This window comes from Sturnira hondurensis, unplaced genomic scaffold (genome assembly GCF_014824575.4).
Source record: "Sturnira hondurensis isolate 20B ecotype Veracruz unplaced genomic scaffold, ASM1482457v3 Scaffold0020237, whole genome shotgun sequence".
Classification (NCBI taxonomy): domain Eukaryota; kingdom Metazoa; phylum Chordata; class Mammalia; order Chiroptera; family Phyllostomidae; genus Sturnira; species Sturnira hondurensis.
The window spans coordinates 11149910-11221998 of record NW_028092868.1 but is presented as its reverse complement, the minus strand read 5'-3'; the positions used below and the strand labels follow the sequence as shown (position 1 = coordinate 11221998).

At 39.4% G+C, this 72089-nt stretch overlaps 1 protein-coding gene across 1 annotated transcript; it reads right to left on the bottom strand.

Annotated features, from left to right (window-relative positions):
- Positions 1 to 14723: 14723 nt before the first annotated feature.
- LOC118975414 (nuclear body protein SP140-like protein) lies at positions 14724 to 70955 on the bottom strand. The gene is made up of 13 exons (XM_037029339.1): positions 70838 to 70955; positions 55864 to 56023; positions 54609 to 54777; positions 52188 to 52271; positions 37687 to 37770; positions 28066 to 28170; positions 25852 to 25994; positions 24666 to 24713; positions 17446 to 17561; positions 16647 to 16755; positions 16265 to 16342; positions 15919 to 16050; positions 14724 to 15170 (listed from the first exon to the last, which is right to left on the bottom strand). Exons 1-13 carry the CDS (start codon positions 70873 to 70875, stop codon positions 15093 to 15095), a joined length of 1344 nt encoding a protein of 447 aa, XP_036885234.1. The 5' UTR covers positions 70876 to 70955; the 3' UTR covers positions 14724 to 15092.
- Positions 70956 to 72089: the final 1134 nt, after the last annotated feature.

Genomic DNA, 72089 nt, shown 5'->3' with positions numbered 1-72089 from the left:
ATCCATGCATTTACTGATGGGCCTCTAGGTTCCTTCCAACACTTGGCTATTGTAAATTGTCCTGCGATGAACATTGGGGTGCATAGGTTCTTTTGGTTTGGTGATTCAGGGTTCTTAGGATATACTCCTAACAGTGGAATTGCTGGGTCAAAAGGCACGTTCCTTTTTAGTTTTCTTAGAAAATTCCATACTGTTTTCCATAATGGTTGTACCAGTCTGCAATCCCACCAACAGTGAACTAGGGCCCCCTTTTCCCCACAACCCCTCCAACATTTGTTGTTTGTTTCTTTGTTTATGATAGCCATTCTGTCTGGTGTAAAGTGGTATCTCATTCTGGTTTTAATTTGCATCTCTCTGATAGCTAGCGAAATCGAGCATCTTTTCATGTGTCTCTGGGTCCTCTGTGTGTCCTCCTTGGAGAAGTACCCATTCAAGTCCTTTGCCCATTTTTTAATTGGGTTGCTTGTCTTCTTGGAGTGGAGTCGTGTAAGTTCTTTGTATATTTTGGACATTAAACCTTTATCTGAGGTATCATTGGCAAATATGTTTTCCCAAACAGTTGCTTCTTTTTATCTTAATACTGTTTTCCTTAGCCATGCAGAAGCTTTTAATTTTAATGAGATCCCTTTTGTTTATTGTTTTCTTTATGTCCCTTACTCTAGGGGACATATAAGTAAAAATCTTGCTGCGTGGAATATCTGGGATTTTCCTGCCAATGTTCTCCTCTAGGACATTAATGGTGTCACGGTTCATATTTAAGTCTTTTATCCACCTTGAATTTATTTTGGTTTATGGTGTAAGTCAGTGTTTAACTTTCATTTTTTTTTTGCATGTAGCTGACCAGTTTTCCCCATACCTTTTGTTGAAGAGGCTATTTGTACTCCATTTTATGTTACTGGCCCCTTTGTCGAATATTAATTGACTGTAGAGAGTTGGGTTTATTTCTGGGCTCTCTGTTCTATTCGATTGATCTATGTGCCTGTTTTTATGCCAGTACCAGGCTGTTTTGATTACAGTGGCCTTGTAATACAGTTTGCTATCAGGTATTGTGATCCCATCTTCTTTGTTCTTCTTTCTCAAAATTTCGGCTGCTATTTGGGGTCGTTTATAGTTCCATATAAATTTTTTAAGTATTTGTTCCATGTCTGTGAAGTATGCCATCGGTACTTTAATAGGTATTGCATCGAATCTATAAATTGCTTTTGGTAGTATGGACATTTTGATGATGGTAATTCTTTCAATCCATGAACATGATATATGTTTCCATTTGTTTGTGTCTTCTTTGATTTCTTCCTTCAGTGTTGTGTAGTTTTCTGCACACAGCTCTTTTACCTCCTTGGTTAGGTTTATTCCCAGATATTTTATTTTTGTTTTTGCTATATCGAATGAGATTTTTTCTTGATTTCTGCTTCTGCTGTTTCATTGTTAGTATACAAAAATGCCTTTGATTTCTGGATATTGACTTCATAACCCACTGTTTTGCCAAATTCATTTATTACATTGAGCCATTTTGGGGTAGAGTCTATAGGATTTTCCAGATACGCTATCATGTCATCTGTGAACAATGACAGTTTTGTTTCCTCCTTTCTGATTTGGATGCCTTTTATTTCCTTTTCTTGTCTTATCACTGTCGCTAAAACTTCCAACACTATATTGAATAGAAGTGGTGAAAGTGGACAACCTTGTCTTGTTTCTGATCTTAGTGGAAAAGATTTTAGTTTTTGCCCATTGAGTATGATGTTGGCTGTAGGTCTCTCATATATGATCTTTATTATATGGAAGAATGCTCCCTCTATTCCCACTTTGCTGAGTGCCTTTATCATAAATAGGTGTTGTATCTTATCAAAAGCTTTTTCTGTGTCTATTGATATGATCATGTGGTTTTTGCCTTTGCTTTTGTTTATGTGATGTATTACATTTACTGATTTGTGAATATTGCACCACCCTTGCATTCCTGGGATGAATCCCACTTGGTCATGGTGTGTGATCTTTTTGATGTATTGTTGGATGTGATTTGCCAATATTTTATTGAGGATTTTAGCATCTATGTTCATCAGCAATATTGGCATGAAGTTCTCTTTCCTAGTTGTGTCCCTATCTGATTTTGGAATTAGGATGATGCTGGCTTCACAAAAAGAGTTGGGGAGTTTTCCATCATTTTGGATTTTTTGGAATAGTCTGTGAAGAATGGGAGTTAGCGCTTCCTTAAATGCTTTGTAGAATTCTCCCGTGAAACCATCTGGTCTAGGGCTTTTGTGTGATGGGCGTTTTTTGATTACTACTTCAATTTCATGTGCTGTTATTGGTGTGTTCAGGCTTTCTACTTCTTCTTCATCGAGTTTTGGAAGATTATATTTTTCTAGAAATTTGTCCATTTCACCTAGGTTTTCAAATTTCCTGGCATACAGTTCTCCATAGTAATTTCTGACAATCCCTTTATTTCTGTGGTACAGTTGTAATCTCTCCTCTTTCATTTCTGATTGTGTTTATTTGGGTCCTCTCTCTTCTTTTCTTGATGAGCCTACTTAAAGGCTTGTCTATTTTGTTTATCTTTTCAAAAAAACAACTACTGGATTTATTGATCCTTAGAATTGTGCTTTTAGCCTCTATGTCATTTAATTCTGCTCTGATGTGGATTATTTCCTTCCTTCTACTTACCCTGGGCTGTCTTTGTTGTTATTCCTTGAGTTCTTGTAGGCATAGGGTTAGGTTGTTTGTTTGAAATGTTTCTATCTTCTTTAGGTAAGCCTGTATTGCTATGAACTTCCCTCTCAGGACTGCCTTCACTGTGTCCTATGAGTTTTGGGTTGTTGTGAGTTCATTTTCATTTGTTTCCAGAAACTTTCTGATTTCTTCCCTAATTTTAATCTTGACCCATTTGTTGTTTAGTAGCATACCATTCAGTTTCCATGATTTTGGGTGTTTTTTTTTTCCTTTGGGGGTTGGTTTCCAATTTTAGTCCCTTGTGGTCAGAGAAAATGCTTGGTATGATTTCAATTTTCTTGAATTTGTTCAGGCTCATTTTGCGTCCTATCATTTGGTCTATCTTTGAAAATGTTCCATGTGCATTTGAAAAGAATGTGCATTTAACTTCTTTGGGATGAAGGGCTCTATATATATCAGTTAAGTCCATTTCATCTAGGGTGTTGTTTAATGCTGCAATGTCTTTGTTGATATTTTATTTGGAAGATCTGTCCATTTTTGATAGTGGGGTGTTAAAATCCCCTACTATAATTGTGTTGCTGTCAATATCTTTCTTTAGGTCCTCTAGGATTTTCTTTATATATTTGGGTGCTCCTATGTTGGGTGCATATATATTTACGATGTTAATGTCTTCTTGGTGGGTTCTTCCCTTGAGTATTATGAAGTGACCTTCTGGGTCTCTCTTTATGGCCCTTTTTTTAAAAAAGATTCTTTTTATTTATTTATCTTTAGAGGGGAACGAGAGAGGGAGAGAAACATCAATATATGGTTGCCTTTTGTGCATCCCCTGCTGGGAGTTGGTCTGCAGGGAACTGGACTACAACCCAGGCAGGTGCCCTGACTGGGAATCGAACCGCGATCCTCTGGTTCCCAGGCCTACGCTCAGTCCACTGAGATACACCAGCCAGGGCTATGGCCTTTTTTTTAAAGTCTATTTTCTCTGATATGAGAATTGCTAACCCGGCTTTTTCTTTCTTTACCATTTGTTTGGAAAATTTGTTTCCAGACTTTCAGTTTCAGTCTGTGGTGGTCTTTACACCTAAGGTGGGTCTCTTGTAGGTAGCATATGTGTGGGTCATGCTTTCTTATCCATTCAGCTATTCTATGCCTTTTGATTTGAGCATTTAAGTCCTTTACATTTAAGGCTATTGTTGATAGGTACTTATTCACTGCCAGTTATGTACCTGTGTTCCTCTTCGTCTCTCTCTTTTCCTTCCTTTCCTTAAATCAGCCCTTTTAGTATTTCTTGTAGAGGTGGTTTGGTGGAGGCGTATTCTTTTAGACTTCTTTTGTCTTGGAAGCTCTTTATTTGGCCTATCTTGATTGAGAGCCCTGCTGGATAGAGTAACCTTTGTTGAAGGCCTCTGGTTCTCATTACTTGGAATATTGCTTGCCATTCTCTTCTTGCTTGGAGTGTTTCCATTGAGAAGTCAGCAGCTAACCTTATTGGGGCTCCCTTGTATGTTACTTCCTTTTTCTCCCTTGCTGCCTTTATGATTCTCCCTTTGTCTTGGAATTTTGCCATTTTAATGATGATGTGTCTTGAAGTGGGCCTCTTTGGGTTTCTCTTGATTTGGACTCTCTCAGATTCCTGGATTCTTGTGACTTTTCTCTCATGAAATTAGGGAAAATTTTCATCATTACTTTTTCAAATAGGTTTTCTTTCCCTTGTTCTTCTTCTTCTCCTTCTGGTATTCCTATAATTCAGATATTGTTACGTTTGTTTCATATTGTCTAGCATTTCTCTCAATTCCTCCTCATTCTTTCGGAGCCTCGTTTTCTCTTCTTGCTCTTTCTGGGAGACTCTTTCTACTTTGTCTTCCAATTCACTGATCCGATCTTCTGCCTCATCAATCCTGCTTTTCATTCTTTCTACTGTATTCTTCAGTTCAGAAGTTGTATTCTTCATTTCCTCTTGGCCTTTGCTGATGGTTTCTATTTCCTTTTTCATGTGGATATAGTTTTTAGTGAGTTCGTTGTAGCTCCCCTGTAGTTTCTGGTAGCTTGTTGTGAGCTCTTTGAATTTTCTGATAACCAGTGCTTTGAATTCAATATCTGATAGTTGACTTGCCTCTATTTTATCTAACATTCTTTCTGAGATTCCATCTTTTCTTTCATTTGGGGATTGTTTCTTTGTCTTCCCATTGTTTGTCAGACTCTTCTTGTTAGCCCCACCTTCTTAAATTGATCTGTTCTGACTCCCTGGGTTTATGGTGTGAACTTCTGTGGTAGAATGCCTGTGAAATTCAGTGTTGCAGTCTTCTGCAGGTATCTTGATTTTCTCTGCTTCCACTTACTCCTTTTTTTGTGCATGTGTGATCAATTGGAGGGGGAGGCAAAATGGTTTATGACAGCAGAAAAGTATTTTATGTTATTTACAGTCACAACTAGTAGAAAAGAAATAGAAAATCTTTAGGCGATATATAGTGTTAACTGTAATCTTCAACCCAACTTGCCACTTACAAGAAAGAATGGACAGAAGATAAGTCTCTTGTTGGGAAGGGGAGGCTTGTGAGTTGGATCTAGAAAGCAGTAAGGTTGCGGGAGGTCAGATTTTGAGGTAAGGTGAGAGTAAAGGTTAGTAACTAGGTGTAGCATGTGAGCAAATAGAGTTAATCACTACAGTAATAGAATTCAGGAACCTGTAAGGTGGGCTAAGATCCAAGAGATATGTTGTGAAGTATTTACAGTTGTACAGAACAGCTATTATTTACAATTATATTAGAGCAACAATTATATGACAGACTCTATGTGATCTGTCTGAACGGGGGGTATAGAGCTTTGGGTAGTATGCCAAAGGAAAACAAGTGGTGTAAAGTATAAAAAATTAGCAATACAATGTGAAGGAAAACACAGTGGAAACCTGTCAAATAATACAATATAACAACCCAAGACTAAGAAACCTATACAGAAAGAAGAGGAATACAAAGATACTATTAAAATATAAAAGAAGTGAGAATAATGAAAAAAAATAATACAACCATGCAGCAACTTGAGGCTTCTCGGCTATAGCAAAGTTAAATTTGTCTCTCTGTCTCTATTATTGACATGCCCCCTCTTTGGGTCCCACTCTGGTCCTTTCTCAGTTCCCAGTTGTTTGTGTCTCTTGTGGGTACAGAAAACAAAGGAACAAACAAACAAACACACAAAAATGCAGGAGAAAGGAGGAATAAGCGATAAGTTTGAGAAGAAAGGAAGAAGGACTAAAACAGAAAAAAAAGAAAAGAGAGGAACAAAGTATTGAAAGATAAAGCAATAATAAAATTTTAAAAATATAAGATTGCTTTTAAAAAGTTGCTAAAAAAAACAAAAAACAAAAACCAAACAAACAAACAAACAAAAAACCTTCCCTTGTTGGTTTCAAATTGTCCAAATCAGTTTTTCTGGTTGCAGCAGGACCTCTCTGTGGGCTAGATGCAGGCGCCCACTGGCACACACGCGCACAAGCCAGGCTACCAGACTGGGATGTGGGCGCCCGCACACCCAGCAGGATGCCTGGGTCCCACAGGATCTGGCACGGTCCTTCCCAGTCCTGTGGTGGGATTCAAGTGCTTCCGCCCTTCCTCTGGATGGCTGCTGGGCTATAGCTGTCTGGCCCCTCTGTCACACTCTCTGGTCTCTTATTTTCATAAATGCTGGGGAAGTGTTGGTTGATTGTGCTGTTCCTCAGTAAATCTGCCAGGATTTTCTCCCAGGGTTAGGAGAACCAGAATCGCTTTGTCCTATTCCGTCGCCATCTTCCTGCCTGCCTCTCTTCCAGCAGTTTTATGGTTTCAGCCTGTATATTTATGTCTTTAATGTAATTTGTATTAATTTTTCTTATGAGTATAACATAGGACCCAGTTTCATTCTTTTGCAGATGAATATCTACTTTTCCCAACATCATTTATTGAAGAATCTATCCTTTCCCCATTGAGTATTATGGCTCTACTCTCAAATATTAGGTAAGTGCCTTTACATGAATTTTTTCCAGTCTCTTGATTAGTTTGTATTTGTCTATGTCTTGTTTTTCACCTGTACCATACTGTTTTGATTACCTCAGCTTCGTATTGTAGTTTGAATTATAAAATGTAATGTCTCCAGTTTTGTTTTGCATTTTAAAGATTCCTTTGACTATTCAGGATCTTTTGTGGTTGCACAGGAATGATACAACCTACTTTTTCATTTTTGTAGAAATATCCATTAGAATCATGATAAGGGTTGCATTTCAATGTATTTATGAATTGTCCATCTTCTTGTGACTGATTTCTAGTTTCATAACATTGTAATTGGAAAAGACACAGTTTTTATTTCTAGAGTATGTTGAGACTTATTATCTAAGTTATGGTTTATCCTAGAAAATCTGACTTCCAGCAAAAGTGGAGGTGTGGGTTGATATACTGTGCCTCCTCTCACAATCAAAAGGACAACAACAAATTTAAAAACAAAAAACAACAAGAACTGACAGAAAATCTAACTGTATGGAAGTTCGACAACCAAAGAGGTAAAGAAGAAGCATTCACCAGACTAATAGGAGGGGTGGAAATGGGCAGTCAGGGCTGAGAGGACTCACAGCAAGGCCGTGGCTGGCAAACAAGGCAAGGTGGTGGCTGGCAGAGCAGGTGGTCCCACATTTGTGTGTAGATAAACTGGGAGGAACAGACCACGCAACCCAGGGTTCCGGTGTGGGGAACTAAAGCCTCAAAACCTCTGACCGAAAAACACCTGTGGTGGTTGAGGCAGAGAACAAAACTCCCAGCCTCACAGAAGTGTTCATTGGAGAGACCCACAGGGTTTTAGAATGCACACAAACCCACCCACTGGGGAATCAGTACCAGTAGGGCCCAATTTGCTTGTGGGTAGTGGAGGAAGTGAATGAAAGCTGGACAAAAGCTGAATAAGTGGTATTGTTTCTTCTCAAACCCCTCCCCTAAATAGAGCACCACAACACAGCAACATGGTTGCCATGCCCTGGTGAATACCTAAGGCTCTGCCCCTTACTATGTAACAAGACACACCGCAAAAAAATGGCTGAAATGGAAGAACAGATCAAAGCTAAAGAAAAAGTACAACTAAGCAATGAGGAGATAGTCAAACTATCAGATGCACAGTTCAGAACACTGGTAATCAGGATGTTTGCAGAATTGGTTGAGTATAGTGACAAAATAGAGGAAAATGTGAAGGGTATGCAAAATAAAATAAAGGAAAATGTACAGGGAACCAAGAGTGATGGGATGTAAACTGGGACTCAGATCAATGGTTTGCACCAGAAGGAAGAAATAAACATTCAAACAGATCAGAATGAAGAAACGAGAATTCAAAAAAATGAGGAAAGGCTTAGCAACCTGTGGGACAACTTTAAATATTCCAACCTCTGAATCGTAGGGGTGCCAGAAGGAGAAGAGGAAGTGCAAGAAATTGAAAACTTATTTGAACAAACAATGAAGCAGAACTTTCCTAATCTGGGCAAGAAAATAGACTTCCAGGAAATCCAGAAGCTCAGAGAGTCCAATGGAATTGGACCCAAGGAAGCACAAACCAAAGCACATCACAATTACATTGGCCAAGGTTAAAGATAAAGAATCTTCAAAGCAGCAAGAGAAAAGGAGACAGTCATCTACCCAGAAGTTCCCATAAGGCTATCTGCTGATTTCTTAAAAGAAATCTTACAGGCAAGAAGGGGTTGGAAAGAAGTCATCCAAGTCATGAAAAGCAAGGACCTACATCCATGATTACTTTATCCAGCAAAGCTATCATTTAGACTGGAAGGACAGATAAAGTGCTTCTCAGATAAGGTAAAGTTCAAGGAGTTCATCATCACCAAGCCCTTAGCCTATGAAATGTTAAAGGGACTTATCTAAGAAAAAGAAGAAGATGAAAAATACAAACAGCAAAATGACAACACACTCACAACTATCAACAACTGAGCCTAAAAACAAAAGCAAAAATGAACTAAGCAAACAACTAGAGCAGGAACAGAATCACAGAAATGGAGATCACATGGAGGGTTATCAGCATGGAAGGGGAGGGGCAATAGGGGAAAAGGTACAGCATAAATGGTAGGCACAAAATAGACAGGGGAAGGTTGAGAGTTGTATAGAAAATGTAAAAACCAAAGAAATTATATTTACGACCCATGGACATGAACTAAGTTGGGGGGGGATGTGGGTGGGAATGAATATGTAGGGTTGAGGGTAATAAAGGGGAGAAATGGGACAACCATGGTAGCATAATCAGTAAAATATATTGAAAAAATCTGTGTGTGTTTGAGGAAAATGTGTATTTCATTACTGTTGGATGAACCATGTATATTTTTTCCAGATTCATTTGAGCTATAGTGTTTTTCATATCTGTCAATTTCTTATTAATTATCTGAATGCTCTAATATTGTTGAGAGTACTGCATTATAGTTCTCCACTCTTATTGATTCTTTCTTATTGTTTCATACATATTTTTTCCTTTCTCTTTCTCTTACAGTATTCCTTTGTGATTTGATGACTTGTGGTTGTTTATTTTGACTCCCTTGTCATAATCTTTTGTGTATGTACTACAGGTTTTTTCTTTGTGGTTTACATAAAATATCTTATATTCATAATTTTTATTACAAGCTGATGACAACTCAAATTTGATAATATAAAGAAGTTTTATTTACTTCTCCCCACACTATATAAGGGTACCAATGTAACAATTTACATCTTTGTAATATTGTGTATCCAAAAATAAAGTATCACAGTTATGGATATTTTCAATATCTCTGCTTTAATTTTCTTTGCTTGTTTTGTTGATTAGGTTCCACTTATAGGGGAGATTATGTGGTATTTGTTTAGTTATGGATATTTTAATGTATTTTTTAACATTTAAAGTGTAGTTTCAGTGAAGCATTTTTAAAATTTTATTTAATTATTTTTCAAGTACAGTTTTCTGTGTATTACTCCCATCCCATCCCACCCCCATGCTCCCCCCTCCCTCCCATTTCCGCCCTTCTCAGTTGTTGTCCATGTATCCTTTATCTATGTTCCTCTAAACCCCTCCTCTATTTCCCTGAAATTCCCTCCCCTCTTCCCTCTGGTCACTGTTAGCCTTTTCTCTATTTCAGTGTCTTTGGTTATATTTTGCTTGCTTGCTTGTTTTGTTGTTTAGCTTCCTGTTAAAGGTGAGATCATATGGTATTTGTCCTTCAACACCTGGCTTATTTCACTCAGCATTATGCTTTTCAGTTCCATCCATGCTGCTGCAAAAGGTAGGAGCTCCTTCTTTTTTTTTGCTGCATAGAATTCCATTGTGTATATGTACCATAGTTTTTTGATCCATTCATCTACTGATGGGCACCTAGGTTGCTTCCAACTCTTGGCTATTGTAAATTGTGCTGCTATGCAGTGAAGCATTTAACACCATTACAATATTGGAAGATCTCAATTCAATTGCATATTTAAAATCACAAGGAGTTTTACTCATTTACATGTTTTTTTAATGATGTTGATTAACATCATTTTATTTTAGCTTGAAGAAGGCCCTTTAACGTTTCTTATAAAGCAGGTCTACTGGTGATGAACTGCCTCAGCTTAGTTGTTTGGGGAAAGACTATTCTCCATCATTTCTGAAAAACAGCTTTGCTGGGTGTTATTCTTGGCTGACAGATTTTTTCCTTCAATATATTGAATATATCATTTTTCTTTCTTCTGCCTGAAAAGTTTCTGGTAAGAAATGCACTAATAAACATATGGAGGCTTTTTACATGGGATAAATCACTTTTCTCTTGCTACTTTTAAAATTGTCTCTTTGTCTTTGACTTTTGGACAATTTAATTATAAAGTGAATCACTGTAGCCCTTTTTAGTTTCTACCTATTTGGTCCATTGGGCTCGTGAAGCTGAAAGTCTATTTTGCTCCCAGAACATGGGAAGTTTTCAAACATTATTGTTTTAAATAGACTTTCTATATCATTTGCTTTTCTCCTTTTGGCATTCCCATGATGCTCTTATGTGTTACTTGATAGTGTCTCATAAATCCTGTAGGCATTCTTCACTTGTTTACATCCTCGGTTTATTCTCTGACAGCATAATTTTAAATAACCTATCTTCTAATTCCCTGACTCTCTCTTCTGCTTGACTGAGTCTGCTATTAAGGTTCCCTATTAAATTCATTAGTGCATTTATTGTATTGTCAGCTCTAGAATTTTAGTTTAGCGCTTTTTTCTTGATAGTTTCCTTTTTGTTGAACTTTTCATTTTGTTCATTTTATTTAGTTTTCTGTTTATGGGTTCTTGAACTTCTTTAAGGGGATTATTCTAAAGGCTTTGTCAGACAATTTATAGATCATCATTTTAGGGGTAGTTATTAAAGCATATTATTTTTTTTAGTGCCATGTTTACCCAAGTCTTCATAACCCTTGATTCCTTGTGTTGGTATGAGTGCATATAAGTAAGCAGTGTCTATTCCAGACTTTAAAGGCTCACTTCATCATGAAAATGTTTTTATCAGTCTGCTCAGTTTTGAATAGAAGGCAAAAAGAAGACTAGGTAGCATTGGTGAGGGTCTGGGGCATGTTATCAGGGTCTGTATTGGAAAAGTGAATGCCTGTGCTCTGAGTTTAGTGGTTGGATGCTGGCTGAGTTGTGTGGTTTTCTGGGTCTGCTAGTTGGGCTTCCTGATCAGGCTGGGCTCCTGACTGTTCTCTAGGGCTTGATGGGTCGGTCCACTTGCTGAGCCCTGCCATCACCTCTTGTTGGGTGATGTTTCAGGCTGTATTTTGGAGTATGGAGGTTCCACTAGTTGGATTCTTCAATGTGTCAGGGTTACAGGCTCTGTTGGGCAATGGGTCCTGTGTGGGGAAAGTTTCAGGATATATTCCCTAGTCTGATGTTGCCTCTGGATGGACTTCCTGTTCAGGTGGGCTACATGAAGGGCTTCGTGGGCATACTGGGCCTTAGAATGTGATCTGAGATCTTGTGAGACCAAATGTTTCCTTAGGTTGGAAGGGTTACAGGCTTGGCTTCACAATAAATAAAATCACTGGCTGTGCTCTGCTGTTGGACATGGTAACCGGCCAGATTCTCTGACTTGGTAGGGCCTCCAACAGCGTGATGTAGTTGGATGGGGATAGAGACTTTTCCACATTGGGGAGGATCACTCTCCTTGCTCCCTCACTGGGTGGGTTATAAACTACACTCTATGATTGATTGCGTTTACTGGGTAGGCTCCCTGAATGGGTGAGGCCACAGGCTGTGTTAGTCAATAGGACAGCATTGTAGGGTGGGCTCTCTTGCTAGATGAGGTTATAAATCTGGCTCCATATATCACCTGAAACATAGGCTTGCTGGTACAGCTGACAGGGTTATCTGGCCAAGCATTTTAAATGTCCAGGACTGAGGCAGCACTCAGCAGTTGAGTGGATCTCGCACATTTGTTTTTCCCGTTGGCCAGGGTACTAGAATGGACTCCAAGGCTGGTATGGTGTGGCTTGGGATTGAAATCAGGTAGAACCACCAACTGAGCTCTCTGGCCAGATAGTATGAGGGGCTCTACTCTGCAGATGGGAAGAACCACTAGTTGGGCTCTCTCTTTAGGAACTGCTATATGAAAAATGCAGTCCACCAAGGTCTGAGTGCTGGGTGCCCTAAGCCCCACCTTTGCTTGAGTTTCCATTAGTCATCAAGTAGGCAGAAATCACCTAGCTTGTGCCTAAGCCAGACTGCTGAATCACATGGAGTTGTAATGGGGATTATAACTCTTGAACCTTTAATTTTTGTAGGTAGTATCAACCTCTGTCATTTACCTCTCCACCAGAATTATGACATTGCTTTCAACTTACTATTTTCACTGAAAAAAACTTTAGTTTCAGAGCCTTCCATCTGGCCTTTCCTAGGAAAGTCATTGTTATTTACTAGGTTAAGGAATGATGGGATAAAAAACCAGGTTGGCCAACTGCTATGTGTGTTTTTTTGTCCAATTTTTAAATTTAATTATTTTTCAAGTACAGTTTTCTGCCTATTACTCCCAACCCATCCCACCCCCGTGCTCCCCCCTCCCTCCCATTTCCACCCTTCTCAGTTGTTGTCCATGTATCCTTTATATATGTTCCTCTAAATCCCTCCCCTATTTCCCCTGAAATTCCCTCCCCTCTTCCCTCTGGTCACTGTCAGCCTCTTCTCTATTTCAGTGTCTTTGGTTATATTTTGCTTGCTTCGTTGTTTTGTTGTTTAGCTTCCTGTTAAAGGTGAGATCATATGGTATGCTATGTATGTTCTGACTATACCTCTGGCAACTTGGGAAATGACTGCTGGATGGCTGCATGGATTGAATGAAGTCAGTGTTAGGTGGACATTACCTTACTTCCATAAGTGTATTGTAACATTGGTCATTATGCTGTTTTGGGTCCTCAGATATCAATTTAGATACTCTATTAATAATGCTTAAAATTTCTATGTATTTTCTTTGTCTTGAATTTGGTTATTTGAATAATTGGCCATAGGTCTCCTTGGTTGAGAACTCAGAAAATTATTACTGTGTACATTTGCATGGTCCTTTCTTATAAGAACTACCCTCATTTCCATCCACAGATTATGGGACAAGTATTTGCCGAGGTCTGGAAAGTGTGTAGGGAATGTTACCTTTTCATTGAGGTAGCACTTGAGCCATCTGTTCATCTATTTTTAGTCTCTTTTGATAATAGATATGAAACAATGTCCTCTTGGCTGCTCTGTCTTGCCTGTAAGAACATCATCTTCTATTCGCTATTTCCTTAGACATCTATGGGCAGGGGTCCCTGGTTGTCATTTAAAGTTTGCTTCCATTACAGATTGCTCATCTCTCTCTTACAGTTTATTGCTGCCTTGGAGCTTCAATTATTCTGGAATGTTATCATTTCATTTGCTACTAGGGAATCCAGCTTTTACACGAGTCCTACATTATTCCAACCTACAGAGGACAATCCCACCTGAGCCCCTTAGGGATGTAGGTGTCCCGTCAACAGTGCATTCCTTATGACTTGTTAAGGTGGTGTTTCTGAGGGCACAGTCATCTGATGGATGGGTTTTCCAGCTGTAGAATTCGAGCTGTGCCATCTTCCTAAGGCTTATTCACTCTATTTTTTGTCAGCTCTGGCAAGTCTAATATGTCTTCTTCCACTTTAGCTAGTGTGCACTGTCCTTTGCAGCAAGCCCCTAAGAACTACCCAGGAACATACTAGACTCATAGACTTTGGACCTTGCCAAGCTAATTAAACTCTGTGGGCAGGAGAGTGTATCTGTGTCAGTGGCTCCCCTCCTTATCAGTGTTACATTCTAACATTGTTTTTCTGGGATCCACTCCCACACACAATCTCTTAGCACCTATTGGTACATGTGGACAGTTCTGTAGCTGTATTGTAGTAAACCATGTCTTCAGCTGGCCAGCTTATCTAGTATATCCCTAGTTTGATTATGACGAGAGAACTCTGCATATTCTTCGTTTGGACAGGATGGAGGTAGGAAAGGGATCTGCCTACCAACAGGGAAAGGGGGACCTTTTGCTGGCCTATGAGTTCAGAGGATCTAGAGTTCAGAGTTCTCAGGTGCATCTACCTAGGATACCTCATTTTGAGTTTCAGGGCTTCATGCTTTCTTTATCAGGGCCTTGACTTTGACTTAACAGGCCACCCTGATCTTGGATTTCAGTCTTCTCTGAAGTTCTGTCATTCTTAAAATTAGGGCAGGCCTTCTTTACTGTCTGCTTTCCAGCTGCAGGTGATCATGAATATATTTAAGCCTGTCATGTACTCCTTTTAGTACATTAGTGAGCTTAAAAATAGCCACCAAACTATACCGTTCTTATTATTACTATTTCTTCCTTTGTGAATGCTAGACAATTGTAACAGGTAGTATACCTGTTCCCTATTTCTCATTTGGGTGAATATTTTTGCAGCTGCACTGCTTGAGCACCCCAGGTATTATCAATATTCTCCATGTACTCTTCTGGCTAGACAGTGATCCAACTCAGAATTCCATGCTTAGAGCTGGCTAGCTAAGACCACTGTGTGCCAGGTTTCCTAAAAACAAAGCCAGTATAAAGTCTCTTATGTAAGTGATTTATTTTGATAATTCTCTCAGAAGGAGGGGAAGGGAAGCAGGATACTAAGGAGGGGAAATCTAAGCAAGGATGTGGCCATAGCTGGACAACAGCTCTAGTCTGACTCTCTGGGGAGTACAGAAACATGAATGGCTCCACATAGTTGGTTCAACCTTGGAGTGGGAACAAGTCCCCAGGCCAAAATGATGTAATGTTCAGGTGAACCTGGATTCATTTGGCCCAAAGCAATACCCCAGGGAGAGGTGGCATTGGCAGCCAATCCTCATAGCAGCAGGGGGATAAGAAATCTGCGAGAAAGCAGGACTTTTCAGGGTTCAAACAGTATCAACTACACCAGTGAACTGTTCTAATTTGTCTCCTCAATAGCAAAGATATCTTTGAAATTCTTCTTAAAACCATCCTGAATTAATTCTGCATCATTGCACTGGAAAGAAAAACAAAGATAATGACATTCATTATCAGTGTCATTAGACACTTTGCAATTGACAATGATCAGTACTGTTAACTAGGTTAAGTCTAAAACCATATGCAGCTAAGGGTAACTTGTTTCTCAAGAGTGTGATTACTTCTTGTTGCCTAGACAGAAATGGGAAATCATTACTACACTGGAGGACTCTTACTCATTAGGCTTGAGTTGACTCTTTCAGTGAGAGTTAGAAAAGTAATCTAAGATCTTAGCAACAAGCAAATATCACAGATGTCTATGTACAACCAATAACCTTCTTTTTACCTTGTCACTTCTATCCCCCTCTTGTGTCCACTGTTAAGTATATAGTCCACTCACATGCAAAGAACTCTGCAGTTGAGATTTATGAGAGGTCCAATTGTGTATATTTGGGGAGAGACAACAATAACAATATGACTTTAGGACATAATCTTCTCCTTAGGTTTAAAGCATGGAGGGAGAGACTGTTCTCAATGGGCACCTGACACATTTTCAGAGGGGAATGAGATCTCAGGGGCCTGGGGTACTGGTTACAGGAACACCTTCTGACTCACTGTTACTCTCCCTTGTGAGCTTAAATTCTGAATTAAAAAACTTACTCACTTCTTGAACCCTTGCTTATATAGGGTTGTCCTAAGATAAGGGAAACTAAAATTTCCCAGCCTAGGAAATGGAGGCAGAGTGACTTAATGAAGGAACATGAAATGGAAACAGGAAAGCCACTTACCTTGAGGATAGTAAAGAAATTGTCCATGGCTTGCATAAAACTTTTCACAGATGGGAATTGTCCCTCAATTACACTCTCCTTGATCATGTCCAACTTCCTAAGTTTCTCTAAGCAATGAGAAGCCTGTTTAACCTGGTGAGATATATATCAAAAAGAGAGTTACTGAGAAAGTGCAATGGCTGCCTTCTGTGGATTCCCATCAAATCCAGCAGAAGTCCAAGGTGAAGATAAAAGCTGTTCATGCTCTCCCTCCTGGGGGCTTCAGATCACAAATCTCACAAGTGCCCGTGTCAAGGTAAGGTAGCATCATGGTGGCCCATATTCATGGTTTGTTATTGTTACTCACATAATTTTCACATGGAATATTTGGGAAAATGTTGCCCTCCAAATGGCCATAGACCTTTAAGAGGAGGAACTCACATTTCTGCAAAAGAAGGAGACAGTGAATGACAAACAGCTAGGAAAGAAACAGCCCATAGGCATGTCCAGACACACACATTTCCACACCACTCTTCTGGAAGTTTCCCCAAACTCGTATTGCTCTAGGACACCAACATGTGATGGCGAAGTCTTTTTTCCCTTCAAAAAAGTTCCAGAGAGTTTTCAGCATGGTTCAAGTGTGGTCAGAGGAGGGGGCACCTGTTGGCACCTTTCCGCTCATCCCTTGACTGTTTGACTTCTCACATGAGAGTGGAAAGGAAAAGACTTGGGGTTTGAATCCAACTCACCAATTTCTCCTCAGGCCCCATCACCTTCTTCAGGACCTCAGATTCCCTATAACGCTGCTGACTTCTTGGTAGATTGTTTATTTTGCAGAAGGTACAATTCCAATTGGTGCTGAGATGTTAGATAAAAGGGATAAAGCACAAAGCCCAGAAACAGGTACAGTCCCTATGTCTCCCACTGTTCTCCTTTCAGGAATGGCCAGTAGGCACAGCAGGAGGATGAAGGGGACACCACCCAGGGTCTCCACAATTCTCATGTGATGATCCTCCTCCCGTAGAGGGTGGACCCAGGGGAAAGTGGCTGGACAATAGCACATCTGGCTGTGTTAGGGTGGGTTGTGGGTTTTCCTTTCCCTATCTGAGCTTCTGGGAGTACAGGAGCCCTGTCCCCCAGGCCTGAGTGCTGGAGACTGGACCTCAACCCATGGGGAATGGTCCTCCATTAGCCTGTTGAGAACATGGGAAATGAGGAACCAGTCCAGGATCTTGCCTTTTCCAAATAAGCACAGAATACAAAGAGTTGGCATTGCCACTCCGGAGAACAGAAGTCTATGTTAGGAAAGTTCTGGAAAGGACAGTAGCAGTGTGAAGGCAAAGGATGCAGCCACCAGCTTCAGCCTCCCAGAGAAGAGAGGAGAACCTTCCCCTCCTGCTATCAGCATCTTTCGGCAGCCTCTGGGATCATACTGGATCCTGTACCTCTGGCCCCACTGGTCCCCATCAAGAAACAAGGAAGAGCCCCACGTGTGGAATGTGCATGGCAGGAGGACTGGTCTATAAAAGGAGACAGGGGGGCACAAACCTCTTAGTGTCCACAGGTGGGAGGTGACAGTGCACATGAAAAAGGCTGTGACATTTTTCACAGCGGAAGAGCTTCCCTCCATCTTGGCAGATCTTGCATTTGTCTGAGTCTTCGCCCTAGAAGGTAAACAATGACATCTCCATGGGCCCCTGATGACCACCAGTGCTGTGGGAATCTAGGACTCACGGCCTTTGCGGGAACCTTCAGGGACTCTTATGTGTTCCGCTGAGCTGTGAAGGGAGAGCACTGAATGGAGGTTTCAGAAGAAGGATTCTTGCTCTGCCGAAAAGCTTGGGAGGAGTGGCTGTGTACCAGACCAGGGAAGTTTTGCCTATGAAACCAGAGACTGTAACACAAAGTCGGGCAACAAAACAAGAGGATGATTTAATGGGGATCTGAATCATTTTATTACCTTGCAGAAAAAACAAGTTTCTGAAATTAAGTGTTAAATCCATTGGTCCAGGACACCACAATGACTGAAATGAACTATGGAAAGGTAGAATATTGAGAAATTAATAAGATGGAAAAAACTTCTAAGAAAGCACTGATCCTCTCTTATTGGCTCTAGGCTCCCGTGAGTTGAAGTTGAAGGGTTTTGTAGGGGTTCTGGACTGTGGATTCTCAGCCTGGAGGGTTCCTAGCCCTGTGACAGTTACTTTGAGTTGGAAAGACCATGACACAGATGACCAGGTGGTGCCTGGGAGGATGGAGATCTTTGGCTCTGGAAGCCTGAGGAAAATGCCCCATGACTCAGGGCACATAAGGTGTGGAGGCTTCATCTCTCTGTGGCCAGGGAGTGTGGCAAGTGCTTTGCTCTAAACACACAATGGGGATTCCCTGCCCAATCAGCTGCAACTGGATTGCTTACCACTGTGAGTATTTGCCCATTAACCAGATTTTATGTCACTTGGAGAAGATAAAATTTGACAGCATTTGAATCCCACTTCTGTGGCATAACTCCTACTCATTAAAACCAAATAAATGTATAGAGCAGATACAAAGATACACTGTGTTATATACAGGTCATGTATTCATGAAAAAAAGCTGTCCTGTGATTGAGCTTTTTGTTAATGAAAAATACAGTGCAACGACTTATATTAAAGCTCAATGTCAGGTGCTGCTATGACACCTGGTAACACTGAGATGGCCTTGAATGGCCTATCTGCATGTTCGTCTCCCCATCCTGCTTTCCTGGATAAGGTCCCACAGCTAAAAAATGCTTCTTGTCAAGGGACCAACTGTCACACTGCCCATCCTGGAATATCTGGTTTCAGTTCCCTGTCAGTCATGGCATCTTTCAAACAAGCTAGACACAACTTCCCAGGGAAACCAGGGGACCACTCCATCCTCCCAACCCCTGGTGGCTCACTTGGGTCCTGAGGACCACCTTGGTGACACTTGTGTGCCTGGTACTCTCCTCGTTTCTCAGTCTGGGACTATATGTGACTAATAACACCTGTCAATCCACCCATCTATCCACTGACAGATGCCATTATTTTCCATCCCCCAAAGTACCAGTGGACATCCTTCCCTTATCAAGGGGATGAAGAGGAGGTGATTACAACAGAAAACCACTTTTTTTAAAACATAAAGATCAGCATTACATGTGAATGAGGAACTTTCAGGAACTATACCTGCCCCTGGTTGCTTTCCTGGTTCTGCCTTCCGAGAGAATTCAGACAGTTTGAAAACCACTCGGGGGTTGTTCTCTCCCAGACAAAAACATCCTGTCTATCCCATGGTCTGTTGGAGAAATTCTGCCCTTCCCGAGACTGTCTAAGATGACACAAATGAGGTTGGCTTGGGGACTGCACCCCCCACCATATATCAGTCCTGGTGGGAGGGAAGTGGGCTGTTGAAGAGCAGGAGGAGGCAGGGGTGACAGCGTCCATTTTTCTCTACTGTGACCCTGTCTGCTTTCTCTAACCATGTGTAGTATGCGTCATCTCTCTCCTGGGGTTACTCCCTCAGCCTCACTGCTTTATCACTTCCCTTCCCATCCTTCTCCTCCTACAGCATTTAGAGAGAATCCTCAGGTTTCTATCTTTGGCCATTCAGGTGGCCCCAGATGCTCAAAGCACTTTCAAAGATGCAGTTACATCAGTCCAGCTTCCAGCTGTCCAGCCTGCCTCCTGCCTTTGTGCACACACTGTGCTCACCCAGCATCTCCTCCTGGGCCCTTGAATCACACCCCAAACTCGCGTAGTCAAAACTTAATTTGTTCTCCTGTCCCCACACCTACTTCATGTTCTTTCTTGATGTTTCCATTTCATAAAATATACAGCTTCCTCCACAAATCTGAGAATCCATTGTCGGTCTATACTCATACTCAGATCCCAAAGCCAATCTATCCCTCCTCCTCACAGTGATTTTTAAGCTTCTTTTGTTAGTTCCTTTGTCCCAGTGGGGTTCACTGCATATGAGTATGCTGAGACCCTAATGAATGGTTCCACCTTAGTACGTAAAGTTTTTTTCTCACAATTTGTATTATATCTCTTTTTAAGTCTAGATTATTCTTTTTATTTTTTATTGAATATGCTGTTAGGGTTTTCCTAATTTTTCCCCTTTATACATCCTCTGCCCTGCATTCCCAACCCCCCAGCATTCCCTACTGCCTAGTTCATGTTCATGGGCTGTACATTTAAGTTCTTTGACTTCTCTTTTTACTATACCATTTTTAATCTCTCCCTAGTTTATGCCTACCAATTATGCTTCTTATCCCCTGCACCCCCCTAATTTTCCCCTCCCATTTCCCACTGAAAACCCTCTATGTGATGTCCATTCCCCTGATTCTGTTCCTGTTCTAGTTGTTTGCTTAGTATTTGTTTTTGTTCTTTTGTTTTTAGGTTCAACTGTTGATAATTGTACATTTGTTGTGATTTTACTGTTCATAGTTTTTTATATTCTTCAGTTTCTTAAATAAGTCGCTTTAATATTTCATATAATAAGGGCTTGGTGACAATGAACTCCTTGAACTTTACCTTATTTGGGAGGCACTTTATCTGCCCTTCCATTCTAAATGATAGCTTCGCTGGATAGAGTAACCTTGGATGTAGGTTCTTGCCTTTCATGACTTCATATACTTCTTTCCAGCCCCTTCTGGCCTGTAAGGTCTTTTTTGAGAAATCAGCTGACAGTCTTATGGGAACTCCTTTGTAGGCAACTGTCTCCTTTTCTCTTTCTGCTTTTAAGATTCTTGCTTTACCTTTTATCTTCAGTATCTTAATAATGATATGCCTTGGTTTGCTCCTCTTTGGGTTCAACTTCTTTGGGACTCTCTGGGCTTCCTGAACTTCCTGAAAGTCTATTTCCTTGGCCTGATTGGGGACATTTTCCTTCATTATTTGTTCAAATGCGTTTTCAATTTTTTGCTCTTGTTCTTCTCCTTCTGGCACCCCAATAATTTGGATACTAGAATGTTTAAAGCTGTCCCAGAGTTCATAAGCCTCTCTTCATTTTCTTGAATTCTTGCTTCTTCATTCTGTTCCAATTAAATGTTTCTTTCTTTTGTTCCAAATTGTTGATTTGAGTCCTGGTTTCTTTCCTGTCACTGTTGGTTCCCTGAATATTTTGCTTTATTTCACTTTGGGTATCCTTCATTCATTTTCTCATTTTGTGACCACGCTCAATCAGTTCTGTGAGGATCTTGGTTACCAGTTTTTTGAACTCTGCATCAAATAGGTCGACTATCTCCTCATTGCTTAGCTCTTTTTCTGTTTTAGTTTTGTTTTATTCTCTCATTTGGGCCATATTTCTTGGTCTTGGTATGCCTGTGAAGTTGTAAGGGGGCAGAGCAACCCTCTTTGCCATATTGTGTCACTGTCTGTGGGGGAGAGGTCAGAGAGGGAACAATGCAGCTCACTTGTTTGGCTCTAGCCCCACTTTCCAACAAACTCTCATGTGAGACTTGGAGTTTCTCCCACCATGGCAACCCTTGCCATAGCCCACAGTCAGCTCTGAATCTCAGTTTCCCATTCAACCAGCCCTGCCTGCTTGGTCCACTGACTTACCCTGAGTTCTCTCAGCCAGCACCCACCTCATCTAGTGATTCAGTCAGCTGTCTCACTGTGGGTCCTTTCAGTCAGCCTCACCTGTGTGGTCTGTCACCTTGCCATGGGTTCTCTCCATCCAGCTGTCTGCCCCATCTCCCTCCTACCAGTCTGGTTGGTTTGGTTGACTGTTTCCTTAATTCCTTGGTTGTTGGAGTTCCATGCAGTTTGATTTTTCTGGCACTTCTGGTTGTTTATTGTTTTTAGATTGATTGTTATCCTCTTTTTGGATGTGTGAGAAAGTGAAGGGTTTCTACCTACGCCTCCATCTTGGCGTACAATACAGAACTCCTCTGTATTGTATCTTGATTAACAACACACAAAGATCAGAACTGTCCTTCTTGACACCAAAGGGCACACTAATTTGGAACACATCTATGTTATTTCTCTTAATGTAGAAAGTAATAAAGGATATAAAGTCACTAAGAATTATTTTAAGAATTGTGCTGGAATTTTGGATGAATATTCTTACCTTGGGGGAATCAGGATTCTGGTTATTTCTTTTGATTTAGAAATATCTATATATGAGAAAATGTAAGCCCCAAGGAAAGTCTTGCCATAGCTGCCATTCAGTGTTCTGGGAGAATCCTGAATGACATGAACAGTGGGAACTGAGAGTGTTCAAATGTCTTTAAATTGAGATTGAGCCTGAGCAAGTGTGGTTATTAATGAATGAGGATCTTATAAGTCATTGTTGAATTGGTCTCTAATGTTTACTGAAGAAAATTTCATTAACAGGTGTGAGAACATTCTTGCTGGAACAGTTGCCTTCTTCTCCCTGTGAAATGTCGCCCTTGGTTGTATGACAGGACCCTCTGGGTCTCCATCTATTTTCAGGGTCCTGGGAAACATGCATGTGTCCCAGGGAAAATATCCACCACTTCCTACAGCTTTTTTTAGGGCCTCACAACAAAGGTAAAATGAATTCAAGGTCCTTGGTACTGTATTTCTTCTTCTAGAAGGTCACCCTCATTTCCCTTTCTTCCAAATCTCAAGGTGGCACCTGTCTTCCTTTCCATAAGAAAATGACTGCTGCATACTACACTCGCATTGCTCTTGTATGTTCTTTAAGTAGAATGATTTGACCTCCTTCTCCTTAGGTAGCCTCAGCTTTTATCTCCACCCAGGGCAGAGAGGTCATGGACAAATGTGATCCACTGGAAAGTGACCTGAGAAATGATCATGTTGCTGCCTGCCTCTTGGGTATCCTAGGATCCCCTGCTCCTAGTAGTTATTATTCCATGGTAGACAATAAAGGTGAAACAATCCTTGAGGTCAGAGATATTATTTCAATATTCTTTACTGGATATTAAGCATTTTATGCACTTAATAACTATATGTTGAATGATTAAATGAGTATTGTTTCACTTAGAAAAAGAGATTATCACTATCTTTTAAAGCAAATATTAGCATACAGTAAATGATTATTCTGGATGAATATAATAGATTTTTGTCTTAGACAACACAACAGTTGTCACTAAAAGTATAAGAGGCCCTTATTAGCACAAGAAGCTATGGAGTGGTGCCAAGGGTGACACTGAAGTTTCCAAAAACCTGGGACTCCATTAACAACAGAAGTTTTGGACTGAGATAGTAGTGGATCCTAAGACCTCCNATAACTATATGTTGAATGATTAAATGAGTATTGTTTCACTTAGAAAAAGAGATTATCACTATCTTTTAAAGCAAATATTAGCATACAGTAAATGATTATTCTGGATGAATATAATAGATTTTTGTCTTAGACAACACAACAGTTGTCACTAAAAGTATAAGTGGCCCTTATTAGCACAAGAAGCTATGGAGTGGTGCCAAGGGTGACACTGAAGTTTCCAAAACCCTGGGACTCCATTAACAACAGAAGTTTTGAACTGAGATAGTAGTGGATCCTAAGACCTCCCACTTTGGGAAGCTTCTGTCCTTGATCAAGGAAACACAAAATATATCAGCAATTGAGTCTTCTTTCTGCCAACAGTTGTACCCATGGATAAGGATGGAACCTATGGGTTGGAAGTTGCTAGCTCCTTTAGGTAATCCAGATTAAGTAGCCCTTGACATGTGGAAAATGATAGAGGCATTGCTTCTTAAAGTAATCACTGACTAGGTCCAACAGTAATTTCTCTTTACAAAACACAGTGGGTATAATGTCCCAAAATCTAGTTATTTTAAAAGTCCAGAACATCAGATAATGCAAAGGCCTGGATCTCACATTCCCAGTGCTAGATGAAGTCCCAGTGGCCACCTCTGTGTAAGCTAATGTAGAATTTTATAAATATCCTGGGTGGCCATTTCTACCTGAAGTGTGTGAGAACGGCACCTCGTGCCTTCCTCTCCTTCTCAAGTTCTCATTCATATCCAGTGTTATTAAAAACTACAACTTTGTCCTGAATCTACACTGCATATTATGTAATTTTTGTTGCCTCCACAGTTGTCTTCCATAGTGGGAGAAACCACCTTCACAGATAGAAAGGAGGCCTGCTCAGCCCCTGAGGTGGAGCCAAAGGGGTGGCATCACAGTAAACAATTTTCCAGGTCAGCCTGTCACACAGGTTACATCCGTCTCCCAAAAGTGCCCTCCCCAACACACCATCCTCATAGAAAATTTGCCAATAATTTCTGCTTAAGGAAGAATTCCATATGTCTGTGCATATATTTTATGGAAGGATGAAAGAGTATGTAGGTAATCAGAGAAGAAATATGTTCTTAGTTTCCTCTCTCATGAAGTAGTATATGGTTCATATCTGTCCCAAGATAGATTGTCTAGTAGATAAAGTTAGAAAATAGTAACCTTTAATAAAAAGTACAAGATTGAGTTGAAAATGACCTTGTGACCTTATTAAAAATGTTTTCATGTATTTCATAATCATGTTTGTTTAGTAGGTTTGACACCCTTACAAAATCTGTGTGAGTAACTAAAACATTTCTATGAGGCTATTTTGATGGAACCTTATCATCTCAGCCTCAAATGGTCTACAGGTCACAGATAATCTTGCATACAACCTAATGTTCAATGGAGTAACTCTGAAGGCATGCAAAATAAATAAAATGGACTAAATACAGGGGAGAGGAGAAGGGGAGACAATGTTAATTATGCCACTATGAAATCATAAAAAAGATGCTGTACACGTAAAATCAGTTATGTAATAAGAACTTATATAAAGTAATAATCACCTTTTTATTTGCACCATGTTTTCTTGGAGGTATAGGTAGAATTCTATCCTGAAAGATAAAAATATGTAAGTGTATGGAAAGTCTGTATTTAAGTTTTGTGGGTCTTGCATTTCAACCTTCTCATAAATATTTCTACTCAAATGTTCCACTGTCAGCTCAACCAAGGTGTGTAAATGAGAAACCTTCTCTCTCTCCTCACTTACTTTTCTCAAAGTAAAAAATGGTCCCTAGAAAATAATCTTGAGAACTTTTTCCTTGCTCATGTGCTTTTTTTCTAAGTTTTTCTTCACAATCTCTTTGACACTTCTCAGTATGCTTTTCCATTCCCACCAGTGTCACTCACACCTGCATCCTCACACCAGGGCTATTCAACTGACACACATGTGTCCCACACCTACAGGGTATCATACACCCTGGACAATGCTGAGCACATAATCATGGACAAACCCTAGAGGGGTCTAGAGAGACAAAAGGAATGCATAGAAGGATAAGAATAAGACAGTGTGAGGAGGGCCTAAATAGTGAGTTCAGGGGTCCCAGGGAAGGGGTGACCAGGGCAGATCATTCAGGGAGCATTCAGATGAGAGTGACATGGAAGCTGAGCCTTGCAGGTTGATTATACATTTCTTAGGCTGAAAGACAGTGGAGTCAGTTCACGTCCCCATGTTGTCTGAAATATGTCATTTCACACCTCAGGAGACTCCCTGGTCTTACGCTGTCTGTTATGAATTTAAACTCCTTATCTTGGCATTAATTCCCTACACAAATAACTGCAATTGATGGATTATACTGTGTCACATACAATCCCCCTACCTCGAGTCACAGAGTTATGGTTAATTGTGCTCTTGGTTTTTACACCACTTTTTTCTGGAGTGTCTTCCGCCCACTCTTTGACTGCAGACTATCTTCTTTCTTTCAGTGCCTAATGTTGTCTATAAGCACCTGGGACAGAACAACCTTTCCCTTCTCCATACCCCTGCATCTGCCCAGACATACACTCTGGACAACGCTCCAGTGAGCTCCCTTGTATTGAGGTATGAGCATGGGGGGCCTCTTCCTGGGGAAAGGATAAAGTCAGGGACCTCAGAGCTCCAGCCACAACTCAATGTATATTTGATGAGCAAATAGTGACCTCATCTTTGACCAAAACAAGAAGTCACACCTACTGCCCCTGTCACGGGCATACCTTCATCAGGTCTTCCAGGATTCTCCCACCACAGCGCAGTCTCTTCATCCAGTCACCTGATGTTTTGTAGCCTCCTTTGACTTCAAATTCACTGAGGGTGAATGAACATATTTCTCTCTTTGTTATGCACTTCGTTGTAGTTCCTGAAAGATTTGGGTAAGTTGTTCCTGAAACCTTTGTCCTCACAGCTCAGATGTTGGCCTCCTCCAGTATTGGATCTGAAGCCAACATATTTGGATACAAGATCTAATAGCAGCACAGCCTGGCCTCCTCTTTCATACTTCCAAACCCCCAATCCTGCAAGACCTCTTTGAGGACTTTTCTTGTTTTGGAGGAAAGTCTTAAGCGAGGGCTCTGCTGCTCACAGTGGAGCTATGGCAACATCTATGTCTTGTGTTACAACAATGTTCTTCCAGTTTAATGGTATTATTGAGAAGAATTTTTTCCATACTTGAAATCATGGGTAGTTGACATTAAAATAATTGTGAAATATTATTAAATGGACAATTTAACTTCTATATAAAAGATAGTTATATATTGTACTTAACAACATTTTCCTAGAGAAAAGGAAATCAAAGCGACAATGAGATAGTACACCACACCCAATAGAATGGCCATAATAAAAGAAGACAATCACAAGTGTTGATGAGAAGTAGAAAACTTGGAGCCCTGAGATTTTGCTCTTGGAAATATAAAGTAGTGCAAAACTGTGCAATATAGCTTGGTTTTTACTCAATAAGCTACACATAAAATTACCATTTGATTCTGTTATTCCACTATGGAGTATGTACCAAAGAAAGTTTAAAATATGTTCACAAAAATCTTTACACAAGTAACAACATTATCTGTGCTATTTGAAGAGTGAGAAAACCCAAACTGATAGATAAGTGCAAAATTTTATATCCATACAATGAACTAATGTATTATAAAACAGTAAAAAGACATGTAATACAAGGTACTATACATATAAACCTTGAAAACATCATGCTGAGTGAAAGAACCAGTGACAAAAAAGGCACAGTTTTTATGACTCAATTGATATGAAATGCTTAGAATAGATCGATCTATGGGTCAGAATGTAATTAATGGTGGCTCACAATGGGTGATGGAGTGAGATAGAAATTGGCATTGGCTGCGAGACACGTGGAGTTTCCTTTAGTGGGGGGCAAATACCCTCTAAAATTTGATTATAATGATAATTTTACAATCTTGTGAATGAACAAGACAAATAGTAAACAGTGAATTTCACACTTTAAGTGGTGAAATGTATGTGTGAGTTATATCTCAATGAAGCTGTTTAAAAGATAGCTATGATGGAAGCACTTAATTATATTAATTGTTCACATAGCCATATTAAGAATAACCTGATAAGAAGTTCAAAATAATAATTATTGAAAAGATTTATAGTTTCAAAATCACAAAATATTTTACATTCATTATGTAAATTAATTCTCAATGTCACACCAGGAGTCAGATCTGTAATGATTACCCATATCTTAGATGAAAAGTTTCAGGCTTAGAAAGGTCCCAGTCTTCACACTGTCACTCTCAGAAGAGCAGAGGCTGGGATCAGGTTTTCTGATTCTAAACTCTGTGGTCTCCTCATTACATCTAACACCCTGTCCTGGTGGTGATTTCCCAGATGGGACACAGGATGCAAACATGGAGGCTGAGGGCCTCTTCCCTGTTATATCTGATTCAAAATAGAAAATGCAGTATTTTCCACACATAGACTGATAATCCTGCACTTCTCTTTGGTTCTTTGGGCATCCTCATGGGCACTTCCACATGGGGGTGAGCACTTAATATGCACCACTACTTATGGTGTAAAAATATCACCCTGACTGTTGTAGCTCAATGGATTGAGTGCCAACCTGCAAACCAAAGGGTTGCCAGTTTGATTCCCAGTCAAGGTACGTGCCTGGGTTGGGTGTCATATCCCCAATGGGGAGCACATGAGAAGTAACAACACAATGACGTTTTTCTCCCTCTGTTTCTCCTTCCCTTCCCCTCTCTCTAAAAATAAATAGAAATTTTTAAAACTCAACAATCTTTAAAAATGTAAGAATATCATTTTAGGGATCCCTCCTTCTTCTTTCAAGTCATAGTGGGCCTGTATTCCTTTAACGACAGGAAGTACACATGGGTAATTTCATTATATCATGTGGTTCCTTCTTGTGGTAGTTGCAAATTAAAGTAAGCCATGAAACCAACCTCGTTCCATTTTCCTCTTAATTAACAGCCCCGTCATCTCATTACAAGTCACAGGAAGTAGTTCAGCATGAAAATTCACAGGCACATCTGGCTGCTGTCCTGTTCCTGAAAGAGAAGATTCTTCATTCTGTCTCATATTACAATTGCACATGGAAAATTTTCTACCATCTTGAGGTCCTTTTGGTAAAGTCATAGGAGTATTTAGGGAACTTTATTCCACAAATCTGCAGAGTTTCAAAGTCTTTCTTTAACGGGCATTTCTGATACATAATCACAGAATGTCTGCCTTCATTACATCTCCCAATCCCCACCCCCCCCAACAATCAGAATGCTTTAGCAGGGACAACTAGCATCAATACAACTGTCTTAGTTTCCCATGTAGTCAGCCCCCCGCTAATTCTTAAAAGGGTAGTGGACAGAGGGACCATCAGTTCACCAGCTGGCAGGAAGGACCCACAAAAAAAAATCCAGAGACAACAAAACTCAAAGACAAACTCAGAGCCAACGTAAAAGACAGCCCAAGACCATCAAGCTGGGGAGTTCAAGGAGCCTACACCACTGAATCTCACAGGTATTATACCACAGAGGTTCACACCATAAATCCAGGAAGCCAGAACAAATCAATTTAAGAAGCTGAAGCTAACAAGAAGAGTCTCACAAACAATGGAAAGACATAGAAACAACCCCCTAATGAAAGGAAAGGAGGAAGCCTCAGAAAGAATGCTAGATGAAAGAGAGGCAAGTCAGGTATCAGATATTGAACTCAAAACACGGGTTATCAGGAAGTTCAAAGAGCTCACAAAGAGCTATCAGAAACTCCAGGGAGCTACAATGAACTCACTGCAAACTATATCAACATGAAAAAGGAAACAGAAACTATCAGCAAGGACCAAGAGGAAATGAAGAATACAATGTCAGAGCTGAAGAATGCAGTGGCAGGAATCAAAAGCAGGATCAATGAAGCAGAAGATCGGATTAGTGACTTGGAGGACAAAGTAGAAAAAAACTCACAGAAAGAGCAAAAAAAAAAAAGGAAAAGAGGCTCAGAAAGAATGAAGAGGGATTAAGAGAAATGCAAGACAAGAGGAAACGTAGTAATATTCGAATAATAGAAATACCAGAAGGAGAAGGAGAAGAACAAGGAATAGAAAATCTATTTGAAAAAGTAATGATGGAAAACTTCCCTAATTTGATGAGAGAAAAAGTCACACAAATCCAGGAAACACAGAGTCCCAACAAAGAGGAACCCTAAGAAGCCCACTCCAAGACACATCATCATTAAAATGGCAAAATTTCAAGACAAAGAGAGAATCTTAAAGGCAGCAAGAGAGAAAAAGGAACTAACATACAAGGGAGCCCCAGTAAGGTTAGCTGCTGACTTCTCAATGGAAACACTCCAAGCAAGAAGAGAATGGCAAGCAATATTCCAAGTAATGAGAACCAGAGGCCTTCAACCAAGGTTACTCTATCCAGCAGGGCTCTCAATCAAGATAGAAGGCCAAATAAAGAGGTTCCAAGACAAAAGAAGTCTAAAAGAATACGCCTCCACCAAACCAGCTCTGCAAGAAATACTAAAAGGTCTGCTTTAAGGAAAAAAGAGAGAGAATGAGAAACACAGGTGTAAAAATGACAATGAATAAGTACCTATCAATAATAACCTTAAATGTAAATGAATTAAATGTTCCAATCAAAAGACATAGAATAGCTGAGTGGGTAAGAAAGCATGGCCCACACATTTGCTGCCTACAATAAAACTCACAGCAGCCCAAACTTGGGACACAGTGAAGGCAGTCCTGAGAGGGAAGTTCATAGCAATACAGGCCTACCTAAAAAAGATAGAAACATTTCGAACAAACAACCTAACCCTATGCCTACAAGAACTTGAAGAACAACAACAAAGACAGCCCAGAGTAAGTAGAAGGAAGGAAATAATCAAGATCAGAGCAGAATTAAATGACATAGAGACTAAAAGCACAATTCTAAGGAACAATGAATCCAGGAGTTGGTTTTTTGAAAAGATAAACAAAATAGACAAGGCTTTAAGTAGGCTCATCAAGAAAAGAAGAGAGAGGACACAAACACAATCAGAAATGAAAGAGGAGAGATTACAACTGTACCACAGAAATAAAGGGATTGTCAGAAATTACTATGGAGAACTGTATGCCAGGAAATTTGAAAACCTAGGTGAAATGGACAAATTTCTAGAAAAATATAATCTTTAAAAACTCAATGAAGAAGAAGCAGAATGCCTGAACACACCAATAACAGCACATGAAATTGAAGCAGTAATCAAAAAACTCCCATCACACAAAAGCCCTGGACCAGATGGTTTCACAGGAGAATTCTACAAAGCATTTAAGGAAGAGCCAACTTCTATTCTTCACAGACTATTCCAAAAAATCCAAAATGATGGAAGACTCCCAAATTCTTTTTATGAAGCCAGCATTATCCTAATTCCAAAACCAGATAGAGACACAACAAAGAAAGAAAACTTTAGGCCAATATTGCTTATGAACATAGACGCTAAAATCCTCAATAAAATATTGGCAAATCGCATCCAACAATACATCAAAAAGATCATACACCAAGACCAAGTGGGATTCATCCCAGGAATGCAAGGAGGGTTCAATATTCATAAATCAGTAAATGTAATACATCACATAAACAAAAGCAAAGACAAAAGCCACATGATCATATCAACAGACACGGAAAAAGCTTTTGATAAGGTACAACACACAACACCCCTTTATGATAAAGGCACTCAGCAAAGTGGGAATAGAGGGAGCATTCCTCAATATAATAAAGGCCATATATGAAAGACCTACAACCAACATCATACTCAATGGGCAAAAACTAAAATCTTTTCCACTAAGATCAGAAACAAGACAAGGTTGTCCACTTTCACCACTTCTATTCAATATAGTATTAGAAGTTCTAGCCACAGTGATCAGACAAGAAAAGGAAATAAAAGCATCCAAATCGGAAAGGAGGAAACAAAACTGTCATTGTTTGCAGATGACATGATAGTGTACATGGAAAATCCTATAGCCTCTACCAAAAAACTGCTTAAACTAATAAATGAATTTGCAAAACAGTGGGATACAAAGTCAATATCCAGAAATCAAAGGCATTTTTGTATACTAACAATGAAACAGCAGAAGCAGAAATCAAGAATAAAATCCCATTCCATATAGCAAAAAGAAAAATAAAATACCTAGGAATAAACCTAACCAAGGATGTAAAAGACCTGTATGCAGAAAACTACACAACACTAAAGAAAGAAATCAAGGAAGACACAAACAAATGGAAATATATACCATGTTCATGGATTGGAAGAATTAACATCATCAAAATATCCACACTACTGAAAGCAATTTACAGATTCAATGCAATACCTATTAAAGTACCAATGGCATACTTCACAGACATGGAACATATACTTCAAAAATTTACATGAAATTATAAATGACCCCAAATAGCAGCTGCCATTTTGAGAAAGAAGAACAAAGTAGGAGGGATCACAATACCTGACTCCAAACTGTATTACAAGGCCACTGTAATCAAAACAGCCTGATACTGGCATAAAAACAGGCACATAGACCAATGGAACAGAACAGAGAGCCCAGAAATAAACCTAAATCTCTATGGCCAATTAATATTCAACAAAGAGGGCAGCAACATAAAATGTAGTAATAATAGCCTCTTCAACAAATGGTGTTGGGAGAACTGGACAGCTATGTGCAAAAAAATGAAACTCAAGCACCACCTTACACCATACACCAAAATAAATTCAAGGTGGATAAAAGACTTAAATATAAGTCGTGACACCATTAAAGTCCTAGAGGAGGACTTTGGCAAGAAAATCTCAGATATTTCATGCAGCAACTTTTTTACTGATATGTCCCCTAGAGCAAGGGATATAAAGGAAAGAATAAACAAATGAGATCTCATCAAAATTAAAAGCGTTTGCACAGCTAAAGAAAATAGTACTAAAATAAAGGGAACCAACTGTATGGGAAAACATATTTGCCAATGATACCTCAGACAAGGGTTTAATCTCCAAAATATACAAAGAACTTACACGACTCCACTCCAAGAAGACAAGCAACCCAATTAAAAAGTTGGCAAAGGCGCTGGCTGGTGTAGCTCAGTGGATTGAGCACGGGCCTCTGAACCACACGATCGCAGTTCAATTCCCAGTCAGGGCACATGCCTGGGTTGCAGGCCAGTTCGTGGTTCCTGGCAGGGGACGCACGTGAGGCAACCATACATTGATATTTCTCTCTCTTTCTCTCTCTCCTTCCCTTCCCCTCTAAGATAAATAAATAAAAAAATCTAAAAAAAAAAAGTTGGCAAAGGACTTGAACAGACATTTCTCCAAGGAGGACTTACAGAAGATCCTGAGACACATGAAAAGATGCTCAATATCACTAGCTATCAGAGACATGCAAATTAAAACCACAATGAGATACCACTTTACACCAGTCAGAATGGCTATCATAAACAAAGTAACAAACAACAAGTGTTGGAGAGGTTGTGGAGAAAAGCAGACCCTAGTGCACTGTTGGAGGAATTGCAGACTGGTACAACCAGTATGAAAAACAGTGTGAAATTTTCTCAGAAAACTAAAAATGGACCTGCTTTTTGACCCAGCAATTTTACTGCCTGGATTATATCTCAGGAACCCTAAAACACCATAAAAAACCCCTATGTACCTCAATGTTCATAGCAGCACAATTTACAATAGCCAAGAGCCAGAAGCAACCTAGGTGCCCATCAGTAAATGAATGGATCAAAAAATTATGGTACATATACACAATGGAATTCTATGCAGCAGAAACAAAGAAGGAGCTCCTACCCTTCGCAAAAGCATGGATGAAACTGGAAAGCATTATGCTGAGTGAAATAAGTGAGGTATTGAAAGACAAATACCATATGTTCTCACCTTTAATAGGAAGCTAGCAACAAAACAAACAAGCAAGCAAAATAAAAACAAAGACACTGAAATAGAGAACAGGGGAACAGTTACCAGAGGAGTGAGGAGAGGGAATTTCAGGGGAAAAGGGGGAAGGATTTACAGGAACTAGTATAAAGGACTCATGGACAACAACTAAGGAGGGTGGAAATGGGAGGGAGGTGGGGAGAACGGAGGCAGGGGCTGGGATGGGAGTAAAAGACAGAAAACTGTACTAGAACAATAATTAAATTAAAAAATTTTAAAGAGGAAGAAAAAGAAAAAAGAGGAAACTAGTCAAAAACTAACATGGCAATATATACATATCTATTAATAATCACTTTAAATGTAAATGGCTTAAATGCTCCAGTCAAAAGGTATGGGGGAACTGAATGGATAAGAAAACAAGATCCAGGTATATGCTCCCTAAAAGAGACTAAAAGTAAAGGGAGGAAAAAACATTAATGCAAATGGAAAAAAAAAACTAGGGGAACCATCCTTATATTCAAAAAAATAAGCTTTAAAACCAAGGCTATAGTAAAATACAAAGAAGGACACTACATAATGACAAAGGGAGAGGTCCAATTAAAAATATCATACACCACGATCAAGTGAGATTCATTCTAGGAATGTAAGATTGGTACAATATTTGCAAATCATTAAACGTGATGTACCACATAAACAAAAGGAAGGATAAAACCTTCCTTTTGATTCATGTCATGATATGACATGAATATATTGATAGATGCAGAAAAAGCATTTGAGAAAACCCAACACCCAATTGTGATAAAACCTCTCAGCAAAGTGGGAATAGAGGGACTTACCTAAACATAACAAAGGTTGTATATGACGAACCTACTGCCAGCATCATATTTACCAAGCAAAAACTTCACATGTTCCATAAAAATAGGGAACAAGACAGGGATCAATTCAACACAGTACTGGAAGTCCTAGACACAGCAATCAGTCAAGAAGAAGACATAAAAGGCATCCAAATTGGAAAGGAAGAAGGAATACTGTCATTATTGGCAGATGATGTGATACTGTACATAGAGTACACTAAAGATTCCACCAAGAAACTACTAGAAATGATCAATAAATTCAGAAAAGAAACAGAGCACACAATATCCAGAGATTGGTTGCATTTTTATATGCTGATAATGAACTAACAAAAATGGAAATTAAGAAATCCCATGATTGTTCTCTAGAAGAAAACAAGGCAGTAAAACTTTGGACAGTGCTAATAGCAGTTTTTTATCTGACAGATCTCCCGAGTCAAGGGAAACAAAAGAAAAAATAAACAAATGGGACTTCGTCAAACTAAAAGTGTTTGCATTGCAAAAGAAGCCATAACAAAAACACAACCCACAGAATGGGAGAACATGATCACCAATCATGTGATAAGAAGCTAATACCCAAAATTTATAAAGAAGTTGCAAAACTCAACACCGAAAAAACAATCCAGTTAAAAAAATGGGCAAAGGACCTGAATAGAGAATTCTCCAAAGAGGACAAACAAATGGCCAATGGATATATGAAAAGATGTTCAAAATTACTAATCATTAGAGAAGTGCAAATTGAAACCACAATGTGATATCACTTCATACCTGTCAGAATGGGTATCATCAATAAATCAACAAACAGGGTGTGGTGTCAAGGATGTGGGGAAAATGGGACTCTCATGCATTGTTGGAGGGAACACAGATTGGTACAACCACTGTGGAAAGCAGTACAGAGATAACTAAAAAAATTAAAGCTAAGTTTGTCTTCTGACTCAGTGTTCACATTTCTGGGAGTATATCTGAGGAAACCCAAAATTCTAAAGAAGATAAGCATCCCTATGTTCATTGCAGCATTATTTATAATTGCTTAGGTCTGGCAGCAGCCCAAGTGTCTCTTAGTAGATAAGTGGATAAAACAACTATGGTATGTTTACACAATGCAATACTATCCAGCCATAAAGAGAAGAAAATTTTACTCTATTTGACAGCATGGATGAGTGTGGAGAACATTATGCTGAGTGAAATAAGCCAGTCAGAGATAGACAAATACTACATAATTTTGCTCATATGTGGAATCTAATGAACAAACTCAACTAACAAGCAAAATAGAGATAGACTCATAGAAAGAAAGCAGGCTGGTGGCTCTGGGTGGGGGGGGTTAGGGGGTGAAGGAATCAAGCAAAAACAAGTCTCATGTCCTGAGACTCAGGGATATGAAGGACAGTATGGTGATTCTAGGGGCAGGGGAAGGGGTATATAAGGCATATAAATAGTAATGAAAAATTACAGTTTAAAAAAAAACTTTAAAGTAGATGCAGCATCATGTGGAAAAGCAGCTTCTTTTCAAAAATATTTTTATTTCTTTATTTTTAGAGCGAGGGGAGGGGAAGTGAAGGAGAAAGAGTGGGAGAGAAACATCACTGTGTGGCTGCCTCTCATGCGTCCCCCACTGGGAACCCAGCCCGCAACCCAGGCATTGCCCTGACTGGGAATCAAACCAGCGACCCCCTGCTTCACAGGCCCGTGCTCAATCCACTGAGCTACACCAGCCAGGGCACAGTTTAAAGTTTTTTAAAATATATTCATATTCTATTAGTGGAAACTAATCAATGAATCAAACAAGCAAGCAAAATATAACCAGAGACACTGACATAAAGAATAAAGTGAGAGTAACCAGAGGGGAGGGAGGAGGAGGGTAAGGGTGGAAAGAAGGGGAAAAGTCCTCAAGGAACATATATAAAGGACCCATGGACAAAGCCAAAGATGGGAATGATCGAGATGGGAGGTGGGGAAGGGTGAGGGAGGGAAATTGGAGACAACTGTTTGAAGAACCATAAAACATGTATTTATATATTCATACCCTGTGCATATTAGCATTGTGAGCACTTGATTCTAAAGAGTCAAGGATATTAATCACTGCACAAGAGTAAGATGCTTTATTTGTCACAGTGAGTGACCAAAAAACCTTCTCAGGGGAAATTCACTAATGAAAAAACAGGAAAATCTTGAACAACATTGCAAATCATGACTTGCCTCCAGGCCACCTGGGCCACTCTTCTAAGTCAGGTTTCTTGGGGATTAGTGATGCTCCATTTCCTGTCCCCAGAGCAGAGACAATTCACTGCTCTGCTTGAACCTGATCTCTCTACACTTCTCCCTCTTCCTCATCTTACTCCATCCATTGCCATTTCACACTTTCTTCATCTGCTGTTTCTTTGTGAGGGGAAGTTGGGAATCTTGTGTTGAAGATACAGACACTCTTCCTGCCCCCCAACCACCCGTGACCCTTGGCCTGTTTGCAAGGCTGGGAAACAATCTCTTATGTCTGAGCCATAGACCCACTTTAAAGTCACCCATTAGAGCAGTTTGCCTACACCAAGACACAAGTTACAAAGTACACTCCCTAAAAACTGAAGCAAACTTACATTTTACATGGATAGACATAATGAGGTATTACAAGAAGTTTATTATTGACAAAATTGTACTTTGGTAACATAAAGACCAGGTAACACTTTTATTAGTTAGGAGGTATTCCCCTAGTGTTTTCCTGAATAGGCATGTTTCCAATATCCTGAGTAGGAAGGTTGGTTTCCCTTCCTACTTTCTCAGTAGGAGAAGTTTCTGTGCCCTAAAGAACTGCAGATCTTTTTACCACTCATGCTGTCCATAGGATTAGGGAAACACCATTTTGATTCCCATTTGAAGTTCCACTTTTACAAAAAAAAATCCAAATCCAAGAAGCTAGTCTTGTACTTCTTTTTATCTCTATAAGGCTTTGTAAAAACACCTCAAAACATTGATGTAATTGTGTTTTCTTATCTAGAATAAGGGGTGACCACATCCATCCTGTTTACCCATCACAGTTGCTGCAAAGAAAAAAGTAAGATACTATTTGCAAAGGTCCTTGAAAGTCACTATACTCATATGTCATGACTAGCTGAAGAACTCTGTCAAACACAACACTTTGGATTTTAAAACCCTTTGTCTATTTCTTTTTTTTTCCAAGATTTTATTTATTTACCTTTAGAGAGGAAGGGAAGGAGAGAGGGAGAGAAACATCAATGTATGGTTGCCTTTCGTGTGTTCCCTGCTGGGAGTTTGCCTGCAGGGAACTGGCCTGCAACCCAGGCATGTGCCCTGACTGAGAATCGAACCTCGATTGTCTGAGTCGCAGGCCCGCACTCAATCCACTGAGCTACACCAGCCAGGTCTTGTCTATTTCTGTTAATACTAGATGAATGAGTTGTCTTTTGACACTATTCGATGTTTGTGATTAGATGACAGTGACCTTCCAATAAAGAAATACTTGTTTTTCTCTTCTCTTTAGAGATAATTGTATAAATCCAATACTGAATAGTCATGCCAGTTAGTTAATTTTAAGACAAACTTATTACTTTACTAGCCTATTTCTACTATAGAATCAATATATGGATTCATATACAATATTAATAGGAACCATCGATAAATAGCCTTTTCTTCAAAAATAGAAATACAGTGATTTCTTATTGTTTTGCACATCCCAAAATGGTCAAGTAAAATACAGAGAATAGGATCCCAGATAAACTGGATCAGTGGTGCAACATGAACTCACAATAGATGTCCCAGGAAACAGTAGCTCTTAATTCAGATTCCTGTAGCTCAAGCCTTGAGCTCCCACCTCCTTACCAGTTTTCTTCTTCACTGCTGGGGTGGAAGCTTTTGGAGGTTCATCTTCATCTTCACATTTTGCAGAGTCATCATTGATGGTCACTGCGCAGAGGACAAAAACCTATTAATGTCTCATGTTGACCCCATAGCCCAAGGACAGGAAAGCCACCCTCACTCGACTTCTGATCCCCATCCCTATTCTACCTCTTCTTTCATTCTCATTTGAATTCTTCACTTTCCTATTGGCTGAAACAATTTCCACTAATTATGCCTGGTGATGGCATGTTTTTACAACTCTCCTTGTCTTTAAGCGTTCCTTTTTCTCTCATCTAATAAATAGTTTGGCTCTTTGATCTTCTCCCTTTTCTTTAACTCCTATATCCAGCACTTTCCTCTCTTGCATAGAAATAGTCTCATATCAATACTTAAACTTGGTGGGAGACTCAAGAGTTGGAAAATTTTAGTTTAAGGTAAATATTTAATAAGCTTAGTAGGTAATGCATATGTTGATGATATTATTTAAGGAACTGCAGGCATAGCCCACCCTGGCTCTTGGAAGAGATAAATAGATGACCTCCTAGGGCACAGCTAAAGACCACCACCTGGGGCACAGCTAGAGCTATCTGAGCCATTGTGTTCCAGGGAGAGACAGATGACTGCTTTGGGACAGCTAACAGCCCAGGGTGAGAAGGTAGAAGCGTTTTTTAAAAAAAATCTAATTTTCTCTGAATTTCAAAACTCTTCATCTGCACTGTTCTCTGTTATAAAAAAGGCTGGTGTGAAAGGAAATGTATAATGTAGTCTGGTAGGACACAAACCCACTATCCTCACAGATCACCAGTCATCTGAATAAATCACCCATAAAAATTTGATCTCTGTCTCTGCTTATTGGGTCTGGTAGGTGACAGACAACACAAATGCCTGCTTTTCCAGTTTCAAACTGACTCTTTCTGTTTTTAATATTTTTTTCAATTACTTGGGGATACTTTTCTGCTGAACTTGCTGCATAAGGTGCTCATCCTCTCCCTTTCCGACCTCTAACCAAGGCTACCAGGCCACACACACACATCAAGCAGCACATCCATAACTGTAGTGCCAACCTGGAGAGCTCAGATAAGGTCTCAGAATCCTAAATCAATCATGTCACCACAACTAGGTTTGTCAGGGACACCTGAAGGCTGCAGCCATGACTTTGAGATACATTTTGCTTTGGGGGGAAGTTATATGTGGAAAACCAGACAGTGACTCAGTACTGCAGTGTGGCTACCACAGAGAAACTTCTTAAGGAACTGAAATGTGGCAAGGACCCCACACACACAGCAGCTCCGCCAGCAAAGAGACCAGATTGAAATTGCAGTTACAAAGTGCCCTCCCTTTTGAACACTGGGCCTGTGAAAGTACAGCAATGGAGAGGAAAGGGGAGGCTATGGGGTCTCTGGTGGTGGAAATCAGAGATCACAACTCAGTGTGGGATGCATTCATGGTTTGCGCACCAGGGTGAAGAGTGCATTATAGGAGCTCAGACTAAGAGAAACCATGATGATGCAACAGGGTTTCTGAGAGTGACAGTCAGCAATTGCCTTTGTTCAATTCACCTCCTTATGCTTGATCTGGGCTTTGTTTGCTGTTGTCTTTCTAGTTCTTTTAGGTGTAGCGTTAGATTTTTTTTATAAATAAAATTTTTCTTGCTTCTTGAGATAGGTCCTCTTGGGACCACTATTCTTTGTCCCATAGGTTTGGGGTTGATGTGTGTTCATTTTTATTTGTTTCCAGGAAACTCTTTATCTCATCCTTGAGCTCACTGAGTACCCATTTATTATTTAATAACTTCCTATTTAGCCTCCAAATATTTGACTGTTTTGAGTCTTTTTATTGAGGTTAATTTCTAATTTCATGCCATTGTGAGCCAAGATAATGCTTGATATGATAGCAAGTTTCTTGAATTTGTTAAGGCTTGTTTTGTGACCTAGGGTGTAGTTTATCTTTGAGAGTGATCCATGTACACTTGAGAACAACTTTGGGGTGAAACGTTCTCTAAATATCCATTAAGTCCATTTGATCTAGTGTGTCATTTAGTGCTGCTACATCCTTGGTGGTTTTTTGTCTGGAAGATCTATTCACAGTGGGACATCAAAACCCCTTATTATGATAGTATTGTCGATATCTTTCTTGAAGTCCTCTACGATTTTATTTTGCATATTTAGGTGCTCCTGTATTGAATGCATATATGTTTATGAGGGTTATGTCCTCTTATTGGATTGAATCCTTAAGAATTATGTAGTGCTCCTCTCTGTCTCTTTTTATGGCCTTCATTTTGAAATCTATTTTGTCAGATATAAAGCTTGCTACATCCATTTTTGTTTGTTTGTTTCCATTTGCATGGAATATTTTCCTCCAACCCTTACTCTCAGCCTGTAGAACTCTCTCTATTCCTTGCTCTTCTTCTTTAACATTTCTTGAAATGCTGTTTTGGTGATAATGAACTCCTTTAACCTTACTTTGTCTGAGAAGTTCTTTATTTGGCCTTCAATTTTAAATGATAGCCTTGCTGGGTAACACAATCTAAGCTGCATGTTCTTAGCTTTCATTACTCTGAATATTTCCTGCCAGTATCTTCTGACCTATTGTGTTTCTATTGAGAAATCGGCTGAGATTCTAATGGGTGTTCCTTGTATGTAACTGACTATCTCTTTTTTGCTCCCTTTTAAATTCTCTCTTTGTCTTCAAGCTTTGCCATTTTAATTATGTGTCTTGCTGTAAATTTCTTTGGGTTCATCTTTATTGGGATGCTCTGACCTTCTTGGCTTTGTGTGCCCTTTTTGTTCACCAAGTTAAGAAAGTTTTCTGCCATTATTTCTCCAAATAAATTCTCTACACTCTTACACTTATCTTCTTCTAGCACTCTTATGTTGCAGACATTGTTATGCTTGATGTTATCCCAAAGGTCCCTTAGGCTGTCCTCATTTCTCTTAAGTCTCTTTTATCTTTCACTTTCTCTTTGGGTGGATACTGTCATCTTCTCCTCTAATTTGCTGACTTGATCCTCTGCTTTATCTAATCTAGTGTTGATGCCTTCTGGTGAATTCTTCATTTCAGATATTATAACCTTCATTTCTGATTGGTTTTCGTTCACACTGAGATTATGTATTCTTCCCTTAAGGTCCTTGAGCATCCTTGTAACTATTATCTTAAACTCTGCATATGGTATTTGTGTTGCTTCCTTTTCATCTATATCTTTTCATTCCTTTTTGGGGGATTTCTGTTGTTCTTTTTCTTGGGACGTTTTTCTTTGCCACTCCATTTTCTCTCTGTGTGTTAGGTAGATGTGCTATGTCTCTTGCATATACTTTGATTGTTTTATATGATATTGGTGTCTTGCTGGGGTTAGTTGTTCAATCCTTCAGATTACCTGAACTCCATGGTTCAGGAATGTCTCTTGAGAATTCTGTGACCCTCTAGTTGTAGTTGTTTTAAATGCTGATGGTTCCTTTGTGGGTAGAATTATCTTCTAAGGCTGGGGAACTGTAAAAGTAACCATCAGTCTCCATGTGTGGGATGCTATGCAGTTGCTGCCCCTCGATGTGGCTTTGTTCCCAGCAGCGTCTGGAGCCTCTGGAAATCTCCCTTTGGATATACTGATTGTGTTGCTAGTTCATTTAAGCTTCAGTGTGGGCTTATGTCCATCACTGGTTTTGTTGATTCCAGTTGGGTGGGGTTCAGAAATAGATCACTTTCAAGATATTGCATGAAACCAGCCCTAGGTTTTCTTTCTATAGCCACCAGCCATTCATCACTTGTGTCTATGCGCACTGAACCTGCTTGTGCATGTAAGGGGCTAGTCCGTTTAAAAGAGTCAGCTCTTTCCTACTTGGAGCTGGTGGCAGCTCTGTATAGGAGCCAAGACTCCCTGAGATCAACCTCCTGCTCTTAAACTTTCTGCCCTTCCCTGAGGTTGCCTGGTTATTCTCCAGAGCCTTTTGACAAGAGTCTGTAAGGTGAAATAGCTTACTCAACAACCAGGTCTGTTGAGATAAGGCTAGCAGAGACTGTAGGTCATTCAGTGTGGGGAGAGTAACCCCTACTCAAAGTCAACCCCTTCAGTCTTTGTCAGAGACTCCAGCACTTGTTTCTTCAGGGGGGCTCACTGCTGATTCAGGATGGACACATTCAACTTTCCCCTTTGCAAGAGAGAACTCAGCAGCAATGGCCTTGAGGGGATAGACTCAAAGGGGCCTCCCTTGGGGGTTGAGGCAAGACTCTACTGCAGGTGGGAGTAGACTCCTTCTCATTCCAAGCCCTCAGTCAGAGGCTAAGCTCTCTGTCCTGCTCCCAGGCAATATCCTCCAAAATTCTCAGACTCTGAAAGTTCTTGTTTGGAGTTTCTTTCTTCCCTTTGTGAAAATACACTCAGCAGAATAATCCTGGACCTGGCAAGGCTGTTCTGCAGAGTTTCCCTATTGGATGTGGTGCCTGCAACCCTGCAGGAGGGATGTGGGCACTCTCTTTCCTTCCCTGGAATTCTACACTGTGAGGGGTTTTGTCTTACTGCAAAGTATCCCAGGCACTCAACTCTTGCCCATTTCACTTCTAGCCTAGAGGCTTTTCAGGAGATATAGTCTAGGGCTCTCTATTCCACATAGTCACCAACTTGCTTGCAAGCTGACCTGTGTGGGACCCAGAAAACCCCTCACTGTGCAAATTTCTGATCTCTCTGCTCAGCTGGTCTCAGTGGGAAAGGACCTAATGATCCAGTGTGGCTTGGTGTGGCTAAGAAAAGTTCAGAATTGGTCAAAAACCCCTCAGTTTTCTCTTTCTGCCAGGGTTTTCTCAGCAGTGGCAGCAGCAGTGGCAGCAGCAGCAGCAGGAGCAAGCTTAGCTCAAAATGCAGTCAGGGCACCCCGCGGACTTGAGAATGGGGAAACCAATTCTCTTTCCTAATCCACTCAGCAATATTTCTGTTTTGATCATCCCTGTTCCTTCCCTGCAGTCAGCAATTGCACAAAGGCACCGTCACCCTAAAGAATATGCAAAATAAAATCATAGAGGACTTCAAGAAAGATATCGACAACAATATTATCATAATAAGGGGTTTTGATGTCCCACTGTGGATAGATCTTCCAGACAAAAAACCACCAAGGATGTAGCAGCACTAAATGACACACTAGATCAAATGGACTTAATGGATATTTAGAGAACATTTCACCCCAAAGTTGTTCTCAAGTGTACATGGATCACTCTCAAAGATAAACTACACCCTAGGTCACAAAACAAGCCTTAACAAATTCAAGAAACTTGCTATCATATCAAGCATTATCTTGGCTCACAATGGCATGAAATTAGAAATTAACCTCAATAAAAAGACTCAAAACAGTCAAATATTTGGAGGCTAAATAGGAAGTTATTAAATAATAAATGGGTACTCAGTGAGCTCAAGGATGAGATAAAGAGTTTCCTGGAAACAAATAAAAATGAACACACATCAACCCCAAACCTATGGGACAAAGAATAGTGGTCCCAAGAGGACCTATCTCAAGAAGCAAGAAAAATTTTATTTATAAAAAAATCTAACGGTACACCTAAAAGAACTAGAAAGACAACAGCAAACAAAGCCCAGATCAAGCATAAGGAGGTAAATCAAGATCGGAAGGGAAATCAATGACATAGAAACAAAACACAACAATAACAACAAAAATATAGAATATCAATAAAACCGGGAGCTTGTTCTTTGAAAAGATAAATAAGATTTACCAACCTTTAAACAAATTCATCAAAAAAAAGAGAAAGGACCCAGATGAATAAAATCAGATATGAAAGAGGCAAAATAACAACTGATATCACAGAAATACAAGGTATTGTAAGAAATTACTATGGTCAACTATATGCTAAGAATTTCATCAACCTGGGTGAAAGGGACAATTTTCTAGAAACATACAATCTCCCTAAATTGAATCAGGAAGAAGCAAAAAACCTGAATAGACCAGTAACAATTAACTAAGTCAAAGCAGTAATTAAAACTCTCCTGGCGCACAAAAACCCTGAACCAGAGGGTTTAACAGGCAATTTTACCAAATATTCTGAGAAGAACTATTATTGGTTCTTCTTAAACTATTTCAAAAAAAAAATTCAAGGGGAAGGAATACTTCGAAGATCTTTCTATGAGGCCAGTATTATCCTGATTACAAAACAAGGTAAAGATAGAACAAAGAAAAAATTATAGGCCAATATCCCTAATGAACATGGAAGCTAAAGTCCTCAACAAATATTAGCAAACTTAATCCAGCCATATATCCAAAAGATCATACACCACAATCAAGTGGGATTTATCCAAGGGATGCAAGGTTGGTGCAATATTCCCAAATCAATAAATGTAATTCATCACGTGAGCAAAATGAATAGATGCAGAAAAAACATTGATAAAATACAGCACTTATTTATGATAAAAGCTCTTAGTGGAGTGGGAATACAGGGATCATACTTGAACACAATAAAGGCTATATATGAAAAATCTACAGTTAACATCATTCTCAATAGGCAAAAACAAAAAGTGCTCCCTTTAAGATCAGGAACAAGACAGGGATGTCTGTTTTCACCACTCTTATTCAACATAAGAAGTCCCAGCCACAGTGATCATACCAGAAAAAGAAATAAAGGGCATCCAAATTGGAAAGGAGAAAGGAAAGCTATCATTATTTGCAGATAACATGATATTCTACATAGAAAATCATAAAGACTCCAAAAACCTATTAGACCTATTAAATGAATTCTGTAAAGTATTAGGTTACAAAATTAATACCCAGAAACTGATGGTATTTTTATATATCAGTAATGAACTATCAGAAAGAGAAACTAAGAGAACAATGCTATTTACTATTGCAACACAAAATAAGGTACCTAGGACTAAATTTAACCAAGGAAGTAAAAGACCTATAGAAAACTATAGGCCAAAGAAGAAAAAAATTGAGGAAGATACAAATAAGTGGAAGCAAGACTTCCAACCAAGATGGAGGTATAGGTAGACACACTATGCCTCCTTGCACAACCAAAAGAAGGAGAACAACAATTTAAACACAAAAAACAACCAGAACTGAAAAAAAATCAAACTATATGGAAGTCCAAAAACCAAGGACTTAAAGAAGACACATCCATCCAGACCAGTGGGAGGGGCAAAGACAGGCAGCAGGGCAGAGAGGACTCACAGCAAGGTGGTGGCAGGAGGACTGGGGATGGGCAAGACGGCGGCTGGCAGACCCAGTGAAGTGGCAGGTTGTGGAGTGGGGTGTTCAAGGCAACAGCAGGCAGACACGGCGAGGTGGCAGATTGCAGACTGCACAGTCTCACATTCAGGTGCAGTTACACTGGGAGAAACAACTGGGGAGGGGCAGACTATGTAACCCAGGGCCCCAGTGCAGGGAAATAAAGCTTCAGACCACTGATTGAAAACACCTGTGGGGGCTGTGGTGGTGAGAGAAACTTCCAACCTCACAGGAGCATTTGCTGGAGACACCCAGAGGATCCTAGAATGTTCACAAACTCACCCACCTGGGAATCAGCACCAGAAAGACCCAATTTGCTTGTGGAAAGTGGGGGAAGTGACTGAAATCCTGTAGAGAGTGGAGCAAGTGCCATTGTTCCCTCTCAGACATCTTCCCCAAATACAGTGTAACCACCCAGTGATGTGGGTTGCCCTGCCCTGGTGAATACATAAGGTTTCACCCCTCACTACATAAAAGGTTTGCTAAGAAAAAAAATGGCCCAAACAAAAGAACAGATCAAAGTTCCAGAAAAAATGCAACTAAGTGATGAAAAGGTAGCCAACCTATCAGATGCACAGTTCAAAACACTGTTAATCAGAATGCTCACAGAATTGGTTGAATTTGGTTGCAAATTAGATGAAAAAAGAAAGGTTATGCTAAGTGAAATAAAGGAAAATGTACAGGGAACCAACAGTGATGGGAAGAAAACTGGGACTCAAAAGAACGGTGCAGACCAGAAAGAAGAAAGAAACATCCAACCAGAAAAGAATGAAGAAACAAGAGAATTCAAAAAAATGAGGAAAGGCTTAGGTACCTTCAGAACACCCTTAAATGTGCCAACATCTGAATTATAGGAGTACCAGAAGGTGAAGAGGAAGAGCAATAAGTGGACACATTATTTCAACAAATAATAAAGGAGAACTTCCGGGGTCCGGCAAAGGAAATAGACTTCCAGGAAGTCCAGGAAGCTCAGAGAATCCCAAAGAAGTTGGTCCCAAGGAGAAACATACCAAGGCACATCATAATCACATTACCCAAGATTAAAATTAAGGAGAGAATTCTAAAAGAAGCAAGAGAAAAGGAGACAGTTACCTACAAAGGAGTTTCCATCAGACTGTCAGCTGATTCCTCAAAAGAGACCTTACAGGCAAGAAGGGGCTGGAAAGAAGTATTCCAAGTCATGAAAGGCAAGGACCTACACCCAAAATTGCTCTATCCAGCAAAGCTTTCATTTAGAATGGAAGGGCAGAAAAAGTGCTTCCCAGATAAGGTCAGGTTAAAGGAGTTCATCATCACCAAGCCGTTATTACATGAAATGTTAAAGGGATTTATCTAAGAAAAAGAAGATAAAAATATGAACTGTAAAATGACAGCAAACTCACAGTTACTAACAACCACACCTAAAACAAAACAAAAGCAAACTAAGCAAACAATAGAACAGGAACAGAAGCACAGAAATGGAGATTTCATGGGGGCTTAGCCACAAGGGATTGGTTTGGGGGAGAGAGGGGGAAAAATACAGAGAATAAGTAGCATAGATGGTAGGTAGAAAATAGAAAGGGGGAGGGTAAGAGTAGTATAAAAATAGTAGAGGAAATAGTATATAAAATAGCAGAAGTCAAAGAACTTATATCTATGACCCATGGAAATGAACTAAAGGAAAAGAATGTGGGTAGGAGGGGGTGTGTGGGGCAGAGGAGAGTGAAGGGGGAAAACAGGACAACTGTAATAGCATAATCAATAAAATATATTAAAAATTAAATAAGTGGAAGCATGTACCATGATCATGAACTGGAAAAATTAACATCATTAAAATTATCATTCTACCCAAAACAATCTATATATCCACCACAATACCTATTAAAATATTAATAGTGTATTTCCAGAATGAGAACAAATACTCTAAATATTTATATATGGAACCAAAAAAGACTTTGAGTATACTTAGCAATCTTGCAAAAGAAGAACAAAGCTGGAGGTATCACAACTTCTGATATCAAACTACACTGTAAGGCCACTGCAATAAAAACAGCCGAATACTGGCACAAGAACAGACACATAGATCAATGGTATAGAGAAGAGAGCCCAGGAATAAACCCATGCCTGTATGAGCAATTAATGTTTGACAAAGGTGGCAGAGCATACAATGGAGCAAAGATGGTCTCTTCAATAAATGGTGTTAGTAAAACTGGACTTGTGCATGACAAAAAATGAAACTAGAGCACCAGCTTACACCATACACACACATACACACAAAACTCAAAATGGAAAAAGACATAAATGTTAAGTTGCAGAACCATAAAAATCTTAGAAGAAACATAGGGAGTAAAATCTCGGGTAATCAACCTAGAAATATTTTTGATAATATATATCCTAAGGCATTGGAAACAAACAAATGGGATAATATCAAATTTAAAAGCTTTTGTATAGCTAAGGAAACCATCAACAGGATGAATAGGGAACCTATTGTTTGGAGGGCATTTTTGCCAATGATGCATCTGAGAGGGTTTAATTTCCAAAATTACAAAGAGCTAATACAGTTCAATACCAGAAAGACAAACAATCCAATTAAGAAATGGGTGAAAGACCTGAGTAGACACTTCTCCAAACAGAACTTATAGAGAGGGCCTGTAGACACATGAAAAATGCTCAACATCACTAACCAGCAGAGAAATGCAAATTAAAACCTCAATGAGGTATCACCTCACACTGGCCAGAATTGCTGTCAATAAATCAACAGACAACAAGCACTGGAGAGGATGTGGAGAAGAGGAATCCCTAGTGAACTGTTGGTGGGAATGCAGACTGGTGCAGCCACTATGTAAAACAATATGGAGTATCCTTAAAAATTAAAGATGGAAGTCCCTTTTAACCCAAAGATTCCATTTCTGGAAATATACCCCAAAGATCTCAAAACACTAATACAAAAATATATGCACCTTATATTCATAGCAGCCATATTTACTGCAGCTAAGATTTGGAAATAGCCTAAGCACCCATCTGTGGATGAGTGAATAAAAAAGCTGTGGTACATTTAAACAATAGGATACTATGTAGCAGTAAAAAAATAGAAAACGATAACATTTTGCAACAGGGTGGTGGGACCTGGAGAAAATTATGTGAAGTAAATTAAGCCAGTCAGTGAAAGAAAAATACCACATGATCTCACTTACATGTGGAATCTGATGAACACAATAAACTAACAAAGGAGATAGTAACAGAAGCTTAGATATATAGAACACATTGACAGCTGCCAAGAAAAAAGTGGTGGTGGGTGAAAGGGGAAGGAATTAACCTAAGAACATTTATGTACAACCCAAACCATGGACATGGACAGCAATGGGGGATTGGCTTGGAGTGGGGAGAAGGTGACAGAGGGGAAGGGGAGAAAAGTGGAAAGAACTGTTAACGGGTTAAACAATTTTAAGAAAACCTCAAACATGAAAAAAGTAACAACCCTCTTCATCATGACCTAAATCAGATAATCCTCTCTCTGCCTGGTCCACTTTTTACCAGTTCTTCATTCACGGTCCTTTACTTTTTCTTGACATAGTTCTCTTTGAGTCTCCCCTTCATTTTTTCTGTTTATTGATATTTATTTCCCTCTGTATATTTCTGTATTCATATGTATTTCTCTAAATATTTGTCATAGTACCCAAGGCCCAGCAGGGTCTGTGTTGAAGCAAAACAGGTGCCCAGGACACAAGAAGGTGCTGAGACCTTCTTTCATGTGTCCCAGGGTCTCCTGCTTCTCTCTAGACCTGACCCTGCTACTCCACCTAATTTTTTTGTTATACTTTCTCTGTACTGTTTCCTACTTTATCTTATTCTATTTTTGTTTCTAGTGCATTGTTGTTGTTACTGGTTGTGCCTATTTCCTTTGCACTTATCTCTTCTGTTTCAGACTTGCTCTGAGAGTTCTTTATCCTGTAAGCCTGTACCCTAGACCTTGTTCTTATTCATAGGTATTTTATTTGCTCCCTGCATCAATCAAGGTCCAACAGGAAAATGCAAAGCCTCCTAAACTTTTAGAGCAGGAGGAATTTAATCCAGGGGATTAGTTGTGTGGCTAATGAAAGAGCTAAGAAATCCAAGTGCAATACAGCAACCCAAAGAATGGTCAACAGAAAGCTATAGAAGATGAGCTCACGTGCCAAGGTCAACACATAGGTAGAAACTGGACCATCGCTACTGTGCTTGGTGGGAAGCAGAGCCATGGGAGATGCAGCTACTGCCAGAATTGCCTCCCAAGAGAGTGATGGGGTAATACCAGGCTTCTTCCTTGTTCCCACTCTCCAGTCTCTTGCTAGTGTCTCCCAGGTTAGGAATCCAACAATAAATAGTAGCAAACAGACTGGCAAGCAAGTCTGCAGGGATCAGTGGCCAGAGTTAGAGGACAGAGCAGAGCGGAGCAGTAAATAATGAGTGAATCCCTGAGTAAGTTACCCAAGACCTGCTCACCCCCTTCCCCATGGTGAATCCTCTCTGCTCATTAATGATTCCATCCAAATATCCCACTTTGTTCCTACGAAGCTCAATAGTTTATGAATGGATGGACATTATTTTCAGTTCAGCTTGATTTTTTTATTTACTGCTCTTTTTCGAAGCAAAGTAATTGATGTAAAAATGATTTAATGATTAATTCTCACAATTTTAACATAGAACCTGTGCCATGCTACATGTTTTGTGTCACATCCACAGTTCCTTGGAGCCTCCTCTTCTGGGGGCAGGGAGATAGCATGAGACACAGAGTTTTCCACTCCTGTGTATGTCACAGTCAACTGTCCCTGCCGGGTCAGACTCTTGTGCACATTTATTGGCGGTTTGCTGGGCATCATTTGAATTATAATGTCATTGCTTCCTCTACCCCCCAACCCATACACACAGATTGAATCCCTTCTCTGCTCATTACTACTCACAGTTCCTTCCTCTTGCCCCTCCTGTTCTAACCACTGGCACTAGTGGATAAACTGTTAAGAATATGGATTGGTATATGTTGGATATACTATATTCTTAAATGTTAACTAATTTTATCTTCATCCATGTATATGTTTAGTGATTTTGAGAGAGGAAGGGAGAGAGAAATATATAGACAGAGAGAGAGAGATGAAGAAAGAAAAAGAGAGAAAGAGAGAGAGAGAGATCACTCAGTTGACTCCTGTAAGTGCCCCTCCTATAAGTCAGGATTAAACCCACAACGTAGGTTTGTGCCCTGACTGGAGATGGATCACACATACAACTTTTTGCTGCCCAGGAAGGTGGTCTAATCAACTGAGCCACCCTGCCAGAGCTTAAATATTAGTTTTTTCACTGAATATAATTAGCTAAAAGTATAATAGTGCTTTCAAAAACCATTTTGAAGGGTTTTCCTTTAATAAAAATGTATTATTAATTTAGAACATCTTTTCTTCAATAGCACATCCCAGTGGAAGCTACATAATAATGCCTTCCAGGGTGTTTTAGAGCAGCTCTCGAGGGTTTGCATAGGAGGTACATGGTACTCATGGTCCTGCGTGAGGGACCCAACAGGTGAGAGATGATGGCCCAAGAGGAACACAATCATCACCCCTATCTCATTCTTCTCACTGCAGTGCTGGCCAACACTGGATGGGATATCAAATCAAGGCTGCAGCCAGGGTCAAGAGAGACAGAGGCAGAGACTGTGAAACCAGGTGCATAGGCAATAGGTCCAGGTCCAGGTTGGCAGGAGGTGGCAGCATGTGCATCTAAGGAGTATGGAAGGAGGGACCCTCCCAACAACCAGGAAAATGAAGGCTCTGTTATCTAAATTCTCAGAGAAACTGAGGATGCAAAGAATGACTATTATGGGCAATCAGTACTAAGAAGAAACTGCCTTCACACACCACAGCACATGCCAGCATTGGGCACAAAGGGAAATTGATCACAAAACAGTTACTAGGAACACCCCATTGTAATTGAGGGATGTGGGCTATTCCAGGGCAGGCTGTGATACAAGTAGTCAGCAGTTCTTCAGGGAAGAAATTAGAAACTTATTTAAGAAAATGAAGTATAGGCTGTGCTGTTTTCCCCTAGTCCCACTTAAATCTTTACAAAGCAGGATTTAAAGATCCCCTGCTTCAGGTATCACAGAGCCCATTTGGACCAGGAAGATCATACCTGACTCTTGCCATCAGCTGTACCCCTGGCCTCAGTCAGACCATCTTACTGAGATCATTCATGAGCCACTCAGTAACTGCAGATGGCTTCTCATGTCACTCATTGCCATAATGAAACAATTTTTATCCCCAAAGATGCCCCTCACTGGTAGCCTTACCTTACTTCCTACAAAGTCTTGTCTCATTCCTAGGTCCCTTAAAAAACACATTGCCTCTGCATGTCTGTTTCTCTATCTTGTTGGCTTTTCCATGAGGTGTAGTATTGGAGTCTCCTGCACATCCTCCACCTCCTAGTGGTCTTCTTTCTCTGTGTTTCTCTCTGCATATATTTCCCTATTTTTATCTCAGGTTTCTGTCTTTGCATGAGACTATCTGGTGTGCACAGGGTTTGGAACACAGGGTCTGGGTTCAGAATGGCTGGGTTCATCTTGCCTATTTGACTCCAAGCCAACTGTATACATGACCTCTCTAGATTTCAGTCTCCTTTTTGCAAATGGGCTGATAGTGATAATACTTCCCAAGGGCATCTGTGAATACTATGTTCAATAAGTGAGGTCTAATATTATGGTTTTTTATTGTGTCCTTTACCCTTTTCTCCTGCCTTTCATTTTCCTTCCTTTTCTCTCTCAAAATACTTTCATCCCCTCCTCCACATCTTACCACCGCCTCTCTTCTCTCTCTATGATTGCCCATTTCCTTGAATACGCTTAGTCTTGAACAACATCCCCAACAGTTAATCAGTTCCTTAATTAGCCATCATTAAGTGTCTGCTATTTAATGTTGACTATGGATACATAGTTCCTCGAGCTTCAAAGCTTCACACTGATCTCCTACAAGATCTTTCTAAATCAAAATGACTTCCAGGTCAGCATTCTCATTCAATCTGGTTTTCTCATTCATTGAGGTCCTGTTCCTTTGTATTGGTTATTGGGTCCATGGTCTCTTATCACAGCTACTCCTCTGAAATTAGCCCCTGGTCAGACTCTCACATGAACACCTCTCCCTAACTTCTCCATCCTCCTTAGTATTTCTCCCCCGATTCCCCAAATCCACTCTGACCTCAAGGCCCACCTCCCTTTCTCCTTTCATCTTAGCAGATGAGAATTGGTTTTCATCTGGTTGCAATCACCTTGTTCAAGGCTTGATTGGATATCATGCATTTCCTTATTTTCTTCTGCTTCACTTTCTGGAAAAAAATTTTTGTCTGGTATCTCTGAAGAGAGGGCAAGAGAAGAAGACAATTAGAGATCTCCATCAAAAATAGTCACGTCACCTCAAATTACACATTAAGGATTTCCAGCCCTTGGGTCACTCAGTGCTCAGTGGGTCCTGATCTTGATGGTAAAGTTCCCCCTTCATCCCTGGGGGAGAAAAGAAAACCCCCAACAAAGAATCCTTTGTGCTTCCCACACAGAAAGGAGTCACTTGAATGTCAGAACAAAGAAACTGTGGATCCCTGGCCAGGGTGGCTCAGTTGGTTGTGGGTTGGCCCATAAACCAAAAAATAGCAAGTTCAATTTCTGACCAGGGTGCATATTGAAGGCAACCAATGAAGTTTCTCTGTCATATGGATATTTCTCTCTCTTTTCCCTACTTTCCACTCTCTCTAGAAATCAAAAATAAAAATAAAATGAAAAAAAAGCTGTTGTGGAAACATTGTCAGTTTTTGCTCATGTAAAAGAATTCAGTTGGCTGAGAAAGCATATATAAACATAAATAATGTTGTTTATTTTTAAATGTGTTTGCTGAGTTGTTTAAACTGTAAGAAATAAACAGAATAATTTCTATGAAACAGGACAAAGATTCTATAGCACTTCGCATGCACAGAAATGGAAAATTACCAAAAACTTTAAAAATATGGCTGGATAAGAGTAGGCTTTGAGGCTGGTGTGGCTCAGTGGACTGAGTGTAGGCCTGTGAACTAATGAGTAGGTTTCAGCTTGGTTAAGTCAAGGAGGATGAGTGTTTCCCAAAGAAACAAATCAGAGGACGTGAGAGCAACTAGACACATGTCCAAGGGGGTCCCAGATCCCAGGGCAAAGGAAGGACCCTCTGAAGCTATGAGCAGGGAGTGAGTATTACACTGGAGGATGTTCCAAGAGGCTTGTTCCAGGGACCTGAATGCTGACAGAGGGGAGAACATGGCAACAGCCCATGACCCCTGCATGGAAGTCACCCAGCAAACACTGGAGGAAGGAAATAACCCAAAAATTCCTGGGGTAGGTTTCTGCAGAGAGGCCAGAGTACAGCCCGAGGGGGCAGTGAGCCCATATGCCTAGAGCTGATGGCAGGGACATCTCCTGGGACAGTAAACCTGTGCTTATAAACCTTATAAATTTGTACTTCTTTTTACCGTGTAGCAAATAAAATGAAATTCCTTAGATTTGAAAGACAGACCTTCCAAAATCTCTTTTCAAACTTGTCCCTCTTGACTCAGCTCCCACAGTCTGCTTCTCACTCTGACATGATCTGATCTATGCTTGTTCTGCAGACACAGGGGACCTTTCCCATTCTGCCTGTTCCTGCACCAGCTGCACTCCTCAGTGCACACAGTCCTCTTCTTGTGGTTCTCCATCGTTACTTGGGGATCTTTGTGAGACAAAAACTCCTTTAGGATAAAAGATGTTCTAGGCCAGTCAATCAAAAAATTTTGGAGAACCTTTTGTTTACTGAGGACCAATAAAGAAATACAAAATCATGCCTGCTCAGGAAAGAAGGAGAGAATCAAACCTGTAGTTTTTGTATAATGTCAAAATAACCCCACCTCTGGAAGAGTAATTGCTTTTGTGATTGTTTGATTGTTGATCACATGTGTTGCAGGGAATGCGTTTAAAAAAACCATTTCTTCTTCTTTAAGGGCAAATTGAAGTTAATTTTCTTCCTCATTACTCTGGCAACCTGGTGAAGGTGGCCTCTCTTCTGTGTTACAGGCCAACACTGAGCTTAGAGTTAAAAATGAGCAGTGACACTAGTTGGGTCAATTGGGTGTGTACTAGCAGGGACTAAATGCAAACTCTAAGCCATTTTTGGTCTTTCTCCAATGCGGTGTCCCTTGCAAGTTGGCTCTTTCCTCGTGGGGTCGTGGAAAGTTATGACTACAGAGTTGTTACACAAGACATTCACTCACATGGACATGGTGTGGCTAAATCAGGGTGGGTCCTGCATCCACAGCTAAGCTGTCACTCAAGGTCGGTAGTAGTCAACCTGGTAGACTGCCGTGTGGACCGCTGCATAGGGTCTCATGAGAGCAGCAACAGACGCTGTCTATTGGGATGTTGTGTTTCTTGTCATTTGTCCTTCTCAGTAAATCTGATGACATTGTGGCTCTGGTTGTGCTGTGAGTCTAAATGCCTCATTAATCAGAACCAAGATGGGCATTATACTGTATCCATTGTATTAGAAGCTTTGAGAAGCTCATACTACATTTGTTTTCCTGACTGTTATTTCCCCACTGCCCAGCACTGTGTGTGGCACATAGTAGAGGCTCAATATATACCTGTGGGGAGAAATTGACCCCGGACATTAAAAAGTAGCTAATAAGCCTAATTACCATTTTTGAAGATTTCGTATATATAACTTAAACCAGGGTTTTTCTTCATGGTGAATTTGTTGAACAATATTTTCAGAAGGGATGGTTCAAATTTCTTCTCCACTTCAAAGAGAATGTCGTATACAACTTCTTCTACATTATGACCTTTTTTAAAAGATTCTTTACAAACCTTAAAAAATAGTGAATGGGAAAAGTATTAATACAGACTTCCAAGTTACAAATGAGCCCTAGAAAGTGAATTTGTTGTAATGTGTTACAACTTTTCTGCATTGTTATCTTCTCATGCACAGTTTTAGAATTTGCATATACTTGAATGGCAATGAAGTGGAACAACTAAATCCTTCCTCTTTGAAAATACCCATTTCAGAATCTGATCTCCTCATCCTAATTTACATTAGACAGAAGAAGGAGGAATTTAAAGAACAAAAATGGGTTCACAGTTAAATGATATGTAGCCCTTGCAGAGCCTGGCCACAATTTTAGGAATTGACTTAGCAGGTGATGGGCTGATGTTCTATGGACTGGACAACCCTGTCCCTTTCACAGGAGTGGCTGAGGCTGAAAGGGCTCAGGGAAGCCAAGTGGTGATTTTCCCTTCCTGTGATGTTTTCCAAAAAGTATGCCTATTCATAGAAAAAGAGAAAACTTGTAGCTCTGTATTTCCACCTATGTCTTTTGTCAAAATTAACCTAAATTCTAAGACTCCAGAAGTACCAACAGAAAGTTAAAAAATAGGAAAGGAAACTGAAAACTTTGGGAGGAACAATAGCAAGCATTTACTTTCAAATTTGTCCTCACAGGACATTTAATCTCTGGGGATTTAAAATTGAAAGTAGTTGTTCATTGAAATGAACTGTTGTGTCAATTATTATTTCATTAAATGAAACCATTAAACTTATTCACCTATTCATTAAAATTGCTTTTAATTCCTACTTTATACTATATTATGTATATAACTCCTATGAGGCATTATTTATCTGTGGGCCTAGCCTATCTCCACAGCTATTCACCCAACTGTAGGGAGCACAATGGAGCACTGTTACTTCAGTCTGGAGCAAGGCTGTCCATAATGATGCATGCTTCTCTTCTCCCTTCTGACCCTGTAGGAACACTTACAGCAGTACATGAGAAGGTCCCCACTCACAAGAGACTCCTCAGGTGTCTTGTTGTGCTCTGATGTTTGATTCCAGGATATCAAAGCAAAACTTAGTTTATGGTTAGTTAACCACAGTGTGAAAAAGTAAACTTCACTTACATCATACATTTCACTGGTGATGAAGTCATGGTCATGCAGAAGTTGAAGTAAAGGATATGATTCTTTGATTGCCTGTGAAATCTCTACCTTATGCATTTTGAAGAGCCGCAGTGCCACTCTCTCTATGCTGTTGTCTATGTTCTGGGCTTCTGCAGACATCCTAGTGAGAAAGGATATCATAATAAAATGGTCATTAAGATATTGATATACTGCAACATTTTATATATGGAAGATAGGCTGTGAAGAACCAACCTATATAAAGTAAATGGTCCTGAGTAGAGATTAGAACACATAAAATTGAAGCAATGGACAAAGCTATAATAAAGTGAAGCATGGTGGATTAGAAAGATGTTGATAATTGAAAATTTCCAATAGCTCTGTCATAACCAGAGCAATTGTAAAGTTTATTGTCTTAAACATAGTAGGGTTTTTTTGGAAAATATTTTGATGTATAAAAAATTGAGATGGAGTAAACAGGCCATCCATGGAGGAATAAGAAACAATGGAATAACAATAGAATTTAAGCTTAAAAATGTATCTTAATTAACAACTAAAAAATAAATTTCAAAAAGCTAAAAGCCAGGTACTCCCTGTCTGACTTACAGAGTTAAGAGAAATGCCATCTGAATTATAAAACTAATTCATAAATGATAAGATGTGGTTTAATAATGATATGATAAGGCACAAATTAAAATTTCACAAGAATGTCAATCATTTCTTCTGGGACTTCTCTTTGAGTTAATATAAACCTGTTTGTGCTATTGCTGTATATGTTATGAGTATGTTTAGTCATCTGAACTTCAGAAATGGCTGCTGGGTTTTTTTGTGTGTGTGAAATAGCTGTAAATCTGAGTCTGTAATTCTGCTTCTTAGTTGATCATTTCAATGCTCTGATACTAATGTTTTACCAGACATTTTGTATTCCTAAAAGTCATTAAGACTCATAATTTTTCTTTTTCACACCAGAAGAAAATTACTGCATCTTCCCAGTACCCAACCTGCATCAGGAAATAATATTGTCACATTATTGTATAAAATTCTGTGAAAAAACAAGTTTATGGTTCAAGATTTCAGATAGGAGATAAGCTTTTGTCTTCCCTCTTATTAAAAATGCATGAATAGAACTGGAGAGCATTATGGTAAGTGAAATAAGCCAGATAGTGAAAGACAAATACCATATGATCTCATCTATAAGTGAAACCTAATTAACATAACAAAAAAAACACAAGCAAAATAGAACCTAAGACATGGAAATAAAGAACAAACTGAGAGTGACCAGAAGGGCAGGGGATAATTTGGGAAAGAAGGGGAAGGGTCAGGTCCAGGAACATGTATAAAGAACCCATGGACAAAGACAATGGGGAGACAGATTGAAAGTGGAAGGGGGTAGGTAGGTCAGAGGAAAGTAATGAGGGAAAATGGGGACAACTGTAATTAAACAACAATAAGAAATTTTAAAAAAAGAATGCTGGAGGTTATTTCATACTGATCAAATGTACAGTCTACCAGTGTATAGTAATGATCTATAAAAAATCTTTAAGGTCATTTCTTTTGTATTCCATAGAAATTCAAAGACCTACATCCAAGATTGCTCTATCCAGCTTTCATTTACAATGGAAGGGCAGATAAAGCGCTTCTCAGATAAGGTCAAGTTCAAGGAGTTCATCATCACCAAGCCCTTATTATATGAAATGTTAAAGGGACTTACTTATCTAAGAAAAAAAAGATAAAAATATGAAACAATGAAAGGACAGCAAACTCACAGTTATTAACAACCACACCTAAAACAAAAGCAAACTAAGCAGACAGCTAGATCGGGAGTGGAACCAGAGAAATGGAGATCACAGGAGGGTTAGCAAGAGGGGAGTGGGAGTAGGAGAAGGGGAAAGAAGGTACAGAGAATAAATGGCATAGATAGTAGGTAGAAAATGGACAGGGGGAGGTCAAAAATAATATGGGAAATGTAGAAGCTAAAGAACTTGTGACACATGGACATGAGCTAAAGCGGGGGAATGGGGGGAAGGGTGTGCATGGTGGAGGGGAATGAAGGGGGGAAATGGGAAAACTGTAATGGCATAATGAATAAAATATATTTTTAAAAAAGGATATTTCTTTTGTGATTAATGACTTCAGTATACTATCCAAGAAATCTTTGCCTACCTCAATTTTATAAAATATTCAAAGCCAACATGCCCAAATCTAGATTTTCTGTACTGTAACACTGATCTATTTGTCTATTCTTATGTCAATATTACATTGGTTTGATAACTATAGCTTATGAAGCTGTTGAATTCAATTGAAAAAAGATTGCCTTGAGTTTTGTAGCTCTTTTGGTTTTCATATAACTTTAGAATCAATTTGTCAATTTTTGCAAAGAGCATCTTTTGGGTATTTATTGGCCTTACATTTAATATACAGGTAAGTTTACTGAAAATTAATATCTTAACAATATCGAGTTTCAATTTAACATATTACCACTCTTTATTTTTGAAGCTTTCCTTAATTTTAGTTAGCGGTATTTATAGTTTTCAGTGTGGATATAAAGCACATATTTCCCTAAACTCATTCTTTTTTTTTAATTCAACTTTTTAAAAAGATTTTATTTATTTATTTTTTTAGAGAAGGGAAGGGAGGGAGAAAAAGAGCTAGAGAAACATCAATATGTGGTTGCCTCTTGCATGCCCCCTAATGGGGACCTGGCCCACAACCCCGCATGTGCCCTAGACTGAGAATCAAACCAGTGACCCTTTCATTCACAGGCCAGCATGTAACCACTGAGCCACATCAGCCAGGGCTCCTCAAACTTATTCTTTTTTATGTTACTTTAAATAGTATTGATTTTAACTGATTGTTATTATTGTATAGAAATTTCATTGGTTTAAAATATTAACCATGTATCCATAACTTTTCTAATTCACCTGCAAATCTTCCTGAAGTATTACTGATTTCCTTTGGAGTTTATAAAAAACAATCTTGTCATTAAAACACACAAAAAAACCTTTGACATTTTGCTTCCCAATGATTTATTTTTATTTTTTTTATTTAATTCTTATTCAAGTACAGTTTTCTGTTTTATATTCCCTGCTCTGTCCCCCCAGTGCTCCCCCCTCCCTCCCATTTCTGCCCCCCACCTTAATTATTGTCCATGTGTCCTTTATACTTATTCATGTGAGTCCCTCCCCTTTTCCCCTGTGATTTTCTCCCCTCTCCTCTCTGGACTCTGTCAGCCTGTTCCGTATTTGAGTGTCATTGGTCATATTTTGCTTGTTTGTTTGTTTTGTTGTTTAGATTCCTGTTAAAGGTGAGATCATATGGTATTTGTCTTTCACCTCCTGGCTTATTTCACTCAGCATAATGTTCTCCAGTTCCATCCATGATGTTGTAAAAGGTAGGAGCTCCTTCTTCCTGTCTGCAGCATAGAATTTCATTGTGTAAATGTACCATAGCTTTTTGATCCAGTCATTTACTGATGGGCATCTAGGTTGCTTCTAACTCTTGGCTATTGTGAATTGTGCTGCTATGAACATCGGGGTGCATAGGTTCTTTTGGATTGGTGTTTCAGGGTTCTTAGTATATACTCCTAACAGTGGAATTGCTGGGTCAAAAGGCACGTTCATTTTTAGTTTTCTTAGAAAGTTCCATACTGTTTTCCATAGTGGTTGTACCAGACTACAATCCCACCAACAGTGAACTAGGGTCCCCTTTTCCCCACAACCTCTCCAGCACTTGTTGTTTGTTTCTTTGTTTATCATAGCCATTCTGACTGGTGTAAAGTGGTATCTCATTGTGGTTTTAATTTGCATCTCTCTGATAGCTAGCGAAATCGAGCATCTTTTCATGTGTCTCTGGGTCCTCTGTGTGTCCTCCTTGGAGAAATGTCTGTTCAAGTCCTTTGCCCATTTTTTTAATTGGGTTACTTGTCTTCTTTGAGTGGAGTCAAGTGAGTTCTTTGTATATTTTGGAGATTAAACCTTTGTCTGAAGTATCATTGGCAAATATGTTTTCCCAAACAGTTGCTTCTCTTTTTATCTTGATACTGTTTTCCTTAGCCATGCAGAAGCTTTTAATTTTGTGAGATCCCATTTGTTTATTCTTTCCTTTATGTCCCTTGCTCTAGGGGACGTATCAGTAAAAATCTTGCTGCGTGGAATATCTGAGATTTTCCTGCCAATGTTCTCCTCTAGGGCTTTAATGGTTTCACAGCTTATATTTAAGTCTTTTATCCACCTTGAATTAATTTTGGTGTATGATGTAAGTTGGTGCTCGAGTTTCATTTTTTTGCATGTAGCTGTCCAGTTCTCCCAACACCATTTATTGAAGAGGCTATTATTACTCCATTTTATGTTATTGCCCCCTTTGTCGAATATTAATTGACTGTAGAGAGTTGGGTTTATTTCTGGGCTCTCTGTTCTATTCCATTGGTCTATGTGCCTGTTTTTATGCCAGTACCAGGCTGTTTTGATTACAGTGGCCTTATAATACAGTTTGCTATCAGGTATTGTGATCCCTCCTACTTTGTTCTTCTTTCTCAAAATTGCGGCTGCTATTCGGGGTCTTTTATGGTTTCATATAAATTTTTGAAGTGTTTGTTCTATGTCTGTGAAATATGCCATTAGAACTGTAATAGGTATTGCATTGAATCTATAAATTGCTTTGGGCAGTATGGACGTTTTGATGATGTTAATTCTTCCAGTCCATGAACAGGGTATATGTTTCCATTTGTTTGTGTCTTCCTTGATTTCTTTCTTCAGTGTTGTATAGTTTTCTCTGTACAGGTCTTTTACCTCCATGGTTAGGTTTATTCCCAGATATTTTATTTTTGTTTTTGCTATATTGAATGGGATTTTTTTCCTGATTTCTGCTTCTGCTGCTTCATTGTTGGTATACAAAAATGCCTTTGATTTCTGGATATTGACTTTGTATCCCACTGTTTTGCCAAATTCATTTATTAGTTCGAGCAGTTTTTTGGTAGATTCTATAGGATTTTCCATGTACACTATCATGTCATCTGCAATGCCAGTTTTGTTTCCTCCTTTCTGATTTGGATGCCTTTTATTTCCTTTTCTTGTAACCCAAGCATGTCCCCTGACTGGGAATCGAACCACGATCCTTTGGTTCGCAGGCCTGTGCTCAAGCCACTGAGCTACACCAGCCAGGGCCCAATAATTTATTTTTCTTGTCTTATTATTGTGGTTAGGACTTTTACTTCAATCTTGAAGAGAAGTGCTGAGATCTGACTCCCTTGTCTTTTTGTCCAGTCTTACAAAAAAATAACTCAAAATAATTTATTATCACTATTAAGTGTAAGATTTGCTGTACATTTTATATGTATTTATATGAATATGTAAAATGAGTCTGAGAAAGTTTTAGGCTATAGCTAGTTTGTGAAAGTTTTACCAGAAACAGCTGTTGAATTTTATCCAATTTATCCACATACATATATATATCTGTGTATATATATATACATACATATATACACACACACATATATAATATATACACATGTATTATATATACACATATATTTTATATGTATATATGTATATATAATACATTAAATGTATTAAATATGTATATAATACATTTTATATGTATTTATATGAATATGTAAAATGAGTCTGAGAAAGTTTTAAGCTATAGCTAGTTTATGAAAGTTTTACCAGAAACAGCTGTTGAATTTCATCCAATTCATCCACTGAGATGTTCATATGATTTTCCTTCTTTATTTTTAAGAATGAATCTCATTGGTTGAGTTTTGTAGCCTTTTCATAAGTGGAACATATAACCATAAGTCCACAAACATTGAGAAAATTCTCTAATATAATAATGAAACACTAATACTTTTTAAAAAGTTATCTTATGAGAAACATAGATAATGTAAGAAATAGAAAAAAATTTTCCCCAAAGTAGAATTTTTATAGAGATATCAGACTTATATTGCACACTATAATGCTAAGGAAATATAACTGCCATAGAAAGAGATAGTGGTCTTACATATTTTAATGATTTTAGAAGTGAAAAAAATATGTAAATGTTTGTACAATAAAATTGGAGAAATATTCCACAAAATTAGGTAGAGATTAAAATGGAAAAATAAAAGTAACCTTAAGAGAAAATATGAGGCTAAGGCTTAACCACACAATTTAATAGCCATGTAATTGGAGTTGAGACAGCTGGGCAGAGGAAATAGAGATAAGGAACAGATCGAGAGAATCATTTAAGGAGATACCACAGAGTACAAGAGTTTTTTTGAAAGGACACAATTGGGTATTTTACACAAATGAATTTTAAAAGAACTTGAAAAACAAAGAGAAAGACGTAAAGCTTCCAGAAAGAACTTGGAAACAGGAGCCTTATGGTGGAGTGATGGAGCATAGCTAAGATGTCTCCTCCACTGCAGTGGCTGGAGAGCCTAAATTTTCATTATTTCCTTTATGTACATAAACATTTATAGTTTTTAAAATAAAAATTTATAGATGCTCTTAAATTTTTCTGCAATCACTATTTTACTTTTTGGCTTGTTTCCTACCTAGCATGTTTTTCCTTCCTTTCCATTCATATCAATGTCCCCACCTCTGCTGCCTAACTCATTCAAATTACTTTGCATGGATATTTCCCTAAGTCCTCCAAAAGCATGTGATTTAATCTCCCTATATCTATATCCCAACAGCATCTTCCATAATGTTTTATCATATTATATTATTATATGATTTTTATTCTTCTACATCATACATTTTTTCTGCAGTACACAGAGGTGGGCAAAGTAGGGGAAAATGGGACATCTGTGATAGTGTCAACAATAAACATAAAGTTAAGAAAAACAGCACTTATTAAAGTGATTGGAAAAAATTAAAAACTGCACCTTGTCAATAAAATAAACCTTTAAATATAAAGACTCATGTTAAAAATGGAGAAAGAGATACCATGCTAACACCAGATTGAATGTGGGAGGTACAGGACAGTACAGCAGAGAAGAGTAATGGGGGGAAATGGGGACAACTGTAATTGTACAGTCATAAAAAAATTTAAAAAGAGTAAATGGAGTAGCCATATTATTTCCACACATATAAAAATTCAGAACAAGAGGAATTATGAAGGAGCAAGAGGGCATTTCATATGAAACAAGGGTCTGTTTTCCAAGAAAACTTAACAACCCTTAACATGCACTTACCTAACACACACCTAAATTATATAAGGTAACAATAAAAAAAATACAAGTAGAAATAAATAAGTCTACTACTAGAGTGATGATTTTTTAACACCCTATTTTAGTAAGTTACAGATCTACCAGGCAAAGAATTAATAGAAGTATATTTGATCTGAGCATTTCTGTTTATCAAGTAGATCTATTTGACACTTATGGAATATTCCATTTCACAACACTAAATACACATACTCATCATCATCACAGGAAATAGATCTTGCTGTTAGAAGCTATTTTGAAAAAGAAGAAAAAGGGAAATAGTGAAATGAGACTGAGTAAAGATGGTTAACTATTAGAAAGTCTCTGTGTGATTTTATTGCAGCAAGAACAAAAGCAAAAAAAGTATTTAGTTATATTCATAAATTTACTTAAGAAGGAAATTTGGAAATATCTAGCAACTATTTCTAGAAAAACATATGGAGTAGAAGAAGCTAACACAATATACAGTCTCCAAAAACACCAAATACTGCAATAAACATTGAAATGATGAGACCATTCAAATAAAATAACACAAACAAATCATTACTACAATTTACATATATGAGAAAGAAACCCCCCCAAAACTGAATTTATTAAAAATTGTGTATTTATTCTTAGATGTTGAAATTCAGTCACTTTCCAAGTAATCCTCACTTGATGCAATACACCTATCAAGACTTTTTTTCCACTGTTCAAAAACAGTTTATGAACTCATCAATTTTGATGTCTTCAAGTGCTTCTGCCATTTTTTTTGTTTTACCACTTCCACATTGGCAAAATGTTTTCCTTTGAGGACTTTTTTCATCAGGGGACACAAGGGGTGAGTAGGGATGATGAGACATGGGGATCATGTCAGTTTTGGTCAAAACTGCTGAACGCTCAGCACAGTGTGGGCAGGTATACTCATAAATCACCCACTAACAAATGAACAAATGGATTGAAAAAGTTCTCAAAAATTTTTTACTGAAGCCCAACACAGCCTCTCACAGCAATGCTAGCTGGTACTCTGATACAGTTGGGTTCCTAGAACACTTACCTGGGGGAGAAGCCTGTACTACAAGGGGCGTCCACCATCTAGAAGATAAATTCAGATAATTTTGGGTCCCCCCTTCATATATGTTTTAGCTAATGCAACAAGATAAAAAAGTGAAGTCATTGGTATAAATACTAAAATAAGATACAACACTATATGGCATATAATGATATGTGGAGGAATTATAGAAACCTAAATAAATTCACAAAGAACTAGAAAAAGAATTTTCCAAGCAGCAAAAATTTTAAAATCATACAGAAATTAACATATTTTAATTGTTACAACATATACTGAAAAGAAATGAAATAATACTTCAAACTCAAGAGTAAATATATATGCATATAGGTACAAACATATAAAAGTTTTGAACCTATATGAGAGAAGCTATGATGTGTTATTGACAAAAATTTTAAAATATTTAAGTAAATGGGGATGTAGAAGGTGTCTCCAATTAGAAAACATAGCAACTTTAAAATATCAATCCTTCTGAAATTATTATAAAAATGCAATGCACTTGCAATTTGTAATCCCATTTATTTGGATAAAAAAATTAAAATATATATATGACAGGAAAAATATCTGAGCCAAGCAAAGTATTAAAAAATTAGTAGAGAAGACTTAATAGGTATGAATGTTAAAAATTTGGTAAGATAGTAAATGAATATAGAAAAACTTTTCTCTAGGATTATACCCTAAGAACCCTGAAACATCAATCCAAAAGAACCAGTGCACCCCAATGTTCATAGCAGCACAATTTACAATAGCTAAGTGCTGAAAGCAACCTAGGTGCCCATCAGTAAATGAATGGGTCAAAAAAACTATGGTACATTCACACAATGGAATTCTATGGAGCAGAAAGAAAGAAGGAGCTCCTACCCTTTGCAACAGCATGGATGGAACTGGAAAGCATTATGCTGAGTGATATAAGCCAGGTGGTGAAAGACAAATACCATATGACCTCACATTTAACAGGAACCTAAACAACAAAACAAACAAGCAAGCAAAATAAAAACAAAGACACTGAGCCCTGGCTGGTGTAGCTCAGTGGATTGAGTGCGGGCCTGCGAACCAGAGGATCGCGGTTCGATTCCCAGTCAGGGCACATGCCTGGGTTGTAGTCCAGTTCCCTGCAGGCCAACTCCCAGCAGGGGACGCACAAAAGGCAACCATACATTGATATTTCTCTCCCTCTCTCCTTCCCCTGTAAAGATAAATAAATAAATAAAATCTTAAAAAAAAACAAAAACAAAAACAAAGACACTGAAACAGAGAACAGGCTGACAGTGACCAGAGGGGAGAGGGGAGGGAATTTCAGGGGGAAAGGGGAGGGGTTTACAGGAACAAGTATAAAGGACACATGGACAACAACTAAGGGGGGTAGAAATGGGAGGGAGGTGGGGACCACTGGGGGGGCGGCTGGGATGGGAGTAAAAGACAGAAAACTATACTTGAACAATAATTAAAAACATAAATTAAAAAAAATTCTCAGCACATAGACCTAAGAATTACTATATCTAACATACAAAGACAATAGCCCATTGAAAAAATCTGACCTATAATGCCAAAGAAAATGGACCTGAACACCCACTTAGAGAAAATAAAATTAAAGTGTCCAATAAATATATGAATACATGCAAACTAAAACATAAGTGGGAAAGCGTTTGTCGCCCATTAGATTAGAAACACAATTTCATAAGTGACAATGCAGCGTGGGAGAAGATTCAGAGAAGCAGACATGAATTGATGGTGTGAGCATGAATTGCAGTAGCTGGTACTGCGTAAAAGTGAAAATGAGATCTCTTTTTTAAAAACATCTAGGAGAAAATATGTGTGACTTTGGGTTATAGACAGAAAGGTAGCTGTCACACCAAAAGCTTGATCAATAAAAGAAAAAAGCTGATAAATTAAATAAAAATATTTAATCCTTTGTGCTTCAAAACACCATTAATTTTTTTAAAAAAATCACCACAAACAACTAGTCCCAGAGCAGAGAATGAGAATCTGGGCTTGGCCAATGACAAGATCTGCTGGTAGCCAGAAAGAAGGCGAACTTGTAAGGGTCAGGCAGGGCTGGAGTGAAGGGTCCCAAAACACAGTCAGAACCCCCCTCAGGATACACAGTAAAGTTTTTCAGGCTAAGCTAAAGAAACCATGTGAAACATCTCTGAAAAGCAGAGCAGAATTACTTGAAAGCTCACCATTTGGAGCTGGTCATGGCAATTATGATGAGGTCCAGAGAACATAGAGGGAGCAGAAAGCTGGGAAGTCACTTTGTCTTAAGAAAATTTACCTCAGCTCTGGCCACAGCTGGGGACTGATTACCTGGACTTTACACAAACAGAGGGCTACAGCTGGGAGACAAAAAAAATCACAGACTCAGCATTTCAAAAAATTAGTAGTAGGAAAACCCCACAAGAGCTACTACAAATTAAGTAGTTGTCATAGAAGAAAATTTGAGACAACTATTATGAGCAGGAAGTAAAAAGCTGATTTATTAGGAACAAATAAAGCTGTGAAGGCTAAAGTTGCATGCATGGAAGAAGAGTTTTACCCCCAAATTAAAGAAAATACATTTTGTAGATATTAGAGAAGAAACTTTCCCTGATGCAAAGGTGAAATTGACTCTGCCGCCTCACTGAACAAGAACTCCGGTTAAAGACAGTGTGTGTGGAATTCACCAGTAACTTTCAGCATAGCTTTTATTTACTTGTAATAAACAGGGTGCACCTATCTTATAAAATCAACACTATAAGTTTTTACTCTAACTTGAAAACTTTAACAAAAGTTGCCATAAAAAATTAAAAAACAAGAAAACATATATATATAAAGTCCAGAGTATGTAGCAAACTCTCCCTTATCATTAAAGGAAGGACAACCACCTCAACTGATTACATTGGCCAAAATAAACCAGCAATTCATAGAAGAGGCAATTTAAATGGACAGTAGAAATGAAAACCTGTTTAAGCGCCCCCACCCCCCCCCACCCCATGCAATCAGAGAACACAAATTAACAGGATGCATCTCTTTATCCAGCTCCTTTGTGAAGTCTGGGTGTGGAAAGATGGCTGTGGTAGGAGAATATAGTGATTCAGACACTAGGAAGGCAATTTGAAGGTTCTATAAACAATTAAATTTAGGACCCTTTCCCTCAACAATTATAACTTTTAGTTTCTGACACAAGACAAATACTTACATATAAGCAAAAGCGTGAAAAATATATAATGGTTATTAATGCAGTTTGTCGGTAACCGCAAACAATTGAAAGCAGTATAAATGGTTTAAATGGAATATAACTTAAAAACAATGGAATATTGAGACTTCCGCCAAGATGGAGGCGTAGGTGGAAACACTGTGCCTTCTCCCACAACCAACTTTGAATACAACAAAGGTTTAGTAAACAAAGATGCAGCCAAAGAACAGAAAATTGAACTATACGGAAGTCCGAAAACAAAGAACCATTCAACCAGACCAGTAAGAGAGGCGGAGCCAGCAGTAGAGCAGGGTTGGGCAGGAAGGATCCCGCCCCCCCCACCCCAGGTGCCCAGGCAACCGGGGTAGCATTGGGCGGACCCAGTGCGGGCGCAGGGTGGTGGGCTGACTGTGGTCACACACTCACCCACAGATAAACCAGCAAAGGAGTGAGCAGTGAGCAGTGAGACAGACCATGCAGGCCCCAGCAGCAGACCCAGTGAGGGCGCAAGGCAGCAGGCTGACCGAAGTCACACATTCGCAGGCAGTGAGACAGACCATGCAGGCCCCAGTGGCGGGAAGCAGCAGAGTGGGACTGCCCTTCCTCCCCTTTGACCCCGCTCCCACATACAGCATCACAACCCAGCAACTGAATTGCCCCACCCTGATGAACACCTAGGGCTCTGCTCCTCATACGTAACAGGCATGAACAGTCCAAAATATGGCTCAAAAAGAACTCAAAGCCCTAGAGCCAATAACTCTAAGCGACCAGGAAATAGTGAACCTCTCAGATGCACAGTTCAAAATACTAGTGATCAGGATGCTCATAGAACTGGTTGATTTTAGTCACAAATTAGAGGAACATATGAAGGCTAAACTAATTGAAACAAAGGGAAATGCACAGGAAACCAATAGTGATGGAAAGGAAACTGGGACTGAGGTCAATGGAGTGGACCAGAAGGAAGAATGAAACATCCAACCAGAAAAGAATGAAGAAACAAGAATTCAAAAAAAATGAGGAGAGGCTTAGGAACCTCCAGGACATCTTTAAACATTCCAACATCCAAATTAAAAGATTATCAGAAGGGAAAAAAAAAACCAGCCACGAGTGGAAACCTTATTTGAACAAATAATAAAGGAGTACTTCCCCAGTCTGGCAAAGGAAATAGACTTCCAGGAAATCCAGGAAGCTCAGAGAGTCCCAAGGAGGTTGGACCCAAGAAGGAACACACCAAGGCACATCATAATTACATTAGCCAAGATTAAAATGAAGGAGAGAATCCTAGAAGCAGCAAGAGATAAGGGGACAGTCACCTACAAAGGAGTTTCCATCAGACTGTCAGCGGATTTCTCAAAAGAGACCTTCCAGGCAAGAAGAAGCTGGAAGGAAGTATTCCAAGCCATGAAATCCAAAGACCTACAGCCAAGATTGCTCTATCCAGCAAAGCCTTCATTTAGAATGGAAGGATAGATAAAGTGCTTCTCAGATAAGGTCAAATTCAAGGAGTTCATCATCACCAAGCCCTTATTATATGAAATGTTAAAGGGACTTATCTAAGACAAAGAAGATAAAAAATATGAACAGTGAAAGGACAGCAAACTCACAGTTATTAACAACCACACCTAAAACAAAAGCAAACCAAGAGGACAGCTAGATCAGGAGTGGAACCATAGAAATAAAGAACACATGGAGGGTTAGCAACAGGGGAGTGAGAGGAGGAGAAAGGGGGAGAAGATACAGAAAATAAGTAGCATTGATGGTAGGTAGAAAATAGATGGGGGGAGGGCAAGAATAGTAGGGGAAATATAGAATCTAAAGAACTTGAGACATGTGGTCATAAACTAAAGTGGGGGAGTGGTGTGGGAGGGGGTGTGCAGGGTGGAGGGAAATGAAGGGGGAATAGAACAACTGTAATGGTATAATCAATAAAATACATTTTTAAAAAAGAAAAAAACAATGGAATATTGACTCTGTGGGATAGTTTGCAGCTTTAATAAGAATGAGGTAGATTCGTTATAAACAACAAACTAAGCAAACAATTAGAATAGGAACAGAATCACAGAAATGGAGATCACATGGAGGGTTATCAGCATGGGGTATGGGGAGAATTGGAAAAAAGGTACAGGGAATAAAAAGCATAAATGGTAGGTACCTAATAGACAGGGTGGGGTTAAGAATAGCATAGGAAATGGAGAAGCCAAAGAACTTATATGCATGATCCATGGACATGAACTAAGTGGGGGGAATGATGATGGGAGAGGGGTTGCAGAGCAGATTGGAATAAAGGGGAGAAAAAATGGGATAATTGTAATAATATAATCCATAAAATATACTTTTAAAAAGAATGAGGTAGATCCATCTTTTTTTTTTTTTTAAGATTTTATTTATTTATTTATTTATAGAGGGGAAGGAGAGAGGGAGAGAAACATCAATGTATGGTTGCCTTTTGTGCATCCCCTGCTGGTAGTTAGCCTGCAAGGAACCGGTTTGCAACCCAGGCATGTGCCCTGACTGGGAATCGAACCTCGATCGTCTGGTTCGCAGGCCCGCGCTCAATCCACTGAGTTACGCCAGCCAGGGCCGATCCATCTTTATTAATGTAAAAAACCTCTAATATTTTCAATATTAACAATGAAAATGTAAAATTCAGAACAGTGTATACAATATAATCTCACTCATTAAAAAAAAAACAAGACAGAGATTATGCATTTAGGAAAACAAGTCATGTGTGTAAAAACATAAAAGAGACATAAAAGGCTGTGCCCACAACACTCAGCAGGCCCAGGGGGAAGCTACAGGGGGTGGGTGGTGAGTGGAACTTATTCCATCTATATACATCCATGTCATTTGACATTTTATGACCAACGATATAGAATGTACTTTTTGTGTTAAAAAATTAAACAAGTAAACATTTTAAGTAATGTTATTTCTGACCCATTAGTAAAGAAAGATAGAGTTTCTAGCCTTTTCCTTGTCAGAAGTAAAATCCATCCAGAGCAGAAAATGAAGGTACAAATGAGACACTCAGCCTGCACTGGTCTTTGGCATTTTGGTTCTTCCTCTTCCTTTGACTATCTTAGATCAAGATCCCTGGAGGAAGAACCAGACTCCCAGTCAGAGATGGGAATAGGCCTGGTGCTGACCGGTCTCCAGGTCAGGCAACAGACCAAGGTACCTAAAGTCAGAGGTTTAACCTGAATTTTATATTTTCTAAAGTTCCTAGGTGACGGTGGAGGGGTCAGAAGAAAATGAGAGGGTTCAGAGGTCATGAGAAAATGACAAATAGCTGCCTCAAAGTCAGAATGGACAACTGAGTCTGGACGAGCAGTCAGTGGAGCAGTAGGTATAAGACAAGGGTCCTGTGGGCTGTGGCAGCTGCACTCACACCAGTGGCTGTCCCTCTGCAGTTTAAAGATCCAATTTCCTACTCATGTGCTCCTGTATTTCATTATACTGCACATGAGTGTTCTTGTAGAGTTGGAGGACGGTCCAGGTTTAGACGAATGAGAAGCACTAAAGCAGTAGCACCTCCAGAGAGAAAGTTAAAGAAAGGAAGATAGAGACTGACCTGCTGCTGAGGTCTCTGCCCCCACTGGCCATGGACATTCTCTGGGCTCTGCCAAGACCTCCAGTGTCTCCAGGCTGGTTTCAGCGTGGCTGTCCAACCCTGAGCAGGAAGTCTGTGAATTGACTCAGCCAAGGAGAGCTCCACCCAAATGGGGAAAAGAGGAGTGAAAGTAACATTCTGAGTGTTGTGAAACACTGCCTGCCCCCTTCTATAGCCCCACCGTGGTTCTCTGCCATCAGGACATGTGTTCGCAGGAACAGAGGCCAAGAAGGGTCAGTCAGGACCTGGAGGCCAGGGGAGGGGGACCTCCAAGGAGAAGAGACCCAAGTCCTCAGGAGTCCCCTTGTTTGTGCAAAGACACCAAAAACATCTGTGAATTGCCCTGTCCTCAGCTGCTACAACTTTCTAATAGGGTGCAGAGGAACAGAGTTAGGTCTCTGTGTTCAGACACAGGGCTGGAGAAGCACCATTCTTAGGGTGGTTTCCACTTTTATTCCGTGAGTCCAACTTCCTCTGGCTGGGACTAAGGATTCTTGCCCAATTAAATTTAAGACACAGGGGAAGATTCTACCCTCTCTTCAGCTCTGTTTTTCTTTTTCCCCAAAGGGGCAAAAATCAATCTGGGCACATTCCATACACTGGTGAGGACATATCTTTCCCAGCATCCTGCACACACACGGCAGGTCAAAGGGAATAGTCTCTCTCCCTCCATACGTCCCTACCTCATTGGTCATTGTAGGTAGAAAAATTCATAAGCTCAGCCTCTGCTGGACATGGTTGTCCTCTGCTCCTGGCCTCCATGATTCATGGGCCCCAGACAGGGTCTGATACAGACAACACCAGCCTTTTCCAGTGTCCCCCACCTCTCTCCTCTGCCCCTCAGCAGCAGGCAGACCGGACCCCCACTATGCTGGGTGTTGGCATAAATGTTCCTGCTTTTATCTGAGTCAGCTTAGAGTCACCAAAGCACCATGTGAATGAGAGGCAGATAGCAATCAGCTGGCTGGGAAATCCACAGCTGCCAGCATTCCAGGTGGCACTCTCACCCTGGGGCTTGCCTGGACAAGGGGAAGGAGAAGATCCTGTGGGGCCAGAGAAAGCAGGGCACACACCCCACTCGGTGAACAGCAGTGGCTTCTGTGGGATCAGGAGGCTTTTGCGCAGAAAGCAAAGATTTTTTTATCCTGAAAACAACATCAGACCCACCTATGCCAAGAACCAGATGACACCAGGAAAACAGCTGGTGTTTGGA

What these genes read in the sequence shown, in the direction of transcription:
- LOC118975414 (XM_037029339.1), bottom strand. Translation starts at nt 70,875, where the DNA reads ATGTCCATGGCCAGTGGGGGCAGAGACCTCAGCAGCAG. An exon ending in CCAATCAAGCCTTGAACAAG is followed by an intron (nt 37,771 to 52,187) that starts GTGATTGCAACC and finishes TCCTCTGCGCAG; the next exon opens with TGACCATCAATGATGACTCT. An exon ending in CCACCTGTGGACACTAAGAG is followed by an intron (nt 16,756 to 17,445) that starts GTTTGTGCCCCC and finishes CTAACATCTCAG; the next exon opens with CACCAATTGGAATTGTACCT.